This window comes from Rhinolophus hipposideros (assembly GCF_964194185.1).
Source record: "Rhinolophus hipposideros genome assembly, chromosome: 11".
Classification (NCBI taxonomy): domain Eukaryota; kingdom Metazoa; phylum Chordata; class Mammalia; order Chiroptera; family Rhinolophidae; genus Rhinolophus; species Rhinolophus hipposideros.
The window spans coordinates 3,390,837-3,462,925 of record NC_138057.1 but is presented as its reverse complement, the minus strand read 5'-3'; positions in this window follow the sequence as shown (position 1 = coordinate 3,462,925).

Sequence of the window (72,089 nt, the reverse complement as noted above, 5' to 3'; positions counted from 1 at the left end):
ACTTTACTGTATTCATTGATTGTTTCTAATAGCTTTTTGGTGGAGTCATTAGGGTTTTGTATGTATAGCATCATGTCATCTGCAAAGAGTGACAATTTAACTTCTTCATTCCCAATTTGGATGCCTTTTATTTCTTTCTCTTGCCTGATGGCTCTGGCAAGGACTTCCAACACTATGTTGAAAAGCAGAGGTGATAGGGGACAGCCCTGTCGTGTTCCTGAATGTAGAGCAAAGGGCTTCAGTTTTTCACCATTAATTATGAGATTAGCTGAGGGTTTGTCATATATGATCTTTATTGTGTTAAGGTATTTTCCTTCTATACCTATTTTATTAAGTGTTAATTATAAATGGTGTTGTATCTTGTCAAATGCTTTCTCTGCATCAATTGATGTAATCACATGATTTTTGTCCTTTATTTTGTTTATGTGATGTATCACATTGATGGATTTGCATACGTTGAACCATCTTTGTGCCCCTGGGATAAATCCCACTTGGTCGTGATGAATAATCTATTTAATGCATTGCTGCATTCGATTTGCTAGAATTTTGTTTAGGATTTTTGCATCAGTATTCATCAGAGATATTGGTCTGTAGTTTTCTTCTTTTATGTTATTCTTACCAAGTTTTGATATCAGGGTAATGTTGGCCTCATAAAATGAGTTAGGGAGTACTGACTCTTCTTCAATTTTTTGGTAGTGTTTGATCAGGATTGGTATTAGATCCTCTTTGAGGGTTTAGTAGAATTCACTAGGGAAGGCATCTGGTCCCTGACTTTTACTTTTAGGAAGGTTTTGGATGACTGATTCAATTTTGTTACTGGTGATCTGTCTATTTAGATTTTCCAATTCTTCATGGTTCAGACGGGGAAGGCTATATGTTTCTAAGAACTTGTCCATTTCTTCTATGTTATTGAATTTGGTGAGATATAGTCCTTCATAGTATTATTGAATGATCCTTTGTCTTTCTGTGGTGTCCGTGATAACTTCCCCTTTTTCATTTCTGATTTTGTTAATTAGTGTCTTCTCTCTTTTTAGCTGAGTGAGTCTAGCCAAGGGTTTGTCGATTTTGTTAATCTTTTCAAAGAACCAGCTCTTTGTCACATTAATTTTTTCTATTGTCTTTTTGTTCTCTATTTCATTTAGTTCTGCTCTGATTTTTATTATTTCCTTTCTTCTACTGACTCTGGCTTTCATTTGTTCTTCTTTTTCTAGTTCTTTAAGGTGTAATGTGAGGTTATTTATTTGGGCTTTTTCTTGTTTCTTGAGATAGGCCTGTAATGATATAAATTTCCCTCTTAAAACTGCTTTTGCTGCATCCCAAAAATTTTGGTAGGATGTATTTTCATTGTCATTTGTTTCTATGTATCTTTTGACCTCTCCTCTAATTTCTTCTTTGACCTGGTCGTTCTTTAAAAGTGTGTGATTTAATATACATGTATTTGTGGTTTTTCCTGCTTTTCTTTTGCAGTTTCAAAGCATTGTGATCAGAGAATATGCTTGGTATGATTTCAGTCTTTTTAAATTTGCTGAGGCTGATTTTATGTCCCAATATATAGTCTATCCTTGAGAATGATCCATGTACACTAGAAAAAAAATGTATACTCTGACTTTTTAGAATGAAGTGCTCTATAAATATCAGTTATGTCAATTTCATCTAATGTGTCACTTAGGGCTGCTATTTCATTATTTATTTTCTATTTGGATGATCTATCCATAGCTGTCAATGATGTATTTAGGTCCACTAGTATAATTGTGTTTTGGTCAATTTCTCCCTTTAGTTCTGTTAGTAGTTGTTGGTATATTTCGGTGCTCCCTGATTGGGGGCATAAATATTGATGACTATTATGTCTTCTTGTTGTATAGCCCTCTTTACCATTATGAAATGTCCATCTTTGTCTCTTGTTACCTTTTTCACCTTGATGTCTGTTTCGTCTGATATCAGTATGGTTACACCTGATATTCTCTGGATACCATTTGATTAGAGTGTCAATTTCCACCCTTTCACTTTGAGTCTATGCTTGTCCTTGTGGCTGAGATGTGTCTCTTGGAGACACCATGTGGTTGGGTTTAGTTTTTTGATACAATCTACTACTCTATGACATTTTATTGGTAAGTTCAGTCCATTTACATTTAGGGTGATCATTGATATGTGAGGATTTCCCATCATTCTATCTTTAGTTTTCTGGTAAGGCTGTGTCTTCATTGTTTCTTTGACTTTTAGTTGTTGTCTATTATTTCTGTGTGGTGGTATTCTATGACGTTTCCCTCTCTTTCTTCTTTTATCACAGTACATATTTCAGTTCTGGATTTTTTTTTGAATGGTTACCAGTAAATTTATGTAAAAGACAGTTTGATATTTAGAGTATTCCATTTTCTTCAGCGTGCTTACTTTCTCCATTCCCATATTTTGGTTCAGGCCTTTACTCTCCTCCTTTTTATGTGATGATTACCACAAATTGGCCCTGTTGATGGTGGTCGAATAGCCTCCTTTAGTATTTCATGTAGTGCAGGTCGTGTATTAGAAAATTCCCTCAGCTTCTGTATGTCTGGAAAGGTCTTTATTCCTCCTTCATATCTAAAGGATATCTTTGCTGGATATATTATTCTTGGCTCATAATTTCTCTCTTTCAATAGTTTGAATATTTGGTTCCACTCTCTCCTGGCTTGTAGAATTTCTGCTGAAAAATCTGATGATAATCTAATGGATCTTCATTGTAGGTTACTGTCTTCTTTTCACAGGCTGCCTTGCGGATTCTTTCTTTGTCGTTGATTTTTGACAGCTTCAATACAATGTGCCTTGGAGAAGGCCTGTTGGGGTGGAGGTAATTAGGTGTTCTGTTTGCTTCTCGATTAGAGGATCCAGTTCTGTCCACAAGTTTGGGAAGTTCTCATCAACAATTTGTTTGAATATATTCTCTGTCCCCTTCTCTCTTTCTTCTCCTTCTGGTATGCCCATTATTCTTATATTGCTCTTTCTGATGGCGTCAGAAAGTTCTTCTAGAGTTCTTTCATTTCTTTTAAGTCTCAAGTCTCTTTTTTCTTCCATCTGTGTAATTTCCAGGTTTCTATCTTCGATGTCACTGATTCCTTCCTCCAACTGGTCAACTCGACTACCTAAGCTGGTTATTTCATTCTTAATTTCTTCTATTGAGTTCTTAATCTCCAGAAATTCCATTTAGTTCTTTTTTAAAATTTCAATCTCTTTCGTAAAATGCTCATGTTGTTCTTTGATTGTGTTTCTGAGTTCATTAAATTGCCTTTCTGTGTTTTCTTGCATCTCGTTGATTTTTTTCAGAACTACAATCTTGAATTCTCTGTCATTTAAGTCACATACTTCCATATTTTCTGGAGACTTTTCACTTTCTTTCTGAGCTGTCCTGTTGCCTTGGTTATTCATGGTAAATAATGATTTATTATTTCTTTTCCTAGCCATCTACAGGAGTGGATTCTGCAACAGGTTGATAGGAAGAGGTCTTTCTTTTGTTTTCCAGTACTTGTTGGTAGAATGTTTGATTTTCTCTCCAACTGCAGCCTTTTCTTTTGTGTCTCCACTGTAGTGTTATGTTTTCTCTGCACTATTCCAGCTTCTCTCACAATGGGTCATTCCCTGGAAGGTGGGCTTCTCCTCTGTTAACAGTTCACGTGGGTCATAGGGCACCATGTCCCTGTGAGGAAGCAGAGAGTTTTGAAGTTCCAAAGCTCTTCCTGCACCAGATTCAGAGCCCGTGTGTTTCAGTAATCTGTTTACTACTACTGAAGTGGGTTGTGAGAGGTGGCCCAGAACAATGGCTGTGACCACCGTGACAGTCAGTCCTGCTTTCACAACTCCCTCCCCTTTGCCAGAACTAGTTGGGCTGTGAATCTGTGTCTGCAGACCACAGTTCTCAGAACTGCAAATATTCTGTTCTTTTGATCTGACAGTGCTACTGTTTTGGTTCTACAACTGGGAACGTGGGGACGGAGCGAGCTCTGGGAGGGTGGGGAGGAGCAGCTAGTCTCAGTGCCTAAAGTTTCTGTTCTCTGCTTGGCAGTAAGGGCTTGAACTGCCATTTTCAGCCTTCTTCCTTCAGTCTTTGCTCCGAGGTCTCTGCCGCGAGTATTGGGTTCAGCTGTGTTATATGCTGTCCGCTCAGCTCTGTGGGCCTTAAACGGAACCCTAGCATTCTGAGTTCTTCCCTCTCCCATAGTTGTGATAGTTCCAGGATATAACGAGCTCAGAACACTGAGCTAGGTCTACACTCTGTGCCCACATGTCTCCGTCTTCACACATCTCCCTTTCCTCTTCCCCCTCCCTTGCTTATGCAATTTGCCCACCTTTAGGTTATTTCTTTAGCGTGCCTCTTAGTCTTGCCTGTCTGCTGCATAGGGAGTACTTTTTGGAGTTATAGTTGTTCAATTTGTTGTAAATTCTAGGGAGGATTTCAAGAGGCTCACCTCACGCTGCCATTTTATGACATCACTTCCCTTCCCAGAAATTTTCTTAAAGTTACCATGATATTTTCTGAACGGAAATGAAAGTATTTTCTAAAACAACTTCTCTGGCATCTTCCACTGCCAAAGCCTTCTCTCCAGGGCCTCAGTTCTCTTCTGAAACAGAAAGTGCACACTGTTTTCTCCACAAGCACATGGCTCACTAACTGAAACAACAGCATTATTATCACATAAGAGATGAATTTGAGACAGTACTCCTGAAACGCCATTGGCAGGAATATAGGGCTACTACTTAGCACGTATGTAAAACTAAATCGAACACTGAACGAAGAAGCAGTTATGTGAACTGCAGGACTCCAGTCTGACTCAGCCAGGACATAGGATTCAGAAGCTCCCTTGTGCTGTCTTCTTTGACCCTTTTGTTGTTGCAGTGTGCTGCTTAATTTCCACCTATTGGTAGATTTTCCAGATTTCCTTTTGCTGTGCATTTTCTATTTTCCTTACCAGATGACTTTTTGAAAACAACTCATGATCCGGACAAAATATTTTTTAAAAACAGAGATTTCTGATCAATACAAGACAGTGTGGGCCCCTGTCTCCCTGTTCCGCCATGCTATGCACAATTATAAAGCGTGGAAATGGCACAGGAGACAACCAAAGGAGACTGAGAAGTGGAAAGAAGACAGGAAACTGTTGTGGCTCCAGGCCTGGAGGGCAGTATGGCATCTTCTAAGAGATGACCTGGCATTTCCCAGCGACCTCATAGCACCAGAGGGCCATCTGGGCAGGTGAAGTCATTCCGACCCCATCCAACAAAAGTCCGTCTGACAACAACAGGCAGGACCCCACCACAAGGACATGGATTGGAGCTCTGCCAGAAATACTTCCCTTCTACTCTGGGCCTGAAACTAACTGTCTGCAGAACGATATCTACAAGGGCAGGTGGAGCCAAGAATAAAGAGTGTAGCCATAGCCAGTGGCCTGTTTTAGAAAGCTGCTTTGTCCCTTTGAGCATTGAGAGGCTAGTCCATCACCCAGAGATGCTGGAACTGCCCAGGGAATCACAGCACAGGGAATGTCACCCCATCGATGTTGATATCCTGGTGGTGATATGCTCTAATTTTGTATAACGTCACCATTTGGGAAAGCAAGTAAAGCGATTTCTCTGTATTATTTCCTACAGCTGCATATGAATCAACAATTATCTTGAAAAATTCAATGAAAACAATCAGAGAGCAACCAGGGTCCAAGATTAAGGAAAGGATGGAGATAAGACATCACATAACATATCCATTCTTTTCAAGTGAACATGAAAGAATTACCAAAATTGACTATATGCCATACCATAAAGCAACTCACAACAAATTTCAAAGATTTGAAATTATACCAAGTATGAGTCTGTAACCACAGTAAAACCAGAAGTCAGTAACAAAAAGAAAACTGGGAAATCTCTAAATGTACGAATACTAAGCGGTGACATTTTAAATAGCCACTGAATTAAAGAAATCACAATAGATGTCAGAAAGTGTTTCTGCTAAATAATAATGAAAATGCAAGAGACCAAATTTATTAAGTGTCTCTAACGCTGTGCTTAGAGCATGTATAGTTATAAGTACACATATTAGAAGAAAAACTGCAAAATCAATGAGTTTTAAGAAATTTAAAAATAATTAAGTGAAAAGAAGGAATTATGAAAACAAGAGCAGAAATTGTGAAATAGAAAAAATATTTCATAGGCAAAGATACATTTCCCTTTAGAATCGTCATAAGATTAAAAAATTGATAAACTACTGACAGTGGTGATAATAAAAAGAAAGAAAACACAAACAACATCAGGAGTAAAAAAGAGAAAAAAGCTACAGATATAATAGACACTAAAACGTAATAAGAGAATATTATGAAAAATTTACAGAAACAATTTTAGACAAATTCCTAGAAAAACAAACTAACCTAAACTAAACAATAAGTAGAAAGTTTTAGTAATCTTATAGTAAAACTGAAACCAAAGAAATTACAAAGAAACTTCCATACAGTTAGCTTCACCAGAGAAATGTGTAAAAAAAAAAAAATAGTAAAGAAATTACAGAAATTTTACACATATTCTTTCACAGTATAGAAAAAGACAGAAAAATTCCCAATGTGGTTAATGACAACCACATAACCTGCTCACCAGAACCTTTATCCATCATTAAAAGATAGAAAAATTGCAGGCTAGTCCTTTTCATAAATATAAATACAAATATTCTAAGTACAACAGTGCAACCTAAGTAAAGAACTATGTGGAAATGTTACTAGAACAGAATGAAGTTTTGTTTATTCCAACATTGCAAAGTTGGTTTAACATTGGAAAATTCATATAAATCACTACATTAACAGAAGAAAAGGAAGACAATCATGTGATTCTCTCATGAAATACAGGAAAAGATGGCATAAAGTCCAACCCCTAATTATGATTACAACTCTCAGCTAACATGTAAGAGAGCAGAACCTCTTCAATCTGAGAAAAGATGTCTGCAACAAATTTCACCGATTATCACACTTGATAGAAAACATTTCAAAGTTTCCTCAAACGTCAGGAGTAAAATAAGGACGTCATTATCAGGACTTACAGTCATCTTTTACTTGAGGTTCTGACCAATGTGATTTGGAAAGAGGTAGAAAGAAAAGGTATGAATATTGGAAAGAAGAAAGAAAATTGTGTCTATCTCTGGATGACATGATTGTATTCGTAAAACATTCAAAGATCCACAAATATGTTAGGGGGTTATTCATTGAAATTAGCAAAGTCTCTGGGTATAAATTTATTGTCCAAATTAATCATATTTCTATGTACAAGCAATAGAAAACGAGAGAATGTAATTGTTAAATAATTCTTGCCACATTATCAAATAAAACCAATCAAATACATAGGCATACAACTCTCAAGATTAGAAGACTTTTGCACAAAAGCTACAAAATGTTATGCAAAGTAATTAAACAAAACCTAAATATAGAGAAGAATATGTTGGTTTAAGGATAAGAAGACTCAGCTGTGTCACAATGTCAATTCTCTCCAAACTGATTCTAAAGATCCAGTGACAGTCCTATGTAAATGCTCCTTCTTTTTCTCCAACAGAAACTGACAAGCTCACTCTAAAAAAATATATATGGAATACAAAGGATCAGAGAGAACCTAACTAATCTTAATTTGAAAAAACAAACAAACAAACAAACAGTGTTTGAGGACTCACTATCATTATTTATTGTAAAAGCATATTACTTAAAGCAGTGTGGCATTGGCACAAAGACAGGTAAACAGAGCTATACTAAACAATAAAAATTTCATTAACAGACCCAAAGGTAAGGGGGGACTTGATTTTTCACAGAGGTGACACTAAGGAAAATGGGAAATTATAGTTCTTTAAAGTAAATAACATTGAGTAAATTGGATATACATATAGAGAACAATGAAATATGACTCTACCCCAATAATACAGAAAAATATTAGATATTAGATATCTAAATGTGAAAGCTAAATTTAAAAATCTCTAGAAAATAACACATTGCCTTAGGGTATGAAGATATTTCTCAAACAGGATAAACTACACTAAGCATAATGGAAAAGATTGACCAGTAAGAGTCATTAAAACCAAGAATTTCTATTTATCAAAAAATATTAAGACAGAGAAATGACATGCTGCAAAGTGGAAGGAAAAACTACAATATATACGAGGACCGACAGTTAAGTTCGCAAACGCATCCTAGAAAAAGTTCAACATGCCTCATTGCTGAATGTCACTACAGTCACCTTTGAAATACTCCCCTTGGGAGGCTATGCACTGATGTCAGCGCCTAGTCCACCTTTCCAAACAATTTTGGAACTCTTTTTCTGGAATGGCTGGCCATCAGAGCTGTCGTCTTATTACCCTTGATATTGTGAGTGTCATCAAAATGTCTTTTTTTTTCAATAGTATTTCCTTGATCTTTGGGTAAAGAAAGAAGTCACTGGGGGCCAGATCAGGTGAGTAGGGAGGGTGTTCCAATACAGTTATTTGTTCATTGGCTAAAAACTCCTCATAGACAGTGCCCTGTGAGCTGGTGCATGGTCGTGATGCAAGAGCCATGAATTGTTGGCGAAAAGTTCAGGTAGTTTTTGTCTAACTTTTTCATGCAGCCTTTTCAGCACTTCCAAATAGTAAACTTGGTTAACTGTCCAGTTGGTACAAATTCATAATGAATAATCCCTTTGATATCAAAAGAGTTTAGCAACATTGTTTTGACTCTTGATTTGGACTGACGGAGCTTTTTAGGTCGTGGGGAATTGGCTGACTTCCATTGCGCACTTTGATGCTTTATTTCACGATCACATTGGTACACCCATGTTTCATCACCAGTGATAACACGGCCCAAAACATCGTCTTGCATCTCCAAAAGTTCTTGGCAAACATCGATTCTCCTTTGCTTTTGTTCATTGGTGAGCTCCTTCGGGACCAGTTTTGCACACACCTTTCTCATGCCAAGATTTTCAGTTAAGATTTTCCTGTTTCTCTATTGATGTTTACTTGGTCTCTATGCTTCTCCCAGTCAGCCAATGATTTTGATGCACAATTTGATAAATTTTTGCACTGTTAGCATCAGTTCCACTTGTTACTGGCCACACTGAGCTGTCTTCATCAGTGATGCATTCTCTCCCCTCAGAAAAAACATTTAATCCATTTGTACACTACTGTTTTCTTCATGGCATTCTCCCCATAAACTTGGACTAACATGTCTCTGATTTCACTTCCACTCTTGCCAAGTTTAACAAGAAATGTAATGTTTGTTCATTGCTCTAATTCAAGCTCAGACATTCTCACGATGGCACACGAAAACACGCAACAGAAATAGTAAACGTCACTCAGCAAGAGACCGCCACATGTCCACATTAACACAGCTGTGAGACGCTGATATACCAAGGTTATGAAACCTTATCGAGCTGTCTGTACAGTGCTGCCAGTGTAAGCACACGGTGGCAAAATTTGCTAGTTAATTGTCATTCCTCATATAGGTGGCAAAAGAAGGTTATTCAGAATGATTTTTCAGATCATTAAGAAAAAGAAAGATAATCCAATTTTTATGTGAATGAAAGTCATGAACAGGAATTTCACAAAGGATAATGTTCAATGGCAATTAACATAAGAAAAAACACTCAAAAATTAAGCCACAGTGAAATGCCATTATACGCTCCCTAAATGGTAAAATTAAGAAGGCAGAATATTCCAGATATGAGTGAGGCTTGGAACACTTGTCACTCTCTTGTGCGAGGTGTGTACATAGTTAAATCATTTTGGAAACTTGAGGTTTCCAAAGTGGAAGCTACCATAGACCAGGGCGCTCAAATAACAAACATTTATTTCCAATAGTTCCAGAGGCTGGGAGTCCAAGATCAAGGCACCAGCAGATTCAGCGTTTGGTGAGGCCCACTTTCTGGTTCATAGACAGCTGTCTTCTCCCCACCATCTCACGTGGTAAAAAAGGGGGTGAGGGAGCCTTCTGGGGTCTCTTTCCTAAGGGCACTATCCCAGTCATGAGGGCTCCACCCTAATGACCTAATCACTTCCCAAAAGCCCCATCTCCTAAGAGCATCACACGGGGTTTGGGGTTTCAACAAATGAATTTTGGGGGGAATCCAAACATTCAGTCCATGATACTCCCCAAAGGTTGAGATAGGTGACAGTGTGCTGAGCTATTGATCCCTTAGCCTCTGGAGACAGGGTGAGAGCAAGAACTGTCAAATCCTTAGGGTAGATCTAGTCTTGAGCAGAGACGCCTGATTATTTATTCTTATCGGCCCTGTAAATAGAATCTTTTCCTAAGAGACCTCATACAAATATAATAAAGTGATAGGAATTGTGAGAGAAGTAGGAATAAGAACACAGTGCAAACAGAAAAAGGAACAATTCTTTTGCCAGGATAGAGAGGGTAGAGGGAGAAAGAAAAATTGCAGAGGTGGTGCCACTGAAATGGGCCTTGTGAGGTTGTCTTCCACTTTTCCTTCTTCCTACATTTCATACTGCTCTTATCTTTTCTTTAGGCTTTATTTTTTAGAGCATTTTAGCTTCATAGAAAAATTTAGCGAGAAATACGCAGTTCTCATATGCCCCTGACTCTCACCAACACACACACACACACACACACACACTTCCCTACTCTCACCGTCCAGCACCAGCCCTGGGACATTTTTAGAATCCATGAACCTACACAGACACATCATTATCACTCAAAGTCCATATTTACATGAGGGCTCTTGGTGTTGTACATTCTATGGGTTTGGACTAATATATAATGACATTGTTTTTAGTACTATGTATTCTGGTCCATCTCCTCAGGCAAGGGAAGCAAAAGAAAAAGTAAACAAATGGGGTTACATCAAACTGAAGTTTTTTCACAGCAAAGGAAACCGTCAACAAAATGAAAATACATCTTACTTAACTGGAGATGATATTTGCCCATAATACATCTGATAAGGGGTTAATATCCAAAGTTTATTTAAAAACTCACACAAGTCAACACCAAAATATAAAAAAAAAGTCAATTAACAAATGGGCAGAGGACCTGAATAGACATTTCTCCAAAGAGGACATACAGATGGCCCATAGACATATGAAATGATGTTCAATCTCACTAATCATCAGAGAAACCGAAATAAAAACCACAATGAGATACCACCTCATCCTGTTAGAATGGCTGTCATCAACAAGACAAATAACAACAAATGTTGGTGAGGATGTGGAGAAAAGGGAACCCTTGTGTTGGTGGGAATGTAAATTGGTGCAGCCACTATGGAAGATAGTACGGAGGTTCCTCAAAAAAAAAAAAAAAAAAAAAAAAGGAAAATAAAAGAAAACTATCTTAGGACCCAGCAATTCCACTCCTAGATATTTATCCAAAGAAATCCAAAACACTAATTTGAAAAGATATATGCACCTCTATGTTTACTACAGTGCTATTCACAATAGCCAAGATATGGAAACAACCATAATACCCATCAATAGACAATTGGATAAAGAAATTGTGGTACATTTATACAATGGAATATTACTCTGCCATAAAAAGGAATGAAATCTTAGCATTGGCAACAACATGGTGGACCGAGAGGGTATTATGCTAAGTGAAATAAGTCAGACTGAGAAAGACAAATACCATATGATCTCACTTATATGTGGAAACTGAAAAACAGAAGAAAAGAACAACAAAAAAACAGAAATAGACTCATAGAAACAGAGAACAAACTTATGATTGCTAGATGGGATGGGGGTTGGGGAAATGGTGAGAAAGGAAAAGGGATTAGGAAGTACAAATTGGAAGTCACAAAATAGTCACAGGGATGTGAAATACAGTAGTTGGGGAATATAGTCAATAACGTTGTAAAAAGTTTGTATGGTGTTGGATACTAGACTTATCAAGGGGATAACTTTTTAAATTATATAAATGCCTAACCACTGAACTGTACACCTGAAACTAATATAAATTAATACTGAATGACAACTACAATTAAAATATATACATAGTGTCGTGTGGGCGGCCTGCGGGGTCTCAGCTCCCGCTCCCCAAATAAGAACGCAGGATGTGGCTGGGCCTAAAAGGAACACCCACGGAGCCATAGGTAGGGGAGTCATACCACTATGGTCTCACTGGAGGCTGGAGTCACCCGACGTGCGAGCTGCTGTTCGCTTTTCTGCCAACTGACTGACTCCCACTCCCCAGTGCGGCCGCGGTAGTTATATCAGTGGCCAATTGGCTAACCAGATGCAGCTGACGGCCAATTAGCCACAGCCGACGGCCATCTACTACCCGAGCCAGCACCTTTCCATGCGAGGCCGAGAGCCTGGAAACTGCTCTCTGGGGCTTTGTCCCACACATAGTCACGAAATGTAAAGTAAAGAATAGGGAATGTAGTCAGTGGTATTGTAATAGCTATGTACGGTGTCAGACGGGTAGTAGAATTGTTGGGGTCATCATTTTGTGAGGGGTAATAATCATTACGTTCTTTTGTACACCTGAAACTAATAATAAAAAAATTCTTTTAGTAGTTTTCTGAGCATACAAATATGCAGTAAAATATAAAACACAGTCCAGAAGGATACATACCAACTTCACGATAGCGGTTATCTGAAGGAGAAAGGGTATAGGATTGGAGACAATTTGAAAATATTTAAAGCTTGGATATGCAAAGGTTAACACAATAATGGCTGTGACTCGTTGCTGTGACACTAAAATGCATATTCTGTTATTCATAGTTCTTTGAAAATATGAATAAGAACTCATTAATTTTCTCCATTATAGCTGTATTATTGCATTAGGCCAATTTTGTTTGAGGATACAATATAGTGAACTGACCTAGGCTGGCAGAATCACTGGTTCACTACTGTGTGCTTAGTCATTTCTATTAAAATAACCTCTTTACTGGCATCCTGGAGACCTGGTCAATTAGAGAGTTTTCAGTGTTTGGGGTCTACTCTTCCCACGGAAAAGGAAAAAAAAATCTCATTAGACATGGCATCTTAATTAAAAGCTATTAAGTACCAATTCCTTCTAACTGAAGCAATAATTTTCAGAAAAAAATATTTATTAAGGAGTGAGTTCTTACTTAGCTTGAAATGAAGCCACATTCAGCTACGGATGATAAAAATCACTGTTAACTTCATTAAAGATCGTTTACCTCCATGTTATATTCTAAATCAATGCTACATGTTTGTTTTGTTTTGTTTTAAACTTGTGATACTGCTGGCAACTTCCATCAATTAAATTTTTCCAATGTTTTTCACTATTAATCATCACCCCTCTTTTTTTTTTTTTCTATCCAGAAACTAGTGGGATGTTTCTATTGCTTTTGCATTTCATTCTGACATTCTAATTCAGCAGAAAGCAAGGCAGGTCCACAATGGAGAATTTAACTCAAACTAAAGATGGAGGTGGGAGGGGAGTTTCCATTGGAAGTAAAAATGTGAAAATGCTTGTTTCCTTTTATGTTTAACATCTCTATTAGTTAAAGTCAGCCTATTTTATGAATTAATTTCTTCCTTGCAAGTGGCAGAGATATTACCAGACAGAAACTGGTATAAATCCCATGCAAACGATTTTTATTGAACATCTACTATGCACATTTTAGGGACTGTATTCTACCTAAATAACGCAGGAGCATGTGATGCCTGCCAAATCCCACGAAATGCTGAAACCCCAGTTAGTGTTTTATCTTCAAAGAGAGAGCTCTGCGTCCTTTTGGCAGCTGATGAGTTCAGACAGAAAACATGCCAGCAGTGTGGACTGATGCATTATCACCTGCACACCCCTGCCTCATCGTGTGCCATAACATTGGCAAGCAGAGCCCAGAGCTCTTTAAGAACAAGAAGCTCATAAATAATGGTTGACTTGAAGAAATGGACAATTTTCTAGAGGCGCACAACCTTCCGAGGCTAACTCAAGAAGAAACAGAAAGCCTGAACAGTCTGATTACCACCAGGGAAATTGAATCAGTAATCAATAATCTCCCAACAAACAAAAGCCCTGGACCAGATGGCTTTACAGGTGAATTTTTCAAAACGTTCAAAAAAGAATTATCACCTACTCTCCTCAAGCTCTTCCAAAAAATCCAGAAGGAAGGAAGACTCCCAAACACTTTTTACGAAGCCACTATCACCCTGATCCCAAAAGCAGACAAAGACACCACAAAGAAAGAAAACTACAGGCCGATATCTCTAATGAACATAGATGCAAAAATTCTCAACAAATTATTAGCAAACAGAATTCAGCAATACATTAAAAAGATCATACACCATGATCAAGTGGGATTCATCCCTGGTATGCAGGGGTGGTTCAACATCCGCAAATCAATTAATGTGATACACCACATTAACAAAATGAAAAATAAAAATCACATGATCATATCAATAGATGCAGAAAAAGCATTTGATAAAATACAGCAACCTTTTATGATAAAAACCCTTAAGAAAGTGGGAATAGAGGGATCATATCTTAACATAATAAAGGCCATATATGACAAACCCACAGCTAACATCATACTCAATGGGGAAAAGCTAAAACCATTCCCCCTAAGATCAGGAACAAGACAAGGTTGCCCACTTTCTCCACTACTATTCAACATAGTACTGGAAGTTCTAGCCACAGCAATCAGACAAGAGAAAGAAATAAAAGGCATCCAAATTGGTAAGGAGGAAATAAAATTATCATTATATGCAGATGATATGATTCTATATATAGAGAACCCTAAAGACTCCACCAAGAAACTATTAGAACTGATAGATGAATTTAGTAAAGTAGCAGGATATAAAATTAATATTCGGAAATCAGTTGCATTTGTATATACCAATGATAAAATAGCAGAAGGAGAAATTAAAAAAACAATTCCATTTACAATTGCTCCAAAGACTATAAAATATCTGGGAATAAATCTAACCAAAGATGTAAAGGATCTGTACTCAGAAAATTATACAACACTGAAGAAAGAAATGAAAGAAGACATAAATAGATGGAAACACATTCCATGTTCATGGATAGGAAGAATTAATATAGTTAAAATGTCCATACTGCCTAAGGCAATATACATATTCAACGCAATTCCTATCAAACTACCAACGACGTTTTTCACAGAAATAGAACATATAATCCTAAAATTTATATGGGACCATAAAAGACCCCGGATAGCCTCAGCAATCTTGAGAAATAAGAACAAAGTGGGAGGTATAACGATACCTGATTTCAAACTATACTATAAGGCTACAGTAATCAAAACAACATGGTACTGGCATAAAAATAGATACATAGACCAATGGAACAGAATAGAGAGTCCAGACGTAAATCCATGCCTATATGCCCATCTAATCTACGACAATGGAAGCAAGAATGTACGATGGGGTAAAGACAGTCTGTTCAATAAGTGGTGTTGGGAAACCTGGACAGACACATGCAAGAAAATGAAGCTGGACCACCTCCTTATACCATATACAAAAACAAATTCAAAATGGCTTAAAGACTTAAATGTAAGATCTGAAACCATAAAATATCTAGAAGAAAATATAGGAAGAAACTTCATGGACATTACCCGGAGTAAGATTTTCACTGATATATCCCCTCGCGCGAGCGAAGTAAGAGAAAATATAAACATGTGGGATTACATCAAACTAAAAAGTTTCTTCACAGCAAAGGAAACCATCAATAAAACAAAAAGGGATCCTACTGTATGGGAAAAGATATTTGCCAATGATATATCTGATAAGGGATTAATATCACAAATCTATAAAAAACTTACTCAACTCAACTCCAAAAAAACAAACAACCCAATTAAAAAATGGGCAGAGGACTTGGGGAGACATTTCTCTAAAAAGGACATACAGAAGGCAAGAAGACATATGAAGAAATGCTCAACCTCACTAACCATCAGAGAAATGCAAATAAAAACCACAATGAGATACCACCTCACTCCAGTCAAAATGGCTATTATCAATAAATCAACAAACAACAAATGCTGGCGCGGATGTGGAGAAAAGGGAACGCTAGTGCACTGTTGGTGGGACTGCAGATTAGTGCAGCCACTATGAAAAACAGTATGGAGGTATCTCAGGAATCTGAAAATGGAACTACCCTATGATCCAGTAATTCCACTCCTAGGCATCTACCCGGAGAAATCCAAAACTCCAATTCAAAAATCTGTATGCACTCCTATGTTTATTGCAGCACTTTATACAATAGCCAAGATATGGAAACAACCGAAATGCCCATCGGTAGATGACTGGATTAAGAAGCTGTGGTACATTTATACAATGGAGTATTACGCAGCCATAAAGAAGAAAGAAATCTTATCATTTGCAGCAACATGGATGGATCTAGAGAACATTATGTTAAGTGAAATAAGTCAGAAAGAGAAAGACAAGTACCATATGATCTCACTTATATATGGAATCTAAAGAAAAGACTATGCGAATGAACTAATCAGAGACAGTTTTGGGGACGCGGAGAAAAAACCGAGAGTGGTTAGATGGGTGTGTGGGAGGGGGTTGGGGATAGGGGAAAGGTGAAGGGATTTGGAGGCAGCTGGTGACCACAAGATGGCCTCGGGGTTTTTTGTTTGTTTGTTTGTTTTTGTTTTTTTTTTTTTGTTTGTTTTGTTTTGTTTTTGAAAATTAATTTGGGGAAGGTATTCTATAATGTTGTGGAGATTTTGTTGGGTATCCGATGGGCATGCGTCCTGTTGGGGAGACCACCTCAGGGATGCTGTGGATACCTGATCATGGCATTGGACACCAGAGGCTGGACATTAATGAATGCCAACTATAATTTTATATATATAATGTGATGGTTCGGTGTGGGGTCGGAGGGATGGTGGATGGGGGGAGGGGGGTTCACAGTGTGAGGGATATGGATGATGAACGTCTAAGTATTACCTTGTTTTGTACACCTGAAACTAATAAATAAATAAATTTATGAAAAAAAAAAATAATGGTTGAATTGCACAAGGGATAATTAAATGGGACAACTGAAGGGCAGTGAACTCCCCAGCAGAAAATACTCTTCAGTGAAGATCATTTCTGCCTTTCCTTTCTTTCTTTCTTTCTCTTTCCTTTCCTTTTTCTTTCTTTCTTTCTTTCTTTCTTTCTTTCTTTCTTTCTTTCTTTCTTTCTTTCTTTCTTTCTTTCTTTCTTTCTTTCTTTCTTTCTTTCTTTCTTTCTTTCTTTCTTTCTTTCTTTCTTTCTCTTCCTTCCTTCCTTCCTTCCTTCCTTCCTTCCTTCCTTCCTTCCTTCCTTCCTTCCTTCCTTCCTCTCTCTCTCTCTCTCTCTCTCTCTCTCTCTCTCTCTCTCTCTCTCTCTCCTTTCTTTCTTTTTTTCCCTTTCTCCATTCTAGTTCTGACTAAGAGTGTGTTCCTGTAGATACTTTCCAAATGGGTGTTTTGTTTTTTTTAATGTCAAATTCTGCAAAACATTTTCATATTTAAGAAAGTTTCTTCAATGTATATAAACATATTAACATATTCTTATTTTTATTTTTTTGGCTTTCATCTTGCCATTCATACCTGTTTGACAAACCAACCACAGATAACACTTCTAAAAAGCAAAAGAATAAAATTCCATACGTGCAGAATTTCACTGAACTGCGGGTCGTACAATGTGGGTGGAATTCATTCAATCTTCTCACTTAGGATAAATACACATCAATGTTATCACTGCTTCTCATTCTTCAAAAATGAGATTCACAATGGATTTCAATGAATCTTCACCAACCGCCTCCAAATTCTTTTTCAGAAATGCATCATTTTTCCAGATTGATGGCCTGGAGCTCAAGGCTGACAGGATAGTTTTAGTATTCCAAGTAATTTAAAGGCTAAAAAAATCTATCTCTGGTTTGCTTGTTTATGAAATACATTTAGCAGATAATTACAGTTGATTTAATATGTGTTTACTACTGTCTGAGGAAAAAAACAAACCCTTTTTGGCAACACAAAGAGAAACATGCATCCTCTTACATTGAGGCCACTCAGAATAGGGCGTGCTTGCTGATCAGTGAGGATTGTGCATCTTGCAACAGTAAAAGGCAGGAGAGGAGCCATCAAAGGATGTAAACCTAGCTTAGCTCTACTTCTGGATTGACACAAGGAGTCGGGGGTCCCCATGCTGACCCATTTGAACTTAGTATCAACAAGGTTGTCTTGACAATAGTGCGAAGTTGCATCTCACTTCCAGGCAGGGCTCTGAAAAGTTAGGTGAAAATCAACTTTGTCACTTTGGTCGTCATCCAGTCTTTATTCAGCACCTGTGATGTGCCAGACCCTACAGTCAGTTCTGCAGCTAAAAATGCAAATAGAATGACACTTGTCACTGTCATCTTGGTTATTAGTATCCAACAAGGAGTACAGACGTAAAGAAATAATTAAAGATCAATGATATCCCTGACAGGACCCAATATCATCTTTGCATTATTCCAGCCTGAAATACAGAACATAAATCTAACTATGATGAAATGCCACCCAAACCCAAAATGACATCATTTCTCTTTAAAAGGGAAAAATTGACCAAATTCTTGAAAAAAACATATCAGTTTATTGATAGACAAAGCTGTGGAAATTTTATGAATTCAAGAAGACTAAAGAGATAACTAAATGAGCCTACACTGTTTCCTGTCCTAGAAGGTGAATTGACAACAATGGTATAGAGATAACACAATGGGAAAACCTCTGTTTCCACCTTTTGCATTGGGAAAACCCCAGCTTTTCCTTACCATGTCTTTCTTTCCTGTGAGTCTCCTTTACTCGTCAGAATTCTAGACTGCCCAGTAGGAGACGCTTGTCAAGTCCTTCTGGGATGCCTGACAGAAAGAGGTGAGATTGTTATGTCTAATTTGACTTCTGCTGGCATATTTGTTCACAGGTATGTGACAAGGGACACTAAACAGCTAGAAGACATCCATCTGGGGCGTGGTTCTCCAACCTGAGTCTGGGAAGGACCCATAGAGGGCTTAGGACAGACAGACCCCTGGGCTCCCCCCTGGTTCTCATGTAGTGGGGGAAGGGCTGCTGTCCTGGGACATGCACTTGGGGAACAGCTGGTCTGGGGTTCTCCCGTGCAGCACAGACATGTACCCTCTCCCCACGTATGCCTCTGGCCTCTTTACATGGGTAGGTGGGCTGCCCAGTGGGGTCAGTTCTCCCTGCTGTCCCCCAACAGAACCCTCTGCACCCAAGACAAGCAAACCTGAAAATCATTTATAAAGACAACTCAGGAAACATTTGTGAAGAAGCAAATTAGACCATGAAGACTGGTTCAGCAGACTGAATCCTGGTGGGGATGTTTCTTTCTAGAGAGAAATCTTGTCATCAGCTAACAGAAATCATTCTGGGAAGAAGTGGGACAGGAAGAAGCTGTCTGTACTCAGAGAATGAGTAAGATCATGACTGCATGAGAAGAAAAGAGAAGGAACAGCAGAATGCAGGTGCCTCAGACCCCTGGCTCAGGAGGCTGCACTCTGCAGAAGAGATTTTGGAGTCAGACCATGCCTACCGGCGACCGGGGAGATTCTCATTCTGTAGGACTGAAGGTACCTCATGGCATCTGTCTCTACTCGACAGAGTTCTAAATCCCTTCTGGCTTCAATAATCTGCCCTATTCCGTTCCCAGCATTGCCGAGAAAGCCCAGTGAGAAAACTGCTGTCTTGCTTCCTTCCTGGCACCTACTGGAAGCCTGGGTCCACTGGGTGGCTGCATCCAGGCGGCGTCTCTAGTGGCCTCTATCTCTTAGCAATGCCAGGTTTTTCTTTCCCAGTGGGATGCGCCATGGCTCCTGGAGCTTGGCCCTACCCCTCCATCCTTGGAGGACTGTGGGTTTTCTGGGATCCTCAGAGGAAAAGTCCCCAGAATCCCGAATGGGGAGAGAGGACAGCGTGGGGACCTTGAAGATCAGATGAAGCATGGGGGTGTACCACACAGAAAGGAGGCATCTCATTTCAAGTTGTATCCTTCACTTAATCTTTGCGGGCTCACCTGCTCAGGAGGCCGCTGAGCATGGAGAGCCGACTCTCGGGGCTCTGCTGGTCCTGAGGGAAGCATCACTTTGGTCCCTGTCACAGGAGGACAAAGACTCCAACGGGGAGGCCAACTCTGCTCAGTTCAGGTGAGGAAAACCTCGCTTGGGGGATGGTCCCCCCCATTCCGTGCCGTGGATGGTCGTGGAACACCCTGCGAGCCTCACAGGTGGTCACATACAGTTGGTCGTGTCCACCCGGGGTGTTGTGTTGTGAAGGGGATTCTTTCTAATGGCGAAACACAGAGCTTAATTACTGTAACATCCCTTCTGACTTGGATTTTTAAACTTGATTCGGGGCAAGTCCCCACACTTACAAAAACTAAACCATGGAAACAATTATTTATAAAATAATAGAGACAACTCTCGTGACAAACTTAAAGGATGGCAAACAGGCCTAAACATACTCATACATTGGGAAACAATGAAATGATCACATGCAAAAGACAAATGCTCTTTAAAAAATAGCTAAAATTTTAGTGTATCCAAAAGGAGACCGTGTACCCTGCTGTGGTTTTGCCCAAGCGAATGTAACTCCTCACAGGTTACCTGAACTTTTCATCCACAGTGTGTGCTTTGTGATTTATTTTTATTCAGTTTCCTGGGAAAATTGCAATTTTCATTCTAAAGTAGTGCATTTTAAAGTATAATAGTTTATTACAACTTGTGGCTAAAATGGTTTTCCATAGGGAAGAATTTCTGATTTTATCGTGGAAATCAATGCAGAAATATAAGTTAGTTCACTGAAATTCACTTCACAGGAATTTCAGCAATAGTTAATCCCCAAAGCCATTTGGGGAAACTCTAGATTCCAGCATCAGGCCCTGGAAACCACTTTCCAGACATGGACAATCTCGCCCGACAGGCCCTTCCCTGCAGCTGGGTGCTGCCACCTCACGGACCTTCTGCAACGTGGGCCTTGAAATCCAGGTACAGCTGCCTCCAGATACAAAAGAACTGTGGTACGTGTATACAATGGAATATTACTTGGCCATAAAGAAGAATGAAATCTTATCCTTTGCAACGGTATGTATGGGCCTAGAGAACATGATTAGAAGAGCTAAGTGAAATAAGTCAGACAGGGAAAAACAAATACCATACGATCTCACTTATATGTGGGATCTAAAGAACAGAATAAATGAGCAAAATATACAGATATAGTCTTGGGGACATAGAGAAAAAACTGATGGTTGCTGGATGGGATGCGGGGATGGGGATCAGGGAGAAAGTGAGGGGATTAGAAAGTAAAATTGATACCCACAATATTGCCACAGGAATATGAAAGACAGAATATAATCAATAATGTAAAGATTTTGTAGGGTGTCAGACGGGCACTTGTCTTATTAGGGAGACCACTTCATGGACGGTGTAGATGCCTGACCCCTGCATTGTACACCTGAAGCTGAAGCTGAATAATATTGAAAGTCAAACATTATGGGTGTGTGTGTGCGTGTGTGTGTGTGTGTGTGTGGATTCATGGGATGTGGAGTACAGCACAGGGAATAGAGTCAATGGAATCATAACAACTATATATGATTCAGAGGGATAGTCGATTGGGGGAGTGTGGTTATCACTTTGTGAGGGGTGTAAATGTCTATTGCATTGTTTTGTACACCTGAAACCAAAAAAAATTGTGTCAGCCTTGCAAAGACCAAGAATGAAGATAAGTTTTCTTTGGGAGAATTTTGTGGGTCTTTGCTGGGGAAGGGAGATGATTTGGAAAGAACAGGTCAAAGTAAGCCTTTACGGGACTCTAAAGCATTCCAAATTAGTGCTTCCTTCTGCCACATGTGTCCCTCAGGATATTCTGGTATTTCAGGGAGGCAAATCCCATCAAAAATCCTTCCAAATTGTCCACACAAAACCCTGCACACAGATATTTACAGCTGCTTCATTCATCATCGCCCAAACTTGGAAGTAACCAAGATGTCCTTCAGTAGGTGATGGATAAAGAAACTGTGGTCCACCCAGATAATGGAACATTATTCAATGCTAAAAGGAAATGACCGAGGAAGCCATAAAAGAATGGAGGAAACTTGAATACACAATACTAAGTGAAAGAAGCCAAACTGGAAGGGCTGCATGCTGTACGATGCCTACTACATAACTTTCTGGAAAAGGTAAAACTACGGAAACAGTAAAATATCAGTGGTTGCCAGGGGTTAACAGGAGGGGGCATGGAATACAGAGAATTTTTAAGGCAGTGAAATTGTTCAGTACCATGGTAGACATATGTCATTATACTCAAAAAAAAAATCCTTCCAAATCGAAGCATTTGGCAGAGCTGTGTCCTCATGACAGGTGGGCGTGCAGCGTCCTTTTCCACCAGCCACGGTGCTCAGACCAAGGCTTCCCCAGGCTGGTCACAGGGACTGTTCACCCGACTCTTTCCCTCCTGACATATCTGAAACTCAAAGGACAGGTGAAGAAAGTTCACCCAAGTGACCTTCATAAGTGCCAGCAGTGACACCTGGGAGCGCTTTCAAAGCTCAGAGCTCCTGACATTTTCCAGGGCCTCCATCCACGCAGGCCTCAGGCCACAAACTTCAGGAGAAGGAAGCGAAAGGGGCCTGCAGGGCATCCAGGTTGTGGGCCCTCAGCTCCCGTCCTCTGAGTGACAGCACTGCCCTCTGTGAGCACCTGGCTCCTTTCAGCCCCACCAGGGAGGGCTCCCACCTGTGGCCTCAGACTCCGATGCCTTGGGCTCCAACCTGTTCAGTGACCTGGCTCCTGAGGACCAAGAAGTCAGTAGCTTGGCTCTGTGGCCTGTGGAACAGAGGCAGGCCTAGGGCTGTCGTTTTGTTGTTTTATAGCTTTTGTGTATTTTGTTTTCCACTTACAGAGTGAATTGTGTTCATCGTTAAAAGAAGTTATTAAAATAGACATGACAAGCAATGGATCTGCACTTATTTGGGCTGACTCACCCTCAGCCGTGGGGGTCGTCATTTAGAATCGCTGTTCCCCTGCTTATGCCTCTTGGAATAAAGCTCACAGCTCTTAGCCTGTGACCTCCTCCCTCTCACACCCTCCATCTCAGTGTTCTCTGTATCTATGAACTTGGTTTTATTTGCTTACTTTTTTGTTTTTAGATTCCACATATAAGTGAGATCATATGGTATTTGTCTCTCTGTCTGACGTATTTCACTTAGCATAATACCCTCAAGCTTCCACAATCATTTTGGAACTTACCACTTCCATTCTGCAGGAAAAATCTTAGAATCAGCTGCCGATAAGCATGACTCGGTAGTGGCCCTTCCTATCTGGAGCAGCAAAGGCAAACGAACATAAATGCATGTCCATCAGAAGCCCTCATATCCTAAGGCCTGGAAGGATTATTTGCTGGAAAACATTATCCGGCTTTTCTGGGGTTTCTCATATTTGCCCAGTAAGTACTCAACCTCTGCTGTCCATGTCCTGGGCAACTATTTCTGAATCTTTATTTTCCGTAGAACCACAAATCCCTCCATTTACAAAGTGTACTCAATACATTTACAGCCCCTACCTCCGTCCTTGCCTACAGACCAGCCTGAACCTTCCCCTGAAATCCAGCCCCAAACCCAGCCCTTACCTCTCACTCAAACCCTGCCCCAGGACCACCTTCAGTCTCTACTCCCAGAGAATGGTGAAAAAGATCATGTATTGAGTGACTCAGAGGGCTCCTCAGATAAACCCCTGGTGCATGACACTGAGGAAGACCTGGAAAGTCATAGGCTGAGTCTGGTGGGAGAAAATACAATAATGTCAGGGCAGAGTCTATGTCAGAGACAACTTGAAAATGTCCGGAAAGTACAATCAAGCCAAGAGTTTGAAGAAATCAAGGCAGGTCTGCCACCGGGACCTGTGCGTAGTGCTGGCGTGATACCCAGCCATGCACTGCATCAAGTAATGCATCAAGTAGAACAAGACGTCTACTTGTTCTGTGAATGCCCACACCATAACAGAACAAAGAAGTCTGCCACCTTCAGTGTCAGAGGACGCCTTCCTGAGTACCTGCGAGGAGCTTTCCGTCCCTCGCTGCAGTCCACAAGAGATGTTGGATGCCCACAGTAACAATTTCCATACGAGGAAGCTGGGGGACCTTCCCTCCCAGGTCCTTGCATCCACTGAAGTCTCCAGATGTGAAAGTCACTCATCCCATTCTTTGTGGGATTCCAACCTCACTTCCTCAATGAGCCTTAGTTCTGAGGTGAAGTTCAAATCTGGGGGCTTCATGCCCCTTCGAGGCAGCTGTCCCTGTCTTCATGGAGACGGCGTGACAGCAGCATGCTCAGCCTCCGTCCTGGCTCGTCCTCTCCCTGCCACCTCGCATGTGGGCCAGGAAGGACAGGGGGCCCTGAGTCAGTCACCCTGTGGCACTCAAAGTCCCCCAGCAACAACACCCGTGCTCCAAGATCCTCAATCGTCAGACTGTAAGGAGCAGCTCTCTCCTGAGTTACAGTCTGAAATAGAGACCAGGGTGCGTCGCCAGGCCCAAGGCCAACACACTGACATGTCCCTTGCCTTCAGATGGCTTGACTTACACAGCCTCCCTGACTTATACTGAGCATGTGATCAGTGTGGACATGAGAGCTTCCCACGTGCTGCACGTTTGTGTGGAGGCCCAAGGAGTCAGGCTGTAGGAGCAGCAACAGCTCAGCTCCATAAGCACATCTTTAGGTGGTGTCAGAGGAATCTTTTCCCACACACTCAAAACAGAGTGAGCCCTCAATGCCCTGACCCAGAGAGCTCGGCGGAGGCAATCCAGGGTTTGGAACATCCCCACCTGGACAGCAGAGCATTTGTCCTCAGGACATGGCATCAGAGGAGATGCTTGGGAACAAGTCTTCCCAGACCCTGCCACAGAAGGGGCAGTCTCCTCCTCAAATACCTTCCAGGAACAAAATGATGGGCTGTTTTCAGTGCCTTAATCCTGGGAGCATACGGTGCGTGAAAAAGCAAGAAAATTCCCAGGACAAGGGCATTCCCATATCATCTACACAGAGCAGAGGCTCTGATCAAAGTAGAGCTGTCTTCATTGGGACAACCAAAGGTCACAAAGTGAAGACACACACTGGAAAGTTCCTACAGGAGAAACTGGGGTGCCAGCGTATAACAGTTACCCTCTTCCCTGAAGAGACCCTTCCCTTCCCAGTGAAGTCTGGGAATGCTCAGCAGAAGTCGCAAGTTTGAGCCCAGGCAGGGCCCATCCAGGGGCAGCTCTCATGTCAGACGGACCCCAACCAGGGCCCCCAGGGAGCCTGGGCCCAATCCAAACCCCACCTTCAGAGCTCACGCTCAACAGGACCCTCAGGCTGCTCTCATCCCTTCTGAGGGCACTGCTTTCAGACGTGTGTCTCAACTATTCAGAGGAAAAACCGCTGTCCATAATTCCCAGGAAAAACATTTCCCCACCCCTGAATGCATCTCTCTTGTGGAGAATACTGATTCTCCCAAGACACGTTTCCCTGATAGCGATGATGTCTTTTCAGTGTACTGTATCGGGGGCATGGGTTTTGGGTAACTGAGGGCTTGTGCTTAGGGACAGAAAGCAGTTAGTTCATCTCTTACGGAGAGCTTCCTTTGGCTTTTAAAAGGTGACCAGCCCCCTGGAGAGCTAGTTGAGAAAGAGATATCATGTGGCCCCCAAAAGCCCATTTTGTCCCTGGCGAAGTGTGAGGAGATGGGCTGTGTCTCCTGCCTCTTAGCTTAGCCTTAATGACCACGTATAGTAACCCACACCTTCCCCCTCAGGGAATGCTTTCTATCCTTTAGGGCGGTGGGGAAGACAGGCCTTCTATACCTGAAGAGGGCCCGGAACAGGTACATTTTGAGGAAACATCAGTGAAGAAGAAACAGTGGTGTGGTCATTATGGAGAAATCAGTGATCAGAGGATCTCAGGGCGGGTGACCCTTCAGTGAGTGTGTTTGGGGGCGGGATATTACTACAGTGGATCCTGGCTGCAAGGACAGTCGTGGGACCCAGGCAGGGCTCAGCGAGGGGCCAGGGATGGTGCCCGCAGCTCAGGCTCTGCACATTCTGCCTCCAGGCACTGCTCTGGGCAAGACACCTGCTCCTGTCCCTGATGACAGTGGCCCAATTGTCCCTCCACCGGGATCCTCAGAAGGTCCTGCACCCTGGGGCCAGGTCTCCGAACCCTTGGCACTGGCCCAGGAAGAGCATAGATGCAGCTTATAAGTCTGTCTCATGGGTCATGTTACTGTGTTGGGGAAGCACCCTTTAAAGTCCACACTGAAGTTTCCTTACTGGAAAATCACCTTGGAGAAGGGGTTCCTTCAGGTGGTTGGATTGATGATATTTTTTTAGTAGAGCAAAAGCATCGCTCAGCTGTTAGTGGTAGGAATGTTGACCAGGCAGCTACCTACGGTCCAAGGTAAAATACAGCTGAAAGTACGGAAAAGATGCCTTAGAGTGAGTGGGAAAGTAAGAAGAAAGGAAAGGGAGAGAACACATTTGCTGGTGGAACAAAGGTCTGTGCGTCGTCATGCCCGTACTGGGACCCTGCCTTGCTCCCAGCTTCCTCAGTCTGACCCAAGCTCCACCTGCCTGAGGCTGATCAGAGCACCAGAGAGCGTGCTGGTGCCTTAGACCAAAAGGCACGGGGCTGTTGTTTGAGTAGTAAAACAATGTTTGCAGGGATGTCATCAGGCATGGCATCCCTGTCTTTGGAGAAGGAGATCTTGGTGCCTTCCTTCCATCTGTGTTTGATGCAAATGTACATGATCTTGCCCTTAGCGTGTACCATTCAGCTCTGAGGATGGAACGTCACCTTTGATATTCATGGCCCTGGTGGAGCCATAATAAATCTCCCCCAGAACATCTGCAGCTCCTGAATCAGACGTGAGTCCTAGACCATGCACAAGGATTGCAGATATTTAGGGTTCATCATGGACCTCCATGGAATGCTCTTTTTTGACCCAAACTTACGATAGCACAGATACCCATCTTTACAAATAGGGGTCTGGAGGGAATGCATCTCAACTTGTATAGGCTGTGACTCAAAAAATAGGACTCAAAAAATGTTCTAGAGAGCAGTTGGGGTTTTTCTAGAAAGGCTGTGAATACCCAGTGTTAAAAAAAAAAAAAAAAAAAAGCAAAACAGATGTCCATCACAGCCCTCTCTCACTACCTGACTTGTATCTTCTCGTCCAGAGTTATGCCATTGACCCTACAATGTCTGAAGCTCAGTGTCACAGATAGAATGCAGATTCTGTGGAGGTCCTAGTTTGGAAATAAGGTGAGATGGGGCCCAGAGCCTGGAACTTAAATGGTGAGGAGATATTGGATGGCGCTAACATCCATGTGGATAGACTAAGGTAGACCAGATGGTGTGTTAGTTAACCAACACTTCAAAAGTTCCACTGTAAGTGGGACCCTTCCAATACACTTTAATCTCTTTTGTCTGGAAAAAAAAGCCCATCTCTCTGCCTTTTCCAGAAATTCCTTCATGTAAGTAACTGATCACTGTTGGATCAATTCTCACATTGTAGTCTACTGGTGCCCTGATAAATTGAGCCCATACACTACCTGGAAATAATTCACTCAGTCCACAAATAATTATTCTATGCTTGCTAACATGAAGAAAACAAATGGACCCGAGGTCACTATTTCCTTAGTCAATGCTCTCTCTGATGTACTCAAATCTACTTCAAATGTATTTTCATTTTCCTCAAACTGAGACCATCTTTGTGTGCTCAGCAGACATACTGGACCCCTGTTCACAGAGGAGCTAGAAGCCATGAGATAGGAACTATTCGCAAAACACTCTCCTATTCCTCCATATATTCTTTCTTTTGTGTGATATGGAAAGAGATTTCCTTCCCAACCTCAAAGGAATGACACTTCCTGAAATCTCCTTACTGAGAGATAGTTGAACTCTAGATTTGATGGAGTGATGCACTCTGGTCAGGTAGCCTTTTGCCCCCTCCCTCTCCTTATGAGGCACCTAACATCTTTCATTTTTTAAAGCTTTTTATTACAGAAATGTTTAAACACAAGAGCAGATAGAAGAATATATCTCCCCATGTAGCCTCACCCAACTTTCACAGTTATCATCTGGCATGTGTGATGCTTTCCATTTTTACACCACAATCAAGTGAAAAAAGCCATTGAAGCATCTTGCCATCTACCTTTCAATCATATGCTATGTGCCCTGTCAAAGTTCTCACATTTCTCTAATATTTATCACCCGTGGAACACACTTAAACACCACAGACGTAAACCTCCTTGGTGACAAGAAAGCATTGTGCTTCCAGAGCTTTGGCAATCAGTCCTGTTCTGCCTTTTACTCAACCATGAGGACTAATTTCAGTGAATTTTCCCCTCAAGTGCACCCAAGAAGTAATCTTACAGAGCAAACCCAGTGCACGGTATCGCTGTCCCTGTATTATCCGTCTGCTGTATTATCGCTGTATAATCACACAGTAACTATACTAACATGGAAAAAGGATAGACCCTGAAATCTATGCATGCTGATAAGGACTTGGGCTGGCTACAAATGTGGTCTTTTTTTTATATTCTTAGTTACATGTGTTCAGCTAGTCTGCGGATGATTGTTGAGGTTGATTGTTCTATAATTCATTTGTAATATTGGTGTGATCCTGGGAAGCAATAAAGCAGAGTGTTTATCTAATCTGCCATATTTATTTATTCATGTATTTATTTATTTATTTATTTATTTTATTATTTTTTTATTAGTTTCAGGTGTACAAGACAACCACCCTGAACGCGCCCGATCTCGTCTAATCTGCCATATTTGACCTTCCTTCCAAGAGATTGTTTTTAATTCTGCCAATTTCTATAGTTCTAAATATGTTTTTGCCCTATTTCTTGAGTGTTTCATTTTGTTCCTTTAGACTTCACACATCAACTGCACATTCTTAATGCTTCTAAGTGACTGCCCTATGGTAACCACAGCCATTTTGATCAAAATTACCGTAAGGCATTAAAACATGGTTAGTCTATAAAGTTCTTATCCTGATGTTTTGTATGACATTAATAGCTTTTTGTCTGTCACAAATACTTTGTTGTGATAAAACTTTAATAACTTTTTAAATATATATGTTGAGCACTTAAAATGTTGAAGCAACATAAATTTTGAATGAGAAATTATAGCTCCAATTATTATCTTCTTTATGCATTCTAGAGAATGTGCTTTTTTATGCTTTCAGAGTAAAGTAAATTGTTACATATGACTTTGGTCACTGTAAAAATCCATGTGATTATTTTAAGAAACTTTTGTGAATTGGTAATTATATTTCACATTATGATTGATATGTCCTTAAATATGTTTAAATAAATCAAATTATATAAATTAGAATATTTTCTCATTAACTTATTTATATGCTTTATTTTATACTAAATTATGTTTCAATGAGTAGTGTCTCTTCATATTTTGATTTGATTTTCCTCTGTTCTCTTACTTCTAATCTTCCCCCAAACACGCATGGACACCCATGCACACACACATATACACACACTCACTATTCTGACTTCTTTATGGTTCTCTGGAAGAGTATTTTTTAAATAATTTATGAAATTCAAATAATGAGTTCTAATTTACCTTTCTGAGAAGATCAAATGGTTTTGTATTGGTGCTGTTGAACTGTTATAAAAAGTGATATCTTCATAGAATGTTGAGGCTAAAAGGAACCTAAGCAATCAACAAATCAAGCCTTCTCATTTTACAAATAGGAAAACTACGCACTGGAAGAATAAAATTGTCAAAATTAAAAGAAGTCCATTCCACAGGCTGATCCAAAATTCAGGTATGGAATTCTCCTATGTCAAAAATTCAGAAATGGCCAAACAAAAACCACCAAATAAACAGATAATATTTAGTAAGAGATTTTTCTGTATAGAAGAATAGTTCACAAACAAACAGAGCTTTCAAATTTAAGACTCTTAAAAGCTCAGGGGCATGATGTTTTGGATGGCTTATGAAGTAAAAAAAAGAAGTGGTTTAATCTTTATAATGATTGGTTATTAAAATGAGGGTTTCCTGATGGTAAGGGATTGGTTAAAAGTGATTATCTCATACCATTTTCAGGACAATTACTTAGGTTCTTTCATAATTATCAGAAGCATTTACAAGAAACATTCTAAATAAGTTTTGCATATGTTCATGAAAAAGCTAGATTTAGTTTTACTTACATAGTTTAAATGGTTTTTTCTGCTCAGGTAATTCTCAAATCCAGTCTCAATTTTGTATTTAATTTTAACAATCCCCCCTTTTGGTAATTCTCTCAGCAAGCTGAGTGTGTGACCAATTAGAATAGAGTTACTCTCAGTTACCACTGTTGATATAGCCAGGCTGAGAATCACATGTTCACTGTTTCCAATAGTTGAGTTGTCAGGAAGGAGGGTAGTACGGTCCCTCGATCTACAGCTGCATCATCATCATAGACCAGGTGGTCAGAATACTGACGTCTTCCAGGTGTTTAATCCGGATGGATATCACTTGAGTGTGAGTGGCTGCCAGATGGCATTTAAAACCCTTAACAGGATACAATGTAATAGAGAGATTAATATGGTGACTATAAGGACAATAATAGCTAAGGATTGAAAAATTCGCCATAGCAGAGATTTCTAGGAACCAAGATTTAACCAATTAAATAAGTCAAATGGGTTATCATCACATTCAGGTTTTACCTTTCTAAGTCAATGTATACTTTTTTTTGGAAAATGTGAAATTGGGATTCAATTTTTCTTCGTTATTTATATAGGCACAACATGATGTATTAGCAATCACATATCGTCATGATTTCTTCAGACAGGATGAACACAGGGATGCTTTATTTCAGGAGGCAACGTTGCAGGTGAGCTTCCCCCTACATTAAGCCTCTATGGGATGTGAGCAATTGGATAATTTAATAAGAGGCATTTCTATGGAAACAAAAGGGAAACAAAGGTGTTATTTGAGTAAATTATAAATTTGGTTTCTGAGTTTGGAGAGCAGCCTGTTGAGAAAAAGTCTAGATTTGAGCTCGGAGCATCTTTAGGTGGTAGCATGAGGATGGCAGTTTCAGACTGATGGCTTTTCCTGGTTTGCAGATGGACTACCTTTGATGATGTCACCAGATGTTCTGTGAACTTCCTTGAGTGACCCATATAGCAACAGGCGTGCAGCTTGTCCATACATGATCTACTGTGGTGGCTCCTCTGAGGTTTACACATAGATAACAAAACCTTAAAGACAATTAACAAGACTAGAATCTTATAACGAAAAACTATAGTGTTCTATTGAAATAGGTTTTTTTTTACTCATTCCATTTTTATCAAAGATATTTATAGTAAAATTTATTGGTTTGTAAAAATTTTAAAAAAGCCTAGTCTTACTAAACTTGGCTTTATTATTTACATAAATGTAGTAAGTATAGTGATTCTATGCATATTTTCAAATAGGACATTTCAGTCAAAGCTTTTTGTAAGTTATAGATAGTTCAAAAGAGAAAAAAGGGTTTTTGTGTTGAGTTTTTATTTTTTAATCTGGCAAACAAAACATAATGTTATATGAGAATTTGATCTTGTTTTAAAAGGCCTAGCTTTGCACATCTATTTACTTTGATTCTACTCTATTAGAAAACATATTTTACAATAAAAGTAAGGAATGGGAATCTGTAGGAAGCTCATGCTAACCTTCTCAGGACCAGTTTCTATCTATAGAGTCAAAGCTCTGCACAATGTTGTCACCTCCTTGAAAGATTTCCCAAAGGAATCTGAAAGAGTTCAAAAGGAAAAGAAGCATCTGTAAACCTACCATTTCTTTCAGGAAAGTACTGAAGTGAAATAACGAGGCAGATCTGGAATTTGCTGAGAAGAAAGGATGGAGTTGTGAGGCAGCACATAGCTTACCTTGCTGTCTCTAATTCTGTGAGCGGTTGTTAGGCAGTGATGGATTGAATGCTTATAAAGGCAGTGGCGTACTTTGCTCCCAGAGATGTTAATTACTGGTGCGTCCTTGGATTGGGAATGTAGCATTGGTAGTCATTATTCATTAGTCCATGTGATAAATGACTCCTGACATCTCACTCATTGAGTAAATATGTATTGAGTATTTGTGGCCTTCAATGGGAAACTAAGATGGATAATACAAAACTTCTGCCATTGGCTGAGGACAAAGTGAGGTAGTTTGAAGTGTTAAGGAGCAACTTCTTAAGTGGATGTGGCCAAAGTAAAGTGTTGTCATAGCAACAAGGCCAGGGTAATTAATTATTCAGTGGTATTGGGGAAGGTGATGAGTTACTGTTTTAATTGGGTCTACAAAGAATAGAAGCAGTTCGCCAAGCAGTTAGAGTGAGTGATTTTTAGGCAAAGGAACACAATGAAAATCACCTCTTACTTTTCCATAATTGGTTCAGGGGCATGTGGTGAAGAGATGGTGAGGCTAGACATGGTGTTAGAAATAAGATGAGCTGGATTGTGAAGCACCTGGATACCAAGCTGAAGATTTAAAATGTTATCCTTTATAAAATGCACGTCACGGTTAGTCATACCATTTCAAGAATTAAGATTTATCCTAGAGATTTTAATTATAAGTCCATCAGATTTTAAGATCTTTTAATTAATGTAATCAATATAACACTGATACCAATATATTGGATTAACTAGACAGAGAAGGGAATGGTGATAAAGAAATCATTTAAGAGCCTATTATAAGAATATAAGAAAAACATAAATCAATGTTGGGTTTAGATCATTGCGTTAGTACCAAGTTTGATGATACAGAAAGAAGAGGGTCTGATAAATAATGCTGGGTTTGGGCGGGGAGTCAACAGAGGGACTGAGAGTGACACTGGGGTTTCTAATATGGAAGACAAAGGGTCATATGTGAAATTATATGAAGAATTAGCGGGCATAAAAGGTGAGGAACAAAGAGGATAACGCAGTTCTGGCCTTGGTCGAAGACAGGCTGAAACTAAAGATCCGTCAGTCTTGAGGTTCACCAGTCTGCAGGTAGTCTCAGGCCATGGAAGCGGTGCCATCCCCCAGGCAGGTTTTAGAGCAAGGGTGGGAGAGCACTGGTGTTGGATTTTGAGAAAAGGCTTTGTTTTAATAGCTGTGTCCAATGACTACTTCTCAGTTCTCGTTTTAATAAGCATCTCAGGCACATACGACATAGTCACTTTCTCTCTGGAATGATTTCTTCACTGGGCTCTTGTTCCTCCTGTATCTCCTCCTGCCCCCAGTCTGTGACTATTGGAATGCCATAGCCATCAGTCATTGGCCTTATTGTGTTCCCTACTTATACTTAATACCTAGGTGGTCTCATCTGGTTCCATAGTTTTAAGTAACACACATCCATTCATTCATTCAACAGCTATTTATTGAGGATCTAGTTTGTACTCAGCACATTTCTAAACCTCACATGGCAAAGAATAAAACAGATTCTGCTCTCGTGGAATTTACTGTCCATTAAAGGGAAATACGCAATAAAAATATATAATTTTAGGTACCTGAAGAAAGCTGATGGACATTAAGGAGCTAGAGACCAGGAAATGTGTTTCTCAAAATGTCTCACATGAGCAGAGACGTGACACTCAGCATGAGGGTATGATGTTCCAGGGGAGAAAACAATAAGGTCAAAGAACCTGAGGAGTCAGGTTGCCTTGCATTTTCTGTCCCAGGAGCAGCAAGGAGGCTAGTGTGGCTGGGTCCATGTGAGCAAGGCAGGAAGGGAGAAGAAGGAATAGAGTGATGCCCCATTCCCAAGTGAGGTAGGACATCATGGATCATGGTGGAAGTTCAAGTGTGAGTCCGAGAGAGAAGGGAATTCTTCATAGGGTCCTAAGCAGAAGAGCAGCATAATCATCTTTATGTTTTTAAATGTCACTCTTTAGATCCTAAGATGCAACCCAAATCTGAATATATTTTGAGGGTAGAAGTGGGGTAGAAGAGAGGAGTCAAGGTCAACTGCAAAGTTTGTGTGCCGAATGGTGAGCTAAAGACAGCAGCCATAGAGCATCGTTAAGGGGATAGTGACAGGTGGAGAGAGAGCAGACACCCACTTGTAGAGCTGTGTGAGTCAACCTTTGAAATTCTCCGTGGAAGTGGTGAATAACAGGTTGGATTGCGAAGTTCCTGGGAGAGATCTGAATGGGAGATGAAAGTATGGGCGTCATCAGTGTCTACTTTCTTTACCAGCTACTTCCACTGTTGCAGAAAAACGGCAAGGACCGAGAAACTCAAGCGGCACGCAGAGGTCAGGGATTTATTTATTAGGCTGGCGGGCTCAGCGGGATCCTTCCCAAAAGCCTGAGCCCCTAGCAAGGTTTTGAGCAGGTTTTTATGGGTTGGGGACTTCCTTGAGCTGGGGAAAGGGTAGGTGTCCTCTGGTGATTGGTTCAAGGTGTGGCTTGGAGGGGGTGATGCAGAAATGGTCTGGGGCTTAGGCTGGGGACTTCTCTCTCTGCTGGGGCCACCATTTCAGCTCAGTTCCACGTGGCAGGGAACCATTTTAAGGTCAGTTTCCCCATCACCAGAACATCCCAGATCTCTCCTCTTCTCCACACTTCCACTGCTACCAGCCTAGACTGACCTGTCGGCCTGTCTTGGGTAGATTTATGTAATGGATTCCTAACTGGTTGCCTTTCTTCTAACTTTGCCTCTCTGCATTCTGTTTGCCTTAAGGCAGCCAGAATTTACATTCTAAAGTTGTCATTTAAATTTTTCCACTATTCCCTATACAGCCTGTACCTGGAAGCTCTAAAGGTTTTGTTGGATCCAGATTCAGCACTTTTTTCAAGAATGCCTCCCAGATGAGGGTAGTGTGTTTCCCACTGCATCATGCTAAGGAGGCAATTAGCATCTGCTTGTTCATGTTCAAGGGATGCTAAGACCAATCAGGGAATAAGGGTGGTGAGTGACTAGTCTCTTCATCAAGACATTTTCCATCCACCTTTCACCTTAGAGTCTTCGGCCGTGGATAACCATAACGTAAATGAAAGATTTTGTGACAGGATGCAAAGTGGTGACTCTTTATTCCCATCATTCCTTCCACAATTGTTATCTGGAATTCCTCTGTAGAAAATACTGTTCCTCGTTAAATTCTGGTCTTCGTGTACGCCAATGTTCATTGCAGCTTTGTTTACGGTGGCCAAGACATGGAAACAACCAAAATGTCCTTCGATAGATGAATGGATAAAGAAGTTGTGGTACATATACACAATGGAATACTATTCGGCGTTAAGGAAAGATGATATAGGAACATTTGTGACAACATGGATGGATCTCGAGAGAATAATGCTAAGTGAAACAAGTCAGACAGAAAAAGCAGAGAACCCTATGATTTCACTGATATGTGGTATATAAACCAAAAAGAACAAGACAAACAAATGAGAAACAAAAACTCATAGACACAAACAATAATTTAGTGGTTACCAGAGGGTAAGGGGGTGGGGGGTGGGTGATGAGGGTAAAGGGGATCAAATATATGGTGATGGAAGGAGAACTGACTCTGGGTGGTGAACACACAATGGGATTTATAGACGATGTAATACAGAATTGTACACCTGAAATCTATGTAAATTTACTAACAATTGTCACCCCAATAAAATTAATTAAAAAAAAAAAAAAAAAAAAATTCTGGTCTTCAGTTACATGAAATACAATTGTACCAGAAAGGTATAAATTCTGAATAAGATAGTCCCTTCAATCATGACCAATGAGAATTTTGTTTATTTGTCCTTATTGTTTGCTTTTCATACTTCTTTTTTATATATAATTATAAATTTACATATTTTTATATATTCAGTGATCTTGATCCAAGTGAGTCGTGATTTCAATAAGGGCCCACCATGTCCCTCTGTCCATCTACTTTGTGTCATGTAACTATAATTTATCTTGTATCATAAAGCTAAAGGATTTTATGTAATTTTTAAAGGTAACATATGTATATCCACACAAAATCCTTCACATAAATATTTGTAGTAACTTTTTTCATAACTGCCCAAACTTGGAAGCAACCAAGATATCCTTCTGTAGGTGAATGGAGAAATAAACTATAGATATCTAGACAATGGAATATTGTTCAATGCTAAAAAAAGAAATGAGCTATCAAGACCTGAAAAGATATGGAGGAAACTTCAGTGCATATTACCAAGTAAACAAAGTCAATCTGAGAAGGCTATATTCTGTATGATTTCAACTATTAGACATTCTGGAAAAGGTAAAACTATGGATATAATATGTCAGTGGTTGTTAGAGGTGATAGAGAGAGAAGAATTATCAAAGCACAGGGGATTTTTAGGGCAGTGGAAGCACTCTGTATGAGATAATGATGGATATATGTCATCATACATTTGTCAAAACCCATAGAATGTACAACACCAAGGGTGAATCCTATGAAAACTACGGACCTGTGAGTGATAATGACTTGTCAAAGTAGGTTCAACTGTTGCAACAAAGATACCCTCTGGGCGGGGGGTGTTGATAATGACAGAGGCAGTGAATGTGTGGAAGCAGGGGTATGTGGGAAATCCCTGTATTTCTGCTTAAGTTTGCTGTGAACCTGAAAATCCTCTTTAAAAAACTGTGTTAAAACAGCTACAAAGAGTTCACATGTTAAATATCTCATCTCAGTTTATTTTTAACAATATTTAGTCTGAGAAGTTTATTTTGCATGTAAATTCTACTAGATAACCAGTCATCACTTTTTCTCTAAGTATGAATTGTGCTTCACTTTGTAACATTATGGCTATAAATGAACCCATTGTTCAGGTTAAAAAATAGTTAATGACAAATAGTGTCCTGTTATACTGGGAATATATCAAAGAATGACACAGCTTTTCTGAGTCTAACACTAATAATTAAGATATGAGTACTTTAATCCTAAAGTCAAATTAGTCTTTTCTCAGATGATGGTAAAAAGTAGACTTAGGCCCAATGGCTTTCATAATGCAGTTGTAGGCGATTACACTACTTAAGTGACATGTATTCAATAGCAGCTGTGAAACATAATTTAATGTGTCATTGTCAATGATTTCATGATGTCAGATATCTGGGAATCATAAAACTATTTTTCAAAGCTATCTCAAAGGGACAATATATCTGAAGAGAATTCAAATTGTATCATATTAAAAACTTCTCTTTTCCTTGACCTCTGTATTTTCTGTCTCCTTCCCTCCCTTCCTTCCACCATTTCATTTTTCCTTCCTCCTTCCTTCCTTTCTACATTTCTTCCTTCCTTCCATCCTGCTCTTCCTCCTCCTTCTCCTCTTCTTCTTTCCTTACTGTTTTAGCTTTTTTATTTTCTTTCCTGCTGAGTTGGGAAAAATAAAAACGGTTGGGACATTTGCCATAATGCCTATTCTTTTATTTCTCAGTCAGATTGATCATTTAACTGCTCTATGAAGAAATGGTAGGAAAGGCAAACAGATTTGTGGATATATTTGTCTTCCAGCTGTCTGTGCCCTTAGAGTGATGATTCCCAAAGTCTGGGCCTCAATTACAGTGGGGCTGAGAAGTTCCCATGAGATGTCCTCAGAACCAAGAGTACACCAAGCATTGTTGGCCCATAAAATAATGATATTTACCTGTTAGATTTATAAAACTGAACTACATGAAATTGCTAAAATTCAAGTTTTGACCAACATAAATAACAGTTTCATATGGTTTATTCTAATCACAATTACACACACACATTCATGTAAATATGTCATTACCTAAATATATAAAAAAAAGCTGTTGTCATTATTTAAATGCATGTAAGACTTCACTGAATTCATTGCATCTTTCTTGCTTGAAGAATTCAGTCAAAAGGAGACTGGTCGAACTGAGGGATGACATGACAAGAGTGTGTATTCATTTCTTATTTGTGCTTAACAAATCATAACAAACTTAGTGGCTTAAAACAAAATAAATTGATGATATTGATTACCGGTCAAGGTGTCAGCAGGATGGTATTCACTCTGGAGTCTCTAGTGGAGTCTCTAGGGGAGAAATAATGCCCTTGCCTTATCCAGCTTCTACAGGCCTCCATATGTTCCTTGGCTGATGGCTCCTTTTGTGTGCAAAGCCAGCAATGGCTGGCTGAGTCCTCCTCATTTGGACTTCCTGACATATTCTCTGCTTCCCTCTTCCTCATTGAAGGACCCTGGACTCCACCTGGATCATCAGGATAGCCTCCTGGCCTGTAAATCAGCAGGTTAGCAACATGAATCCCCCTTGTGTGTAATGTGGCATATTCACAGGCTCTGGAAATTAGGACATGGACAAGTTTGAGGAGCCATTATTCTACTTTTTCTATTGTCTGGGTCTGGAAAAGAAAGATAGATAGACAGATATGGATAGATAGATAGATAGATAGATAGATAGATAGATAGATAGATAGATAGATAGATAGATAAATGATAGATAGATAGATAGATAGATAGATAGATAGATAGATAGATAGATAGATGGGACAGAATAGAGAAAGGATTTGTAGTGACTGAAGGAGAAAAAGCAGGAATTGAACTTGTGAGGAAAGAGTGGAATTGAGGGAGAGACTGAAGCTCAGGTGTTAGGGGCTCCTCAGTAGAAGGCAGGGACAGGTAGACCCAGAATGCAAGCAGAGGGAGAGGCTGAGAGTCCCCCTGAACTGGAAGAAAGCGAGGGCAGCTGTACTGTATTGTATCAGATTGTATTTGTAACAGGGACAGAAAGATGAAGAAGAGCTTTATTGTTTCTTCTAGAAAATAGGAGATAAAGTCAAGGACTGGGAATGCAGGGGAAAAAAGATTTACTCAGTCAATCTTAAAATACAAACATAAGTGGCCAGGGAGGAATGGGAAGATGACCCAGCAATGCTGCCCTCTCTTCTGGGATTGAGAACATGGATGGCTTTACTCCAGCTACCGCACTGTCATGTCGCACCATGTTTTCTTCAGGTGCATGGCAGATTGCCAGTGTTGTGGAGTTGACAGTCTGTAATTCAGGCCCTGAGGAAAGACAGCTGCGCACCCTTGTATCTGTGCCTTGGAGATAAATGAAGTCACGAGTAAATAATGGCAGAGCAGAAGGACTGAAATCTCACTGAAGCTGGGAACACATGTCCGCAGCAGGCCAATGTGGTCCTATGTCAGCTGTGCCAGGTCTGAGGTTGCAGTCTTGGGAATGACGCAAATAGGAAGTAAAGGGGATTTGTGTCATCAGCTTTTAGGCTGAGTTTCCGTTTGAATATTTGTTCAATAGGAGCAAAAATACAGATCTCTACAACTGTGGTAACAAACGAGACAGTAAAGGAAGGGCAAGTTTCAGACTGACAACGTGGAGGACAAATTCAGCCTGGACAATGGGTTCGGCTTGGAATATGAATGCTGTTAGATAAGCTTGCATTCTCCAGAAACACCGTGGTTCCCAGGGCTGCCTGCACTGCCTGAGAGCCCTGGACATTACAGTTGAGATCCTTGATGAAATGACAGACTCACTGATATTCAATAAGTCATAGCCACAATGTCAAGGAGGATGAAGAATAACACGGAAGACTTTTTCTTTGCTCAAAACATGTCCAATTTTTGTATCAGATCCAAATATATCTAACAAATGTACATAGTTGTTAAATGTCTTGGTTTTTGCCTTGACAAATTAGTAGTCAAGATCATCAGTTTAACTCTCAATTCAGGAATTTCTACCTTTCTGTCTTCAAGGTTTCTCCCGCTTAAATCCACACCTGAAAATATTGGTCACTGTGAGTGGGGCAACTAATACAAAGGAAAGGCAGGTGAAGAGAAGGATTGGATTTTTATTTTAATTAAAAGCATCCTCCTTTGAAAGCAGCCACCAATTGACTGATAACTGCTGAAGCTGGGGACGTGTACACGGCAGTTCATCACACTCTACTTTTGTGTCTGAGATTTTGTGATAAAAAAAAAAAAATTGGTCCTTTATTCTATAAGACAATGCAGCTGCATGTCCACTTGAGAAGTTCCACATCTGACAGCACCTCTGAGACCAAAGTCTGTGGACTGACCAAGAGCCATTATTTCCGAACAGGTAGTGTTTCTGAGACCCCATACCAACACAAAGTCGCTGCCCCAAAGAGACCTGCATTGTGTCTTTCCTGGAAAAGTCTGTCCTTGGGCAAGTGAGCCATCTCTGACAAGGTTTTCTCCAATGCGCAGAGGAAGTAATGAATGCTAACTGCCTCTTCCATTGTTGACACGCAGGTTGAAGGTAATGGGTGCAAAGTCCCTGGCACTTAGGTGATCATGAAATGGTAACCACATCTCTATAGTTTCTATCACAACTTATGCACTTGTGCCTGGCTGGCCTCCAAGTCACAACAATTTTATCACAATGACACTGCTCTGTTGAAGTTGTATTTCTGTAAATTCTCAAGGCATTGGTCTTGACTTTCCAACTTCTGATCACATTGACGTAATATATGGTAACTGCTTGGAAGCCTATTTCTGATTTAAATGTGCTTTGAAATTCACTTGATTTGGCACCAACTTTAAACCATTGGTCACCTGATACCCTGGAGATGTAGCCATACAGGAAGATGATGTCAGATCTTGATTGGAATGGACTTTTTCTCTAGGAAATGCCTCGAAACGCGTTTGTTTTGAGTCAGTCTTTATTTCAAACTTTGTTCTAGACATTTCGTCTTTCTCACAAAAATGGATTTCGGGATGTGTAGCCAAAAGAAATAACAGAGCTGCCTGTGTAATGTTAATTATTGACTCAGAGGTAGGAGTCACATTCTTTCTTATGATTTCCACATGGTCCCCCATCCTGGCTTTTCAAGTTAGACTTGCTTGGCTTCAATTTATGATTTTGAATCTCACTAGCTTTGTAACCTGAGGCAAACTGCTTAGGGTCTGTGAGCCCAGGTTTTTCATTTGTGAAACAGGAATAGTGTATGCCTTTCTTGCTGCTATACCATTATGCTATTAGCATATAGCTTTTTTTTCTGTTATGACAATTAATCACGTATATATGAGAGCCTGGCTAATAGCAATAAAATTAGTTTTCCTGTTTTCCCTGCAGAGAACTACTTTTGGTGTTCACTGATGTCCTTAGAATTTTGAGTACTATTCGAAGTTTTCTCTGCAATGTCTCTCCTATTTGTAAAACACCTTCTCATGGGCTTCTCTTACGTTTCTTATAACAAGGTCTTTGATAAATTGTGAAGAAAAATTCTGCTGATTGTTTTTAAAAGTTGCATTTGTTTTTGGGGGGAATATTTGCCAAAGGCTATTTCAAATAATTAAAAAGATCACCATTCTGTTCCTCTGTTCCAGTTTTGTCCAAGTTTACCTTAATGCCTGTCTCATTTAGATGTGCCCTTTAATTGGGCACCCTCTTTCTCTGTAAGTCTCTGAGGCTCTTGCAAGTGAAGGATGAATCCGATCCAGCTGAATCCGCACGGAAGTGCTGGGCAGTGAGACTGGATGACATCTGCTCGACCTCAAGTGGTCCCTCCCTTACTGACTAGTGAGCACGAGTCTCAGCTGTTCAAAGAGGAAGAAGCTGCAGGGCTCTGCCCACCTGCACTCATCGTCCTGCCCCTGCCCTTCAGCTACAGGTCCATGTCTGCTTTTGAAACTTTGCCAAACTCTTCGCGTCTTCTGAGGGTCAAGGTCAGCCATCGCATTTTAGTGCCTCTGACCATGAGGAGAGCAAAGGGGAACATTCAGCTTATTATCAAAGGCCACGAATTAATTAGTGCCTGCCATAACCAAGTGCTCCAGCCCAGGTGGCTGAAACAAAGGGATTGATTGTCTCACAGCTCTGTAGACTGCAAGTCTGAAGTAAAGATGTCAGCCGGGTGGGTCAGGGCATACAATTTAAAAATATTAGTGTATCTTTATTTGTTTGAAACCATTAAGCTTTTAGCATTATTCTGAAATTATACATTAAAATATTTTCTGTTGATTATATTTATAAAACTGCCAATCTTCAATTGTGTAGCATAAGGAAAATGTGTCTAAGAATTGTTTCTTTGGGAAATCATGCATTTAAAAAATGTAGACAGCATAAATTCTTTACAAAAAGTCAGCAGTACCAAAGTACTTTGGAGATGCAGGGCACTGTAAGACACCCCATGGAGATCATCTCTGCAATTCCTAGCAAGAGCCTGCAGAGTGGATGGCATGATGCCATTCCATAGTCAATGAAAAGCGGGCTGTAAGAAACTGCGGTGGGCTCGGTCTCACACACCTGGTGTCACAGTCTGGGAGTCCCGCAGAGCCCTCCAGACGCCACTGTGTTCCGTGGGCTCTCACTGCACTGTCCTGCTTAGCGCTGTGCAAGGGGCGATAACTGTTCTCAGAACATTGTCCACAGCGAATGGAGGTCAGCTTAGGATTAAACCCAGCTGCCATATTAGCTGTGTGAACCTAAGCAAGTGACCTAATTAATTGCTCAGTGCCTCAGTTTCTCACAACCAAATCCATAGTTCTTATTGGTAGGATTGTTGAAATTACTTGAGATTGTGTTAAAAAGTATCTAAAATAGTGCCTGGCACCTAAGAAGCATGCAATGCAGAGCAGTGTCATTGTATGTAATAAAATAATAAAATGGAAAATTAGAAAAGAACATTTTATAACTTACTACAAAAGCAAGGCAATGAGTTTAAGGAAGAAGAAGCCACTGCTTGTTTGAACGTAAGACCTGTGTTCTTAGTTAGCCAGCGGTATTGTCTTTATTCTGTGTAAGGAAGAAAGGCCACCCTCTTGTCCAGCAGTTGAGAACAGCTCGGTGAACATTCTACACAGTCTTGACTTCCTTTGCTGTACATAAATCCACTCATGGCCAATGAGTAAGGGGAAGGGACAAGGGCATCTTCAGAGTATGTTACTGTCACACTAACTTTGAACTCAAAAGTACCCTAGCCATCCCAGTGTTTCTCAAACTCAACTTTTTAACATCTAGTTAACACTGAATGGAGGTGAAAGTATTTGTTTGTTTAAAAACAGTACATTTTAAAAATCTAAAAGTGACATTTTAAAACTACCACTGCTTCTTCAGGGATGGCTGAAAATAAGCACGTTCACAATCTGCTTTTTGAATGTGCCTCTGGGCCACATGGAAGGGACCACGCTGTTGTGTGCATTTTAACTTCTGGTGATGTCTTACATTGCCACCCAGCCTTGTAGCCAGACTTAAAGCGGTAACACAATGTTGGCTGGGAAAACCTACCTGTCCTGCAACAGAGCAGTATGAACAAGAGTCAGTCAGGAAGGAAAGCAAGGAAGTGAGAGACGCCAGGAGGAGAAGCAGCAAAAAGTACACCTGCTCAAATTTAAAGTAAATGGTTGGATGGCTGGTGACCTACAATTAAACAAGAAGAAAGGATTGTCTGAAAAATCTTCAAAACTTAGTGTAGTGCCTCTCCACTCTTTTCACTCTGTGCTCCATGGAGGCACCTTGCCAAGAGCGAGGAAGGTTCAGACAGACATGTCATGAGCCCTGGGCTGTGGAGAAGTGAAAGGAAAGCGAGTGAGGTGGCCTGTACACCCTCCTCATTTCACAGGAACAGCAGCAACATCAACAACATAATGCACAGGGATTAGATGCTGGAGAACTTCCCAAGGGAGATAAACAGGAAAAAGTGAAGAAAGGGCCTAATTATCTGAGCAATAAATAGAAATTTAGGCAAATTGAATATAAGAGAAACACGTGCGCGCATGAGACGCCCTGTCGCTCCTTACACAGGAATCAGCTCCCCTTCCATTTAACCCACTTCTGCTTGCAGCAAGGCAGTAGCTGGGGGAGCAAAACAGGTAAGTGAGGTGGGGACCAGTCCGAGCCTGATGGAGACTATAGGTGCAGGGCCTTGACCTCGGAAGCCGAACATAACCCGGGCAAGGGGCAAGGTCAAGTCAGACTAATATCAACCAGTTGAAACCAGGCTCCCTTGAATTCAAGATAGTCAAGATAACTACAGAAGACAGGGCAGAGACTGAGATTACCCATCGCGGTGTATAGTCCTCTCTGAGCCCTGCTCCTCCCTAGCTCCAGAACATCAGACTATGGCCATGCAGGTACCATCCTGCTTCATCGGAGAAGTGAGGCAGGTCCACGCACCACGAGAAGAGTGTCAAGAAGAATTAACCATATCTGTGCAAATAGACATTCTGGACAGAATTGTTCACTGTCAACATCATGATATTTCTGTAGAGCAATTCTGCAGCAACTGATACATAAATAAGGGGAGGGAGAAAGGGAAGGATGGGAGAGTAGGAGAGGAGTAAGAGGAAGGAAGGGAGGAGGGAAAGAAGAAAGGAAAGGAAGGAGGAAGGGAGGGAGGAAGACGGAGTAAGGAAGAAAAAAAAAGATGATGCATATTCTTAAGAAAAAGCTTAATCCAAGGAAATAAAAACTCACTAATATTTTACTCTGTAAGAAGAACATATAAACAACGAGTTTCTTTTTAAAGAATTTCAAACAGAGAGTATTAAAATAAAAGTAGCTAAAGCTGACCATTGTGCTCTACATCTGAAGCTGAATAATATTGACTATCAACTATAATTTTATATATTTATTTATATTCACAGGATGTGAAGTACAGCATAGGGAACAGAATTGATGGAATTGTAATAACTATATACAGTGTCATAGGGGTAGTAGATTGGGGGAGGAGGGCTATGACTTTGTGAGGGGTGTAAATGTCTAATCATTACGTTGTTTTGTACACCTGAAACTAATAAAAAAAGAAAATTATAAATAAAATCAATATAGTATATGAATAAAGAGAGAAAATAGAAAACAGCAAACAAAAAAAAGAACACTTTAAAACTAAATTACTGATACAGAAAAAAGGATTTAAATAATCACTATGAATGCAGAGTAAGAAACAAGTTGATTAAAGCAATTAAAAGAAAGATAATGTATTATGGAGAACACACAGATAACATAAAACTAAAATAATTAATGTCTTTGCAGTAAGGAATCCCCAAAAGGGAAGCGAAATTTTATTCAGAGATATAATGAAATGAGTTTTATAGAAACAAAGGAAAAACTGCGTGTACAAATCACAAAGGCACTCTTGGGCCAGGAAAATTGATATAAAATAACCAACACTGAGACATATCCTATTTGTGTTAATTAATTTTAATTAAAAAAAAAAGGATTCCTCAGACACCAAAGCAAGTTACTTAGCGGAGGGAAATGGCCTCAGCTTTCTCCAGCAACGCCTAATGTCAGAAAGCAAAGTTCTGAGGGAAAGTAGATGAAATCTGAGATTTTCTGCTCATAAATGTCATTGTTAGGTGAAGGAGCAGACAGACCTTCTCCAACATGACACTCATGAACACACCTCCTGAAGAAAAAGAAGGCAACCGTAGAATTTAGCAGAAGTGCAAATCAGAAGCTCGGAAATATGTCCGGTTAATTTTATCAATAGTATTTCATAGGTGGTATTGTGATTTCCTATTACATTACATAATGAGACATTTAATTTCTCACTGTCTCACTTCCTGTGATACTAACATTCACTAGAACACTCAAATTGTGTCAGTGTGATCTTTCCAATGCAAAATTTTGTATCAACCAGTCCTTGAATGATTTTAATCCACTGAAATTTATGAAATGATGATTTTCTAATTCCATTATTTCTTCTGCATTTATTAGTTGAAACTTTGTATAAAGAGAAACGTTTTTTTATGTAACAGTTGGCTACTCTGAGAAACAGAATAAGTGTTTCATGCTTTCCAATTAATTAAAAATTCTTAGAACAGTGAGTTGGTGTCTTAGTTATTACTAATGGTGACCAATAAGATCTTTTTTATATCTTTTTATAATGATAGATTTTTTAAAATCAGCTTTTTAATTTACAGTAGATGGAAAATTACAGACAAGTTGTGAAGATAGTGTATCAATCTACTGGCTTTCCCTTTCTTCTCAAATATTTCAGTGAACAAACCTGTGAAATATACATTATTAAGAAAAAAATAAAAAAAAATGACATTTTAAATTCAAATTTAATATTATAAAATGTTAATATAAGCATAAAATTAAATAATTTGTGTACTTTGCCTTACATTTCATATCAGAGAGGCAGAGTAAACACTGACCATTTCCCTTTATTACCAGTTTTCAGAATAAGAGGACTCTTCTGTAGCCTGTTCTAAAAACAACCAGTGAGTCATTTTTAGTACCACGTGAACTTATGAATTATAACATATTTGATGTTTTCTAATCCGTTACAAATATGACTGTGGATTCTCAACTTGTTCAGTTTTAACTAGTAGCGTCCCCCAGACTGAGTGCGGGTTCCTTTTGCCATCTTGCACATTTTCTAGCACAGTCCTGCAAGCAACCTTTTCTTCAAGGAGACTTGGCTGTATTCAGTGGTAATTTTTTTTAAGCTATTTTTTTCTTTACTGAAAAATATTTGACATGTAACATTGTGTAAATTGAAAATATACAACATGTTGATTTGACACATTTATATACTGTAACATGATTGCCATTGTCATAATCAACACCTTTAACACATCGCATAATTATTTCTTTCTAGCGGTTGGAGCAATTAAGATGTAGTCCCTCAACAAGTTGGATGATTATCATACAATATCATAATTCATTATACTATGCATTAGACCTTCAAGCTATTTTCTTGAATACACATTGGATTGTGGGGCCTGGGCAGATTGTACAGGTCTATCAGGATACAAAGCATGACAATAGGGTAAAGCAGGGAAGATTTTCCCAGTCTTTGCTTGGAATGTAGCATTTTGCAACTTGAGGAGTAATGCCGTTGGGGACCTGGACTGGACAGCATCTTTGCAGACATTGGCATTCCCTGGGGATAAAGACCATCAGGCAGTGGAAGCCTGAGGTACTGTCAGGAAGCTTGCTGAGCACAGGACATCCCTTGTGTGAGAGCAGGAAAGAAAAGTCATGGCAGCTGCTTAAGGGTAACTGTAGCTGTTACACTAGCTGATTCAGTGATAACTGATATTTGGTGATTACAGTTCGGGCATGATGCATGCTCGCTGCTACTAAATTTTCATCGCTTCTAGAACTTTCCAGGGCTAGATTCAGGAAATGCTTACAACAGTTCTTAAAACAAGAAAAATAAACACTAGTCTTCCTAATACGTTTAATTTAAAGTTAAGATCACAGGATTTATAATTTCCCATTCAGTATGCTTGCTTTCCACACCAAAAACATTTACATTGCTTGCTAATATATTAGCACTTATTTGATTTATACAATTATATAAACTCAAAAAAAAAGCTAAATTTATTTCTACCAAAATTAAAATAGCTTGAAAACATTACCAACATTTTTGGGGAAAAAATTGAGTTTATAAAAAAAGGACAAAAAATAATGCTTTCACACTTAAAACATAGCACAGGCATCTTTTCACATCAATAAATGTGATCCACCTCATTAAGAAAACAAGTTTATTTAAAATAGTTACATTTCAATCTATCATGAGTCATTTTATTCTAATATGTGTTCTGTAAACTTCTTCCCCATTTTTAAATTTTAATTTTTTAAACAATTTTTAAATGTTTCTATTAGAGTTAACATACAATATTACATTAGTTTCAGGTGTATAACATAATGGTTGGACATTTCTAAAACATAGGAAGTAATCATCCTGATAAATCGAGTAACCATATGACACCATACATAGTCATTACAATATTTTTGACTATGTTCCTTATACTGTACTTTACACCCCCATGACTATTTTGTAACTATCTATTTGTACTTCTTAATCCCTTCCCCTTTTTTACCTATACCCCCCAACACCCCTCCCATCTGGCAAGCTTCAAAATGTTCTCTATTCCTATGAGTTTGTTTCTGGTGTGTGTGTTTTTTGTTGTTGTTGTTCATTTATTGTGTTCTTTAGATTCCACATATAAGTGAAATTATATGGCATTTGGCTATTTAAATAATGCTGCAATGAACGTATGGATGTGCATATCCCTTCGAAGTAGTGTTTTGGGTTTCTTCAGATAAATACCCAGAAGTAAGATTACTGGGTCCTTCTTTGTCTCATATTATAGCGTTATCTTAAGTCTATTTTACTGGTAGAAGTATGGCAACCCTAGCATTTCTTTGTTTTCAAGAAATATCTTTTTCCATCCCTTTACTTTCAGTCTGTGTGTCTTTTGATCTGAAGTAAGTCTCCTGTGGACAGAATATGTAAGGGTTATGTTTTCTTATCTGCTCAGCTAATACCCTGTGTATTTTGGTTGGATCATTTAATCCGGTTACATTTAAAGTAATTGTTAATAGGCATGTAGCTATTGCCATTTTATTATTCATATTTTTCATCTTTTTTTTTTCTCTTGTCCCTCTAACATGTCTTGTAATACCAGCTTGGTGGTGATGAACTCCTTAAGCTTGTTCTTGTCTGGAAAGCTCTTTATCGGTCCTTTGATTCTAAATGATAGCTTTGCTGGGTAGAGTAATCCTGGTTGTAGGCCCTTGCTTTTCATCACATTGAAAATTTCATGCCAATCCTTTTTGGCCTGCAAAAATTCTGTTGAGAAATCATCTGACAATAGTATGGGAATTCCCTTGTAAATCACCAACTGCTTTTCTCTTGCTGCTTTTAAGGTTCTTTTGTCATCTTTAACCTATGATATTTTACTTATGATGTGTCTTGGTGTGGGCCTCTTCAGGTTCATCTTATTTGGGACGCTCTGTGCTTCCTGGGCTTGTATGCCTATTTTCTTTGTTGGTTAGGAAACTTTTCAGTCATTATTTTTTTCAAAAAGGTTTTCAATTCTTTGGTTTCTCTTTTCTCCTTCTGGTACCCCTATGACGGCAATGTTGGTACACTTGATGTTGTCCTACATGCTCCTTAATCTATCCTCATTTATTTTCCTTTTTCCTTTTTGCTGTTCTGATTGCTGTTCTGCTACCTTATCTTCCAAATCACTGATTTCAACCTCTGCTTTATCTAACCTACCACTGATTCCCTGTAATGTATTCTTCATCTCAGTTATTGTATTCTTTATTTCTGACCTGTTCCTTCTAATGTTTCCTATCTCCGCTTTTATGCTTGCTCTCTCTTTGTTTAACTTCTCTCTGAGACCATTGAGCATCCTTATAACCAGTGTTTGCACTCTGTATCTGGTAGATTACTTGTCTCCATTTTATTTAGTTCTTTTTCTGGAGCTTTGTTCTGCTCTTTCCTTTAGGGCATGTTTCTTTGTCTCCCCCTTTTGGCTGCCTCCCTGTGTTTGTTTCTATGCATTAGGTAGAGCTGCTCTGTCTCCCAGTCTTGGTCAAGGGGCCTTATATAGTAAGTGTTTTGTGGGGCCCAGCGGTGTTGTCTCCCTGGTCACCTGAGCCAGGTGCTCCAGGTATATCCCTGTGTGGGTTGTGTGTGCCCTCCTGTTGTAGTTGGCCCTGGGTCTCTGTTTTCACATCAATGGGCTAGATTGACCCTTGGGATGATTTGCTGTGAGGACTAGCCGTAACTACAGTGGAGGAGCTGTTGTGCAGGAGATCCCCTGCACAACAAGCTTACAGAGAAAGATTCATTTTAGCAGGGCTCTGGTGCCTGCCAAGTCTACCCTTAGGTGTGCCACCTTTGGAGGACACCAGGTGGTGCTGTGTCATGGTCCAAAGTGAGCCACTAGGCATACTGGCCCCAAGGCCTTCTGGGAGGGTCCCTGCCACAGGCTAAGTTTAACCGCAGCCTGTGCCCTGCCCGGGGCCACCTGGCATGAGCCACAAAGCAATCTGCAGATGATCACCATCTTCACTAGGCTTGCAGGTGTCTTGAGAGGCCAAGCCTTGAAGCAAGGCTTATTGCCACCAATACAGGGCTTGGGACTGCTCAACAAGAAGCACAGGGCACGCTGAGGCTAGATGCTGCTTGTTTGGGATTTGTGAACATTTGAGAGATTTTAGGAAAGTTTCACCATGAGTCAAGATAGGCCGTTTTATGGAAAAGCCACTGGAAGTGGCATGGGTATATCTGCAATTTGGATGGAGTGTGGTCTCAGGGAATCACCAGGGCAGGATGACAGGTGTTAGTGAGGTTGATGGCAACTAAGGCTTGGCACCCATTTGCATCTGCATGCTGGGTTAGGGGGAGGGCTCAACAAGAAACAATTGCTTCCACCAGCACTTCTGTTTGGTAGAAAGCTGCCTCCCCCAAGCCCTCAAACCGAAGCCAGACAATTTAGTTGCTCCATGTATGTCCCTGGTGCCTTTCAAGCTGCTGCCCCAGGGTTGGAGCTCAGAGCGAGTGAGTCTGTCAGTGAGTAGTTCCACTCAAGAGCCCTGTAAGGTGAACACCTGGGACTCCAGCTGCCCTCCATCTCACCCAGCCACAATGTCTGCTGGTTTACACAGCCAGAAGTTATGAGGACTTCTCTTCCCAGCACTTGAACCCTGTGTCGGGGAGCCTGGTCTGACTCTGGAAGCCCTCACTTTTCAGTGGAGATGTCTCCACAGCCAAAATATCCCTCCCAATTTTTAACTGTCACACATGGGTGTGGGACCAGCCCATTCTTGTGTCTCTGCCCTTTCTACCAGTCTCAATGAGGCTTACTCGGTATGTCCTTAATTGTAGGACTTCTGTTCAGCTAGACTTAAGGCAATTCTCAGTGATGGTTGTTCTGTAGTTTAGTTGTAAGTTTGATGTGGTTGTGACAGGGGCCAAGCAGTGTTTACATACTCTGCCATCCTCACCAGAAAATCCTCTTAATTTTAATTTTTTTAATTAACCTTATTTTGTTTTGAGCGGTTTTAAGTTCACAGCAAAATTTCACGGAAAGTACATAGATTTCCAATATATCCCCTGCTCCCACACATGTCTTCCCCATCCCCCCACCATCATAGTATATGTGTTACAATCCATGAACCTAATGAACCCACATTGACACGTCATTATCACACAAAGTCCATAGTTTACATTAGGGCTCAATCTTGATGCTGTAAATTCTGTGGGTTTGGACACACGTATTATGACATGTAGCCACCATTACAATACTATGCAGAATACTTTCTCTCTCCTAAAATTTCTGTATGCTCCACATATTTACTCCTCCCTCTACCTAAGCCAGGCAACCACTGATCTTTATCCTCTCTCTACAGTTTTGCCTCAGCCCATCCATTTTAGTTATTGCATAGTATTCTATTATAATATCTACTATAACATATTTTACAAATAACATGAAATAAAAGTAAGAACAATATAACAAAATTTTTAGTATGGAAAGTAAGAGATCTGAGTAAATCAATCTGATGTTCTTTCCTCATTGTTTGGATTTCAGACTGGGACTTAGGCAACATTAGCAATGGCCTTCAAATCAAGATCCCTGAGGAAAGATCAGAGTTTGGTTGATGTATTACTGGAACATGATTCACATACAAATGTCGTCAGCTCAGATAAATGGCACCCACATTATCTAAGACTTGCAATCCCTGGACACTATCTTGTTGCTAAATTTTTGCTGTCTAAAAACTACATTTTTTTGTTATGCCTTAAGATGAAGTACAAACTGAATTCTTGCTGGGATTTTAAAATGTTAGACAAAATTCATGTTTTCTGAAGTTGCAGAAACAAGCTGATACATATTTGGTAGGCTTGGATAAATAGGTCCAATGATTTAAATGAAAACACTGAGTTTTATTTCTTCAAGTTTAGGAAAAATATTAAATTGTGAGCTTAGTGTGTCCACGTATTAGTCAATATGTAGCCAGTGTTTCATCAGACTCTTTGAGCCTCTGAGTTGTGTGATGCTTTGATGCCGTGAGGTCTGTTGCCACATAAGGCTAGTACAGAAGAGTTCATCTCATCTTACTTTCTTTACTTGAAGAGAGGCTGAGATTTGAGTAGAGGAGTTACAGCCCTCTTGTAAGCTGAGACTTGCATAACTTAATAAAAACCACGAAAGAATTCACTCATCAGAATCTATCTGCGGCACTTGGCCAACTGCATCCAGCATCTAGTGGTTCTCAGTCTTATCAGACCAAAGCTTCCTTTTTATAACAAATATGTTGTGATATTCCCCTTCCAATCATGCTGAAATAAAACGTTCAACATTCTGTTGTGTGGTAAAGAATGAACTTGCTTAAACAAGGTCTGTCCTTCTTCCTTGGCTCCTGGAAAGTCATCTCTAAGCCCTTGGAATGTCCTGCCTGGTAAGAGAGTCTTTATTGAACTGGGGCTTGGAGCCACACCAGATGTTCACAAAATAATTCCTGGTGAGAGATCCATGCAGGCAATCCACCATGTCTATGTGACCAAATCTCAATGAAAACTCTGGACACCAAAGCGCAGGTGAGATTCCCTGGTTGGCAATACTGCATGTGTCTGTTCATACACTGTTGCAGGGGGAGGGAGTCAGTGCTGTGCATGACTCCACTGGAAGGGGAAAACTGGGAGCTGCACAGGTAGATGTTAGTCTGTATGCTTTTGCTGTAATGAACTATAATGGTGAGTATAATCGCTTTCAGTGAGTTCTGTGTTTTATTATGTGAATTATTAAAATTGAGGATGGTCTTGGGGACCCTCAAATTTGCAACTTGTGTCAGAAATGAGGGTGGTCTTGGGATTCTCTAATTCTGCATCCACATAATCACCAAAATATATCAATATAATGCCATAATAATATTGGGTTGAACTGTATGAATTTGCTAATATTCAACAGTGTTTAACCAATAAAACATCAAATTCTATGGTCAGTATGAGATTAGGTAAGAGAGATATAAATGGAAAGTAAGTTAAAATTATATAGTATATATTTCAATAGGCAAATGTTCAGATACAGCTGTCTTGGAGGACATGATAAGGTACACAAATGCCTCACTTATGTATAGTGAATATCTTTGCATTTAAGAGAAGAAAGAGGTCGTTCTAAGAAGAGACAGAGGATAATAAAAATGTAGAGGGAAAGGTAGAGTTTAAAACAAAGTCTAATGTTAGAAGAAGAGATTACGGGATAAATTGTATATAATGAAACAAAACAGGAAATATTCTTAACTGAAGTAGGGTAATGAACCAAGACAAATTATAGACTGATGAACTGGAAAAAGATATGACAGGGTGTGAAGTAGTCTTGTTTACATATACAGCTTCAAAATAAGACCCTGTGTTATCCAGCTTATCCCAGGAAACCTCTCCCCAACCTTCCCCATGTTGGACCACATGTTGGGGGACATATCCCTCAATTGATAACAGGAAGTACATGAAGAGATAATGTGGTCGACCCAGAAGGTCAAATCAGAGACAACCCCTAAATGGATCTGATATGCACTTTCCACAACATGGGTTTTCCATCATCGTGGTACACAACAGTGTGTGTGGTGTGTGTGTTATATATATATGATATAAATGATGCAGTACATTAAAGCACCCTGCATTGATGAAATCCAAGATCCTTGTTTTTCCAGTAACTTGATGTTTGGCTCTCTTACTATTAAATGGCAATTCAAATCTCATCATAGACGTTACAGTTGGTTCCACTGCTTTTTTTAGTAACCACCCTACTGCACTGAAACCATCTTTAGCAAAGTGCAGAGTTGGAAACAGGGCTAAATAAGCCATTTAGTTTCTTTCCAAACTAGTGGGTGGAAAAACCTTAAATACAAAATCTTTTTTAACTGTACCAATTAAAAGATATTTTGGTCTTAAAGTCACTTTTATTTTTAACTTCCTGCAAATGTTTAGTGTATTGTTTGGCCATTTTAAATGGATTAGTAAGCTGGTCTGGTACATTAAGTTGATAGGGATCTTTAAATCAATTCTTCATACATTTTAAATACTATCTAACTATGAATAGTATTTTCTAAATCAGAACATTTAAGTGTACTCGTACATAATTCTCAGTGATCAAGATTATGTTTAAATAATCAACATATATTAGTAAACACCACAATAATCTTCTTCATTTTAATAAGGGTTGATCTCATTTGCTTACAGTTTAGGAAGAACCCATTTAACATTTTAAAATATGCCTAAAACATATGTTGCATATTTTCTCAATATTAGAGTCAATGTATAATTTTTCAATAATTAAATTTAAAAGTTATTCAATAGCATGAAAAAATGAACAGGATCTTTTAAAAAATATCAGTCTCCTTTGGAGACCTACTTCTTTGGTTGTGCAGAACAGGATATCCAAACTCGTCTTTACTGTCAGTACCTAATGAAATACCTAATGTTCTCAGAGAGCACTTTGCACGTGACAGGGAGCACTTTGACTCTCACTGCAGTTTTGGGCACTGCAGTGTTGTTGAGCATAAGGTGAGCACCCGGTACAACCTTTAAAAGTCCTCCTGCGATCCCATCCCATGTGCAGTGGTGGCTGCTCCATCTGCAGCTGAGGCAATGACACTGAGAAATGCATTATTTTTATACATTTTAGAGTTTCAGTTAGTGGAAACTTCTTTATATTAACTGTCAGCAATTTTGAAAATAACATTCTCCCTTCGACTTTTGATTCCTTACAAACATAACTTAGGAAAACAGTAAAGCTTCTTTATTACATGGGATGAGTTCACTCATAATGAAAATTTACTTAACTGAGGCTCTTTATCAAGTTGTATTTTACATCTTTCCCCACCTCAAAATTCTTAAACATCACCATTCTTGTGGGAAACTACTTTTTTGGATTTCTTTCTACCTTGGTATTAATAATCACTCATATTGTTAGTAAGATAATTTTGTCCAATATCGTATAGTTTGCCATATGTAAATTAATTTGTGTTTTTATCTTTGAAGCAATGGAGTCTTTTCCCTTCTGATCAAAAAAATACCTTCAATATTTCAGTTGCATTATTACATTTTTCAAATCATTTCTTTACATCTTGAAAGTGTGATAAACATTTGACAAGTCTATTGGTGTATTTTGTTTTTGGAATATATTTGCCTAAATTGTGGTTTTACTCTGTTTTGGCAGAGTAAACACTGGATAACATCACTATGAACTGAACATGATTAGGCACTTTTTCCTTATAGTTAACATTTAGAGGTAGGACTCACGCTGCCTCATTACATGTACATGTAGAGCCATAGCCACTGCAAATACGACAGCTGCAAATACAGACTGATAAAGTGACTTTTACTGATGACTCAGACTATGGTAAAATGCTTGATGGCAGCATGCTTTTCTAAAATAATGAACAGCTCTCGTACAGTACCAAATAAAGCAATGTGTAATCTTTCTTGATTTCTATGGTAAAGCCATTTCTAGAAAGTTCAATGCATAACACAATTGTGCAAAAACGTTGTACTTACATCTAAAATGGGGCTAGGTTCTAGACTCAGGCTTTACAGTTCTATCATTTTATTGAGTAATTTTGGTATACAGTATGGTTTTGGGGGTATATACATGTATATTCTATATTTTGAAGGGTTTTAGTTTTAGATGTTGTAGGGTGTCCAGAACCCCAGTTCTCATTCTCTAAATAACTAGTAAATTTCCAAATTTCACATAAGAGGTGGTATTACCTCAGACAGGAACAATTGATATCATGCAATCCTCTTAGCAACACCGGAAGTAATTAGCGTCCCAATTTACAGAAAAGGAAACAGGCTCAGAATGGAAATAGTGCCTTGTTACAGTTACACCGGTAATATATGGTAGAGCTGGGATTACAGTTCATATCTGTCTACTTCAGAGCCAAGCCTTTTCCACTAGGACATGGTAGTGCCAATCACTTTTAGCTAAATGAATGGACAAACAGGTGAATAAAGCAATAATAAATGAATAACTCATAATTTGAATTTACAGATTTTTTGCAACCCAATCCCCCCTTGCAGGGAAGGAAACTGAGGCCAATACTGGCTATTTTAACTCTGTGATTTGGAGAAGTTATGTCTATACTACAAAGTGATTTTACATTTCATGAATCTAGCATGTGCTTTTGGAAGGACACAAAGCGACCAGAGGCAAAATGACTGCTGTTTTCATTGCACAAGTCTCAATCACGTCCTTGTAGTTTATGAACTGATGCATCACATTTATATTACGGAATCATGCTTTTTGAGGCTATGAGGTTTGGAAAATTGAGTAGGTTAAACTATGCTTTGCTAATGTGATCTTTTAATGTTCAGAAATTGCATCATATCCCTCAAGTCAGTTTCTACTCAAACTCTTCACTATCAAAATGATAAAGTTAAAATATAAATTAAATGACTTTGACGGACAGATTGGACAACTCAACACAAAACACCCAATTAATTCTGCAAAGTGATAAAACTGACAGCAAGTTTTCACACGAAATATGATGGAATGACATATCACAGTATTTGAAATGACAATTTTCAAAGATTTTAACAGCAGTTTCTAACTGACAATATGTGAAAAGTTAATCACATATTATTGCTAATTATTATTATTGTCCTCTGTAGGAGAAGGCATCAAACACTATAATACTTTGCACATATGTTTTATTTTATCCTCATAAAGCATACATTATTTTTCCAATTTTACGTATGAGGAAAGTGAGGCTGAAAAAGATAAAATAAATTGCAGGATTCAGAACCACAAAGCTAGGCATGATAATCAAATCCAGGCATATCTTGCTCCAAAGGCTAAATCTTAAACTTATGCTTAATTGTTTATGTAGGGAATATACGTAGCATGTAACCCATTATGTAAATTAAGGACTACCTAAATTGGTTATAAAGTGTGATGTATTTATGTAACCCAAATGTCCCTGAATTAACTACACTGTCACTACAAAACAAAGCAGCATCTTTCTCTTAATAGTTCTAATTTTATTGAAGCAATTATACCCATCATTAAAAAAACACTAATAGAGGGGCAGCTAAGAGAGGGTTAGCTCAGTTGGTTAGAGCGCAGTGCTCTTAATAACAAGGTTGCCGGTTCGATCCCCACATAGACCACTGTGAGCTGTGCCCTCCACAACTACACAGAAACAACTACTTGACTTGGAGCTAATGAGTCCTTTAAAAACACACTTAAAATAAACAAAAGTTAAAAAAAAAACACTAATATAAACCAAATGAAAACCTGGTCTCTGCAGTGTTGAGGCATCAGGGCAACAGAGGCAATATTTCACAGCAAAACCTACATGAAGGAGTTGCAAATTTGCCATGATAGAAACCATATTTTTCCAGCCTGAACTTATCACTTCCACCTCTGAAGGTGGCTGAAGAGGCTGAAAAGGGGGAGAATGGAGACTGAAAGAGGAATTTAGCTTTAGTCTGAGGTTTCCCCTTCCTCAATCCGAGACACAAAGCACGGGATTTATTGTGGTTGGTATCTGACTGCAACCTAAAGAATCTAGAGTCAGGGAAGGTCTAGAGCCTGCTGACTCATGAGCTAAATGAAAGTGGTTGCACTGGGGAAATTGTCAGGGCAAAAGGAACATGAATGTTTTCTCTGGACCAGATTTTGGTGCAAGTGGAAGGGAGAGCCAGCTTGGGCTCAGGGCCGGCTCCTCAGAGTCAGAAAAGGATGGCAGATCTAAGCAGAGAGAATGCAGATGCTCAAGGACAGGGGGAGGAGTGAATGTGCAACTCTCAAACAAAGAACCTACAGGTATGAGGTCCCCTGAGATTGAGCACAGGTGAGGTGGCAAAAAAAGACTGACTCCAAGTCTGGCCACAGGAGCTGAAGAATCACCAGGTCCAGTACTGCCCAAATTCCTGGCCCACAAAATCATGAGCTACAATAAAATTGTGATTGTTTTAAGCCATTATATTCTGAGAAGTTTTGATGTGCAGCAAACAGGCCCCTTTGAAGAGCAGCCCTTGGAGATGCAGTGAGTTTACAACATCTGCAGTCACAGAGAACCTGAGGTCAGATCGAGACAGGCCCAATATCCCTGCACCCATTAATCTTCCCATCTCCAAAGACAGGTAGAGGCTCTGAATTAGCACAGAGAGAATGAACTCAGCCTCTACCAGAATTTAGACTCTCTCATCAGCAGCAGGCAGTCAGTGTTTTAGTTACATGCTACTGACAACTTTAATGATTGAGCAGAGGATTTCGTGGGACCCAAGACAGAACAGATTTATGGGCTTGATCAAGTTTTCATCAAAGACAGGATCAAAACTAGTTCTAGAAAATAAATGTGTGTAGGTGTGATATTTTATAATTACATACCATAAGTTACGCTATTTCAACATATCCAAGGACTAGAGCAAAGTCTTAATTCCTTTAGCTGTGTCTTCTTACATTCAAATATATTTCTTCTAAATACAGCAACTCCAAGAGGGAATGGCCCAACTGAATTCAACTCAAGGAACTAGGAAGATAATAAGAGATTGCTGTGTTAAGCTACTAACTCTGGAGTTGTTCATCAGACAGAAACAGATAATAGCTACAACCGCAGACATTGAGACCGTGGGGGAAAGCTGAACAAGCTGCAGGGATATCAGAAATTGCATCCTTCAGCCACTGAAGTGATCCCATGTCACAAAACCCTATCTCTGATATTTTGTTACATGGAGAAATAAATCCATATTTGTTTCAATCTATGTGAATGCATTTTCTGGAATTTGCAGTCAAATGCATTTCTAAATGACACCTTTACTTATTTGCTTATTTATTTATCAAGTCGCTATCAAGCGTCCCCTTTAGGATGGTCATTCCAGTACTGGGGTCGGAGGCGGGGAGATACAGTAAGCAAGACAACGTGCCTACTTGAAAAAAGTAATATTATAGTGGAGAAGACAGATGTAAATAAGTAAACAGATGAAGAAGCACCATCATTCAGATAATAAAATTTCCGTGAAAAAAGAAAAGCAGGTAATGGAGGAATGGAGCTACCTTAACGACAGGAAGTGACTTCTAGAGGGTAAGCATTGGACCACACACCTGAAGGACCAAGGTGTGTGCCATGTGAAGATACTACTCAGAGCACTGCTTGGCAAGGACGCAGGAAGGGCAGGGGGCCTTAACTAGGGCAATTCAGAGCACAAGGAGCAGAAGTCTGAAGGGGCAGGGCAGGTAATCAGGAGGAGTTTGAAGTTTCCCTCAAGCACGGTGGACAGGTTTTATTATTCTCCATAATCTGACCATAAACTCTGGGAAATCTTTATTCATTTCCAGAATCCGGCAGAATGTCTGTTATTTATGACGAGCCCAATAAATAATTTTTGAACTGTTCAATAATCATTGATGCTCAGTAAAAATAGAATGATTTCATTTGGCGTGTTCGAAAAGTATGGAGAAAATGCCTGGTTTGCCTTCCAAGAAATGACGTGGATGCCATGGTAGCCTCTGAGTACACCGCAGGCAGGCTGTCTTGGAGGTCACAGAACAAACTTCCCACAGACCAAATGACATGGTCACCAATCAATGAGAAACATAGTGAGATGAGAGGGGAGAGAAATGGGGTCGGTTACACTGAGGATGGGGTGCAAGTATGGTGGGGGCCTCACTCTCTACGTCTTGGGTTGCACAATCACCACATGTTCCCTCTCCCTTTATCTCTAGCATCAACCTTCCTAGCCACATGGAGTGGTTACAAGGACCAGAGCTAAGGTTTGAGTCAGGAGCCCCAACAGCTGGAAGGGCCTGGAGCCCAAACACACTTGCTCCATCTGTGAGCTGCAGGGACGAGAACAGCTGGCCATAGCTGCCATTTCATCCAGTGAGCAGCTCTGGATTTTATTTGTGTTCCTTGGTGAGGACACCAGGGACAGAAGGTATGTCACCAAAGAGTAGCTGGTTTAAGACCTGAATATTCAGTGCCATGTGTACTTCATACATTTATTGCATGAAGTATATGTACTATTCTATGGTCCCCCCACCGCTTTCTATCTACGTTCTCACTCTTACATCTTTCACTCTTTCTATGCCTGATGTGCCTCACAGATTCCAACTCACTTATCCAGACTTAACACATGGTAAAGTCCTTCCACCTAACTGGTCACTTGTCCTCCCCAGTAGAAGTGGATATTTGCAAGTAATACAGCAAATGTACTTTTCAGAGTTTATTTTAAAATTGAACATGTTTAGGTATTAGGCTAAATCCTTTGTAAATAGGCCTTATATGCATATATATATATATATATATATATATATATATATATGTATATATATATATATATACATATATATTTTTAAAGAAAGAAAACTTATCTACAAATGTTCTTAAGATATAATCTCATAACTTGCATAGAACCAGAGACCCACATTTACTGACATCTATATTATTATGACTAACTCCTGTCTATCTTTAAAACAGAAAACGAATCAGCTTAGCCGGGAAAATCAAGGTTATTTGGGAATAGCAAAGGAATTGCAATTTGGGACATGCAAACCATGGCAAACCACAGGCAAGTCCAGAGAACAAAGAAAAGGAGCATGTTTTATAGTGGATGAGAGGAAGCTGAGAGGGGAAGTTCTGAACATAAGGGCATTGGAGGAGAACAAGAGTTCAGGATTATGGTAGCTTGTCATTGGCTGAGTTGTAGTGGCTTCTCATTGGCTGAGATTTTTGCTGGGCAAAGGAAAAAAAACCTCCCTTTTTCCTGCTGGGGTATGTAGAGTAAGCAGGCATGAGTGGGTATGTGTGTGGGTACTCTCTATTCATGGCTTCCCACCTCCATTTTAAATGAGGTGTTCTTTTTGTCATTTTCATATTGTCATTGAGGTTTGGGGCTTGAAGGATGATGTCTGGAAAAGAATTCATGAGAAACAGCTAAACATTATCACAAGATCACTGTTAATCTTGGCTTTTCTACTTATTAGTTATATTTTTCATCAACCAGGAATGTTAATTAAAGGATCTAATGAATGTTAGACCCAGCTAGGTGTTGGAGACACACCACTGAATAAGACCCAGTCACTGGCACGGAGTGATTGAAAGAATGAACTCGCCTCAGTGGCCCATTAGGCAATGAGGATCAGAGCACCACATTGCCTGGCTTGGGCTCAGCGTTAAATAAAATGACTAGTGAGAAGGACTGAGGCCCACTGTAGACACCTAATCAAACAGCTCTTTTGTGGGATTTTGCTGGCAGAAGACAAAGGGCAATTCAATAGGGCAATTCCACGACTTCCAGACTTAATAACCTCCCCTAGAGAAAAGTCCTCTCTTTCTTTCTCCTTTCATTCCCATTTTTTACATTGATATTTTAAAAGTTATTTGCATATCTGTTAAGAAAGTCTTTGGTGAATGTCTGTATGGGAATCTCTGTGGACCAGGAATCATTTTGACATTAACAGCCTTGTTAGTGTCGTAAGACATACGGTGACAACACACAGAAACTCAGCCGCAGAGAAGCAGTTAGAGTCACAAGCTTCTCCATGAATCATTTCCAAAACTTTGAAATATCTCTAACATGTTTTTAAAACAGAGGGAAAAACAATATCTCTTCATAGGATCAGCTGGAAAACTAGCTAGTGATTGGAAATCAATTAATAGATACAAAGCCTAAGGGAATGACTGATGAAGAAGGGGCACATTTGAGCTTGTGTATATTAACAGTATTTTATATATGTAACATTATAGATTATGTTAAATGAGTGTGTTCTATGATACCATAATACAGGGTGTTATTAGATTCGTTATTAAAACTATCAACCAAAGGAATGTAGAAGCCAATGCACCTTTTCTAACCCAAGGCATGAAGAGTGCTCCTTCCAACTTTGACCCACGTGGGTGATTATAAACGACTTTACTCTGAGTGCTTCTAGGTGGGCCATGTGCACTGCAATGCACGCAGCCCCTCCCTCCTAGCTTGGTCTTAAACCTGGCCGATTTACAAGTCTTGATTCACTTACTGACCTTCCCAGATATTTGGGCTCCTGACGTATCTGTCTTTCACTGCATGGTTTCCAGAATCTCCATCATATTATTCACCCTTCTAAAGAGCCCTCTAATTTTATTAATTTCGCTTAAATATATAATTTAGCTATTCCAATTTTTTTTTTTACAATCTAATAACAGCACAGGCTTAAATATTGCAACCAAACACTGTGTGAGTAATAAATCTATTTAACAGTCTCTCCAAAATCAGATGTGCTGCTTACAGGTGTGTGATGGGTAGCAATCTGTAATTATATCTTCTGCTGAGGCTATCCTTTTCTGACCCTCTGAAAGCCAAACTGAGGGACTTCTAGTTTGAAATGACACAATGAAATAAAATTTAAAACTTATATACCAGGAATCTAAAACATAAAATGGTAGATAGAAAAATAAAAGCAAATTCCAACAACTGCAATGTAACAAAGGAAAGGGCTGCTGTCCCATCACAGAGAATAGTAGAAACTTCCAGGATTCCCATCAGTTTGGTGTGATGTCCTACCACAGAACCTGCACCTTGCATTTGAAGAAAACACTACTGAATAGAGTTTGGAAGCATAATTGTGTATGTTGTAGGTGGGAGTCATGATGATTCCAATGGAGAAGTGACAAGTAGACATGGTTTGGGCAAGACTGAGAAATCACTGGAAAATGTCACCCTGGGAAAAACTGCCCCCAATCATTGTTATTTTCCCCCAGAGCAGAGGAGTAAAAGCAGAAAGGTCACAGAAACAATGGTAACTATCTCCAAAAATTAAGTAGCAATTAGTGGAAGAGAAAATATACACTAAAACTCCCTAAGTCAGTAGGAAATGGGAGAAGAGGACCATAAGAGAACAAGTAAACCGCTCCACCGCTCTTGGACATCCCTCAGGGGCTCCAGACATGCTTCCATATGTCATTTCAGCCTTCTGCTCCAACTGGATCGAGCACATGCTGCACAGAGCTAAGAGAACTGGGTAGAGAAACAACCAGGAAGCCTCTCTGTCCCCAAAGACAACCAGAGCTCAGGAGAAAGAACTATCAGAAGCTCAAGGCCAGAAGGGAGGCACTGAAGGTGATTCTGCATCCTGACAGTCACAGAAGCTGTAGGAAGGCCAACATAGCCCACGCCATCCACACTGGCCCCTCCAGATGCAGAAAACCCGGAGGGAGCCCAAGTAAAACCTCAGAGAAGCCTAGAGCTCTGCAAGAAACAGAACCAGGACTCAGAGGGACAGGGGAAGGTACCAAAGAAAATCCATCTGCACTGCATCAGGATAGAAAGATGATCCAGCTAGATGGCTTATTTTAACCATGAGAAATATGGAAATAATAATTTGGTATTATAATACAACATAAATATAGCACAACATAAATAAATAAATTGTTAATTTTTTTAAGAACAGAAGGAAGAAAGAAATAAGGAATCTAAAATGAAATTGCACCTATAGAGACATATTCTAGAAGAAAAGGGGCAGCTTAGATCAACATTTTGTTTCAAAACATAGTGCAAACTTGATAAATGAAAGAACAAAGAATAGAATAGAGTCTCTGTAACGTCAAGTTACTCATCAATGGGAAAGGTTCCAGACCTCCATGAATGCAGAAGGAAAAAGGCAAGCAGATGAATGCAGTTGAGGGGAGATAACACCAATGGAGATCAGGAACATCTAGTACAAAGGTTGTAGTTGTCCACACATATGGATTTTCCTAAACCTGAGGAAGAACAATGTGCAAATGTAAAGGACAAACCACGACTCCCCAAACTGGCACAAAATCATTTACAAAGATGCAGGGACTAGCTAACTTTTAAAATATAATTATAAAAAGACAACCGTTCTTCAGGCTTTCTGGCAGGACAAAACAAAACAAAAAATGACAAGGGGAAGGACAAGACAACAGACTGCCCTGGACCTCCCCCTTGAAAAAAATAGAATAGCACGTTGCATGTTACAGGTGCTGCAGGAAAGGAACTGGGACCCAGGACATCATATACAGGCAAGCTGTGACTTATCTATACATCATGAGGTGGAACAGCTCACACAGGAAATAATTCAGGGGTATATTACCATTCCCTGTTGGCAAAAAGTTGAATCTGGATATTCAAGTGATGAAAGAAGTACCAATAAAAGGAGTGGTAGCAAAGAGACAAGCATTTAAATAGAAAGTGAAGATGAAATTTCTGAGGGCAATTTGGTTCATTTTATGAATCTCAAGAAACTCTAAAACAAAAAGAATCAGGACAGGAAAAAGACAATGTAAGGACTGTCATTTCCTTACCTGTCACAGCACTGAGTAAATAAGCCAAGAAAAGGAGCCTCTGAATTTTACTTGGAGCTGAGAGGGGAACTCCAGAAGGACAAAAAACAAGAATAAAACCAAGAAAAGTCTGGAGGTGGAAGGAAGAGAGAGGAAGTGGGAGAGTGGTAATTTTCTTTTAGTCATAACAGAGTCAACAGATGCTGTGTAAGAGTTCTAAATTCAGAAACAGAAGTGTGATACAAAGAATTATAAAAAGAACCACTACAAACCAAAAACAGAATCTATGACTTCCATATAACTAACAAACAGACCCACATGGACACATATTCATACAAAAAACAACCCTAAAATAACAAAGATAGGAAAAATAGCAAAAGAGAAATAAAGGAAGCTTAAAAGCAATGATATAATAAGACCAAATATATTTGACCTCAGTATTGTAAAATAGGAAAATCTCATCTATAAAAACCAAATACATTATAAAAGTCACATGGGGAAGACTGGCTCTATATGAGTCCACTTAAGAAAAAGGAAGTTAGCAAAAGTGTACAAGATTAAGAATGATATACCGTGTTCCCCTGAAAATAAGACCTACACTGAAAATAAGCCCCAGTTAAGATTGTTAGCCAGACGCATTTACTATGTTATAACGATGTTCCAGAAGATGACATGACTCTAAGTGAATAAATATAAATTGTTGTATATGAAAAAATAAGATATCCCTGAAAATATGCCCTAATGCATCTTTTGAAGTAAAAATTAATATAAGACCCAGTCTTATTTGGGGGGAAATACAGTAGGAGGCCTTACCTTGAATAAAGAGATAAAGAGGCAAGGTAAGCAATATGCAACAAACTTAAATAATTTAAGGAAAGAAGTGATTTTCTAGCAAAGTATGAAAAATTCAAATCCACCCAAGAGAAAGACCTGTTTTCATCGAGGAGAGAGAAAAGAGAACCACACTTAATGAAAAGACGAAGCCCGTGGACTCACGGCATTTGGCTCACCTTTGTGGACATGTTCACAGACAAGACATGGGTAAGGAAAGAAGGTTTCTGATTTATCTGATACAGTCAGCATAACTCTAATTCCAAAATACAGTGGTAGTATAAAAAATAATTATGAACATAGATGTAAAAATTCTAACCAAAATAGTAGCAGTGACAATAGAAGAAAACTTATTAAATATGACAATGACACATATTCAATACCAAAATTAAATAATATCCCAAATAATGAAACCACAGAACAATTGACTTTCAAGCCCACTTTTCCCTTTAGCTTGCATCATTGTCTGAGCACTTCTGATGAACTTAACAAACGTTTTATGGTTTATACAAACATTGGAATATAATAGGTAAAGCTGTTTCTCATTGCTGACGATATGACAGCATCCTGAACAACCCAAGACGATCCAGAAAAAAATTATGAATTTAGTGAATTGACTGGACATAAATGAAAATCAATTTAAAAATTAAAAAAACCTTAGTGCCCCCAAGAACTTAAGAAAGTACAGAGGGAAAACTGAAGGGACAAGAAATTCACAGATGTTGATAGGCAGACACATGCAGGGGCCATGCAGGAGACATGCAGGGGCCATGCAGGTATGGACATGGAGGGGGGCCTGCAGGGGGCCATGTGTATAGAAACAAACTCAGACAGAACTCAGACACAGAGATTGAAAAGGATAATGTGTGTGTGTGTGGCATGGGGAAAATTGGGTATATGAATACTACGTTGTCATCATGGGTCTCTTCATGGGGAAAAAAAGTTGATTTGGACAGAAGGGAAAGCTAGAGGTAGGGGAGAACCAGACTAAAAATAAGGAAGGACACTAAAGCATCACAGTTGTTTATGAAGTTTATTCCTGTGTATAAATTATATGTGCATGTTATCTGTAAGCAAAGTCAACCCAGTTAATACTACAGATGAAAAAATCAGTACCTGAATTGAGGCTGTAAGACTGCCAGGCAGGCTGGGAAAAGGGGAGTGCAGGGGAATGTTGGAGAAGACTGGTCAGAGGACCTGACTGCTGACTGCTGACCTGAGAAAGGAAAGAGGACGGATCTAAGATGGTGGAGTAGATTAACACTGTGCTTGCCTCTTCCCCTGACCACATTAAAATTACAACTAAATTACAGAACAATCAACTTGGAGCACCATCTGAAGTCCAGATGAGCAAAATTCCTATAACTAAGGATATAAAAAAAGAAGCCACATTGAGTCTGGTGGGGGAGATGCAAAATGACCAGTCCCACACTGGTGAGTGGCAGTTAAGAATTGGGAGGGATAGCTCAGCCACAGAGATTGCCCCCAGGAAAGTGAGGGGCTCCAGCCCTGCACCAGGCTTCCCCAGCCTGGAGTACTGTTGCCAGGAAGAGGAACCCCCACAGTATCTGGCTGTGTAAAACAGTGGGGATTCCAACTGTCCAGGTGGGACAGAAGGCTACAGGAAACCTAGATGTCCTTTTAAAGAGCCATCACACAAATTCACTCAGTTGTAGACATTCAACCTGGACTCTGATGAAGGGATGGTAACTGGAAAAGAGTCAGAGACATACAGGGAGAGACTGAGTTTTGTGGCTTCCAGATAAGGACTGGAGGGGCAGTCACCATTTCCTGTGTAGAATCCTCCCATGCAGCTGGCTGGGAGGAGCCATCTTTTCTGTGTTGAATCCTCCCCACACAGCCAAATCTGAATCTGCATTTGTTTGGTGACTCCCTGGGACCCCATCCTACCCAACTCGCAAAATGACTGAGGTAATTTCTCAGTGAGCAACCAACCGCACCCATGCTGCACTGTCTTGGACAACTCTCCAGAATCTGTGGGCACCAGATGGATGACAGCTGGCCTCGGTGTGCTCTGAGACTCTCACTCAGTAGGTCCAGGCTCAGCCCTGCCACAAAACCAGAATCTACATTAACGTGGTGGATACCACCTCTCCCAACCTGGTGACTCCCTGAGACTCTGCCTCACCCAACTCACGTACCTCATAAGGCTCTAACAGCAGCTGAGCCTTGCCAGAGCCAGCAGGTAGTGGCAGACCTCAGGGCATTCTTGGCTTCTTGCAGATTTACCGTAGGCCTGCTACTGGTGGCAGCCATCCTCGGTTCTCAATGTTGCCTCTCCCATGTGCCTCCTGGTCCAGCAACATCAGCAACAAATCGTGGATCACTTAATAGCCCTTACCAGGCAGTCCCTGGCTGGTCACAGGCAGTGGGTGATCTGGACCTTCACCAGATCTCCACCCAAAAGGCCAAAGATCCAACATACCTGGCGGTCAGCATCAGACCACAGCAGAGCACCACCCAATTAGCCCCACAAGCAACACATCCAAAGGGTGGTCTCAGTAGGCACCGGAGCCCACTGGATCAAATCCTGCTCCGTAGACTAAACCCCCGCACAGCAGCCCATAATCTGTGAACATGGCCAAACCCCACAACCAGTCAGCCTGAGGGTCTATCCCACCCACTGATGTGCCATAACAATCAAGGCTCATCTATTACAGGAGGGCACACACACCTACACAAGGGACACTATTAGAGCACCCAGCATAGGTGACCTAGAAGACTGCATCACTGCACCCCAAAGGGCATCTAGTACATAATGCCACTGGCCAAGATAGGAAGATATAGAAGATCTACCTAATACATAGAAAAAAACACAGAGAGAAAGCCAAAGAAATATATCCCAAATGGAAGAACAGGAGAAAACTCCAGAAAAAGAACTAAACAAAAGAGAGGCAAGCCACCTACCACATACAGAGTTCAAAACAGTGGTTATAAGGATGCTCCAAGAACTTGGTGAGAACTTCAAAAAAAGATAACAAGCATAAAAAAAAGACATAGAAACCATGAAAAGGAACTATTCAGAAGTGAAGAATACAATAACTGAAATGAAGAATGCATTATAAGGAATCACCAGCAGACTAAAAGAAGCAGAGGATAGAATTAGCAATTTAAAAATTAAGGTAGCAGTGCCAGCCTGGTGGCTCATGTAGTTGGAGCTCCATGCTCCTACTGCCGAGGTCTGGTTCAATTCCCACATGGGCCAGTGAGCTGCGCCCTCTCCAGCTAAGACTGTGAAGAAACAGTTCTCCCTGGAGCTGGGCTGCGGTGGTGGGCTGAGCTGCCAGGGGCTGCTAAGTGCTACCGTGGGCTACAGTGTGCCGCGGTGGCTAGCGTGAGTGGCCAGCAGCCAGTGTGAGCTGGTGTGGGCTGCTGTGAGTGACCGATAGCCGGGGGGAGCGCAAGGCTCATAGGCCAGGGAGCCGCGTCCTACACAACTACACTGAGAAAAATTGGCTTGAACCAGAGTGAACAAAATAAACAAACAAAATAGAAACATACTCATTGATACAGAGAATAAGCTGATGGTTACCAGAGGGGAGGAGGTTGGGAAGCTAGGTGAAAAAAAGTGAAGGGATTAAGAAGTACAAATTGGTAGGTACAAAATAGTCACAGGGATGTAAAGTACAGCATAGAGAATATAGTTATTAAAGTTGCAACTGTGTAGTGCCAGGTGGGTACTAGACTAATCATGGGGATCACTATATAAATTATATAAATATCTAACCTCTATGCTGTACACCTGAAACTAATATAAAATAATATTGAATGTCAACTGTAAATGAAAAAAATAAAAATGGATAGCACACCACCAGAAAAAAAATTAATTAATATCCAACAGTAGGTTGTTTTTCAGTGACAGTTCTAACAGGGTTGATAAGTAACAGGCTTCACAAATGCATAGTAGAAAAATTGTAAGGAAAAAGAGGTAGTATTTGTGATTTAATAAGTTGGACTCAAGGCAGAGATTGTTAATGTAGACAAAGAGGGGCAAAAATCATGACACAAGTTGCACCTAGAAATAAATCTACACTCTCATAACTTCCAGGACAAGAGATGCAGGGAAAATGGATGTGAACAAAGCAGTAGGAGAGTTGGGGAGACCTTAACCGTCAGCCCATGTGTCAGATAGACACAAACAAGTGAGAAGACAGGGATTCTGTCACGAGTGCCTGGAAGGGCAGTCGCCACACTTCAGTCTCTTCCTGAAAGTCAAGAGGACATTAACCCTTCGGCAGGGCCCTATATCCCTGTGTGGTACTTGTGACGCAAGTGGGGAATAAAGTCCTGACACACAGGTGCTGATAGAGTGAATAACACAGCTTTATTTGGGAGCCAGTGTCCCTCCAGAGGCCAACGCTCTGGTAAGCACAGAAGGTTGTACAGAATATAATAAAATTTAATAACGAACCAAGTCCCAGAGTTAATCGGGATGGAGAAGGTTCCTTGTCCGGGAGAGGCAACTGGACCCATGACTGAGGCGAGCTCGTCTTGCAAGGAAGAGCTTCAGAGAGTCCCAGTATCACGACTTGCACCTTGCAGGATCTATCGGATCACCCAGACGAATGTCCCGAAGGATCATTCTGGAATGTCTCCTTCAGAGCCTCGCACAGGGTCTTAGCCAGAGCACCCAGTCAGACCACTCATGGCATTGCTCTGGAGTTCTGCTTTCATCATCTTTTCCTTGGACTTGTTTACTTCTTAGGTGAGAACCAGAAGTTGTTTGCCAGGAGTTGTTTAGGTGAAGGTGTTTATCACTCAATTTTGTTATGCCCAGTTTCACACAAAACCGTGTTTTTTACTTCGCTCTTATCAGTCTCACACATGTGCGGCCATAGTCCTTTCCCTACTAGTAAACAATTTGTTTAGCAAACCTCAATCCTACACATATAGTACATTTTAGATGCTCTATACAAATTCTGAATGAAATAATAAGTGTGTTTCCAGTTTTCATGAAACATGGACAAATCTAACCATACAGACCACAAAGAAAAATCACAATAAATTCAAACGAAGGAAATCTAAACTATGCAAATAACATTCACTATCATTATGTGAGATTACTAGAAAGCAATTACAAAAAAAAGTTCAAAAAATTTAAAAATATGTAAAGAACAGTTGAGTAGAGAAAGAGATCATAATCTAGAAAATAATTATAAAGAAAGTGAAGCATAGTACCATATTTTGCCATATATAATGCACACCCACATTTTTGGCTCAAACTTTCAGGGAAAAAAATCTTTCATTTTAATTTTTTAATTCAATTTTTTATTTGTTTACATTTAGGTACTTGTTTTTGTACTATAAAGGAATTTTAGCATTTATTTTTTAATATATTGTGGTACAAGAAATTTTATGTAACAAATAATTACAAAACACAAGAACAGATACAAGGTACAAGAAATTTTATGTACCAGTAACAAATTTAGGATATTTACACAGCATAGATGGCCAAACACTCTTTGTTGTTGAAAGTTCATCGTAAGCTCAACAAAACCCATGGTTGTATTCCAGGGTCTTATTTTGCATATGGATATCGTTATTGATTTCTAAAGCTATGCTTAACTCATAGGCATAAATAAAAGAATTAAAAACATTTATACAGATACAGAATTGGTGCTACCCATGTATAATGTGCATCCTTGTTTTCCCCCCACAAATTTGGGCAAAAAAGTGCACATTATACAAGGCAAAATATGGTAAATCTTACAAGATATGCTAAAACAGTGCACAGAAGAAAATTCTTAAAACATACTTGGCTAATAACTTTCTTATGAAGGAGATAAATAAAATTGAACCTTAAATATAATTCAAAACTGTCAAATAACAAAAAAAGAAAAGAAAGGAGTAAGTAATATAAATTGATGTTTTAAAAATAATATATTTAAAAAGAGTAAAATGTGTCTCACACAAGGTCTGGCCAAGCTTGACAGACAGATTCATCTGATAGAGAAACAAGCCCTTTTTAAATTCAGTAAGTTTATTACTTGGGCAGTGAGAGCAAAGGTAGTCTCATGCCAGCTCCCTGGCCCTTACACTAGGTGACATGGAAACAAAAGGGGTAAGAGGATTATAAATGGATGATAGGACTCCCTGTTGCTGAGGAGCCAAAGCCTGAAGCTGTAACATAAGGGTGACAAGGCAGAGAACCTGACCCTCATCAGAACCCAGGTAGCAGTAAGAAACTGCTTCATGCCAGCCTCTTAGCAGAACAGGAAACATGTGAAAAACAGTCTTGTAGAAGCAAATCATGAGTCTCCTAGGCTCTTCTGTTCTAGGAGTTCACGAGATGTTCTAAGTCTCACACCAGCCAGAGTTCAGGCCTTGCTCATGTGGCCTTTGTGAACGATGCAACGTTATCTGGGACCAGCATAGAGTTGGTTTCCCACAGAACAGTACAGTGAGTCAAGAAATCTAGAACTTGCATCTTGAATGAAAATCATTTTTAAGATAATCACAAGTTATCTAATTAAGAAGGAAACAAAACCCCAAAATTAATTTTTTTTTAATTAAAAATAGAAAACTCAGAAACAAAATTTGAGAATTGTAGCACTTTAATTTATAAATCTTGATGTAAGTACATTTTTAAAATCTGAATAAATGGATGATTTTTCTGGGGGGGAAAATGTTAACAGCCCCTGGAAGAATCATAAAATTTCAACAGAAAAGACAATAATTTAAGACCTTGAGATAATTGTCAAAGAGCTACCCAATGCCTCAGCGCCTAAAAAAGAGGGTGTGCGTGTAACAGACCCAGATAATTTCACTGATGTCTTCCAATCTTTCAAGATATTGGTACCTATACTGTCATCATTGTATAAAGACTTTTTTACAATAATAAAATAACACCAATATCAAAACATGAAAATTCACACAAAAAATAGAAAACCAAATTAAACATTAGAATAAAAATGAACTTTAATAAGTCAAAATTTTTTTTAATGTAATGAATTACCTTGATTATTCTTGGCCCTTTGCATTTCCATATGAATTTTAGTGTTACTTTGTCAATTTTCATATACACATACATGTGCATACACACAAACTTTTACAATTTTATTAGGATGGAAATTAATCTATTGATCAATATTGGTTGAATAGACATTGTTACAATATTGAACTTTCAATCCATTAATTTTGTATTTCCCTTCATACGTTTGTCTCTTTAATTTCCCTAAAAAAAATGTTTAAAGTTTTCAAGGTAGAGATCTTGCATGACTTTTGTTAGATTTATTCTTTATTCCTATAGGTTTGATGATTTTTTAAATCACTAAGCTGAAAAAAAAAGTTTTTATTTTGTTTTCAATTTGTTGCAAATATGAGGCAAAATAATTTTTATATATAATCTTATATACAGAAGCCTTGCTAAAGTTACTATTTAATTG